Source organism: Zingiber officinale, chromosome 5B (assembly GCF_018446385.1).
Source record: "Zingiber officinale cultivar Zhangliang chromosome 5B, Zo_v1.1, whole genome shotgun sequence".
Classification (NCBI taxonomy): Eukaryota; Viridiplantae; Streptophyta; class Magnoliopsida; order Zingiberales; family Zingiberaceae; genus Zingiber; species Zingiber officinale.
Window position 1 is genome coordinate 106533602 of NC_055995.1, and position 72089 is coordinate 106605690.

Sequence of the window (72089 nt, forward strand, 5' to 3'; positions counted from 1 at the left end):
TTATGCTTCAGGTAGTTCTTGAAGTCCTTCCAGCCGGGGGGTAGCTTCTCAATAATAGCAGCCACCTAGAAGGTTTCACTCAAAATCATCCATTCTGAGTGGATCTTGTGTAAGATCACCTGAAGCTCCTAGACTCGGCTAATCACCATCTTGGAGTCAACCATCTTGTAGTCAAAAAATCGGCCTGCGATGAACTTCTTGGCCCCTGCATCCTCCATCTTGTACTTCTTGTCCAGAGACTCCCACAGCTCCTTAGTCGTTCTCTTCATGCTATATACAACGTACAACGAGTCGGCAAGGAAGTTAAGGATGTAGTTTCGGCAGAGGAACTCAGAAAGAGTCCATACCTCCACTACACTGATGGTTTGCGCATCAACATCATCAGCACACTTGGGAGGGTCCTCGGTCAAAAATCGAGCCAGGTTGAGTGTGGTCAAGTAGAAGAGCATCTTCTGCTCCCACCTCTTGAAGTTTAATCCACTGAACTTCTTTGGCTTTTCCCCATGATTGATTGACACAGTTCAAATCGGGGCGGAGGGGGTCTGCACGTGTTGAGTCTGTTGCACCTCAACATTTCGTTTGTGACCATCTCAACAGAATCGAGTCTGTTTCAAGATTGTTGGACAAACAATCTGTTTCCGAAGATATACGGGGTATTAGATGAATTTAAATATTCGAATTAAATTCAACTTACAGTTGAGATGACCTGAACTGATAATCTCAAGCTGCCACCAGGGCTGGTTTTTGCTACGAGCCAAAGAACGACAGAGTGGACTGAGTCACCGAGTAGGAAGATCGGTCGAGCAGCAGCTTTCAGAGCAGACCGAGCGAGCTTATAGTCGGTTGGGTGAGCAGAGAGATCGAGCGAGTTGAACGTCGACCGAGTAGCTTAGCCGAGCGAGCTTGGAGATCGAGTGCCGAGCAAGATTAAGGTCGGTCGGGCAGATAGACTGAGCGAAGTAGCCAAGTGATCGGTCGGGCTGAGCAGCATAGCGACCAACCGAGCGAAAGGGCGAGCGGCCGAGCGAACTGGAGGTCGGTCGCGCAAGCTGGAGGCCGGCCGGGCGAAAACTAGAAAGCGACCGGACGAGCATGCTTCCGAGCGACTGGGCGGGCAAACAGATAGGCAGGCCGAGATGGTGCCGAGCGGAGAGGCTGACTATGCAAGTGGTCGGTCGGGCTTTTAGCAGTGAATCGAGGCTTGCGATTAACGTAGTTTCCTTTAAATAGATTCGCCCACCTTCGGCTGTGTGCTTTGAGGCTTACTCAGGTCATCTGTTTCCCAAGATACAACGATTGACTGTGATTCCCACCAAGTACTGGTGGTCACGACGAACTAAATGGCACCCTATCATGGGCACTCTGCTGAGCAGGAGTTGCACGACAGAGGAGGAGGGGAACTAAGGTGGAGAGCTTCTTCTTGTGTCGCTGCTTGTGATCGCAACAGACCAATGGCAACGTTTAATGATCTTTATTCGTCGAGTAGTGAAACGTCCACCATTTCACTCATTATCACTCAACCATTTTGATTCTGCATTAATCTCGAATTTAATGCATTCGTTACACAGCAGCAAAAATATTGGTTGTTTCACTTGGGCAAATTTTGCCCCAATCGGTCGGCACACTAGTCAACATGGTTCAGTGCAATCCAAGCCCTGGATTTGTCATCTCGAACTTGGTGGTTAAACTCTACTGCGGTAATGATACTGTAGGGGAGGTCTTGCGGAAAAATAGCTCGACGCCATAATGATAAAAAGCTTAACACCCCTTATTTGATTTGACTTTTTTTATATTTGGAAATATGAAATAGATAAAAATCCAAAGTGCAAAGGCAAGTTAATCTTGACCTAAGTCGATTATATCAATAAGCTCCCCTTTTATTTGACATCTTACTCTCAACCATCAAATATATTGATCAAATATCGAAACATAATAATATCGCCAACTTGAGTTTGGTTAGTTTGACTAGATGTTAATTGTACTAATAGTAAAAGGTTTCTCTACCTTTGGAAGTTAAATGTGAAAGAGAATGATGTTGGGTTTTTCGGGCCGCGAAAACCGCTTTTTCGCGTCACGGAAACCCCGAATCACCCATGCCACTGGATCTCGTGCGAAGAATAGATTTCAAAATTTACGAGTACGAGTTTACAACTTAGATCTACTCCTAGATCTACATAAAAAAATTTTATACCTTCGATGCGTGCCCTTCGCAATCCCGCTTGTCCTCAGTTCGCCGGATCTCAAAAGTGTCAAAGTAGACACTTCTCTATGTGTATCCACACAAGCAAGAGATGGAGAAAAATCTCTAAGGATGTGCTAGCAACCTTAGAGATCAGTAATGGAGGAGAGGGAGAGCAAGAAGAAAGCTTGAGGAAGAAGAAGGCAGTTACACATGCAAAATGAAACTCATCCCTTGAATAAAATTGGCCGGCCACAATTTTTGGCTTGTAACTCCCATGGAATATCAAGAGTCACCACTCTTGGTAACTCCCATGAGGTGGCATTTGGTCAAGTCAAACTTGACCAAATGAAGAAGCCTTGATGATGTGGCATTGATCAAGTCAAAGTCAAGTCAAAACTTGACTCTTCATCTTCCTACTTATGTCAAGTCAAACTTGACCACTTCTCTCCCTTGGTTGATCTAATCTAACCATTGGTTCAAGTCAATTTTAATTTAATGAATCTCTATTCATTTAATTAAATTAATTAAATGTGTCTAAGTCCAAATTAGACTCACTTAACACATAAACCAAATTGAGTCCAACTCAATTAGCCTACCTTGGATTACTCTTAATCCAATTTGGTTCATCATATGAACCTAATCCTTTAGGTTCATCAAATGAACCTAATCTCCATCTAATTGCCCTTTGTGTGTGACCCTATAGGTTCTTGTAACGTTGGCAATGCTCCTAAACCCATTTAGAATCATAAGTAATGAGCGGTATCTAGCAACACATCATTACTACCCAAGTTACAAGAATGTTGAGATCCAACATCACCTTGTGACTACTAATTGTGACTCCTCACAATATATGACATTGACCTTCTATCCTAGACATCTAGATTGATCAATATGAGGCATAGACCGTGTCATCCTCTAATCAATCTAAATCTTGAACTCCAAGTAGACCCACTCGATCAAATGAGCTCAATATCTTATATTGACTCACTTGGGCATGGACATGCACTTCGTGGTCTCACTCTATCAATAATATCGATGTCTCTCCCGTCATATAGGAGGGATAGATCCCATCTACATCACTCACATCCCTCTGCATAATTCGTTACATACCCAGTAATCGCCTTTATAATCCACCCAGTTACGGGTGACGTTTGACGAAACCAAAGTACATAACTCCTTATGTAGGGAACCATGGTGACTTCAGGTCTAAGGACTAGTAGTCATACTAATAGCCACATGAGAAAGTATATGACACTCATATAACGATCCATGATACTTTCTCATGGCGGGTCATTCAGTATACATTCTCTAATGAATACCCATGTATCAACTTGATATCTCTATATCCATGACTTGTGAGATCAAGTCATCGAGTTGACCTACATGCTAGTCTTATTGTATTAACATTGTCCCTGAATGTTAATACTCGACTAGGAATGATTAAGAGTAGTGTTCCCTATATCATCTCACTATCGATTCAACCAATCGATTGATATAGGTAAGAACGTTCTACTCAAGGACGTTATTACACTTAGTTTATTTGGCACCAATACAAGTAAGTATAATAACCAAAAACCAAATGCCTTTATTTATATAGAATATGATACAACAAGTCCAAAATACAATCATCAAATGATTGGCTCTAGGGCTCTAGCTAACAATCTCCCACTGGCACTAGTGCCAATCAGTGTAGGCTCTAAGCCCCAATGACCTAGTGTGACCATCATGCTTCCTCTGTGCCAAAGCCTTGGTCAAGGGATCTGCGATGTTAGCCTCTGCAGGTACTCTGCAAATCTTCACATCTCCTCTCTCGATGATCTCTCGAATGAGATGGAAGCGCCGTAGTATGTGTTTGGTCCGCTGGTGTGAGCGAGGTTCCTTCGCCTATGCTATAGCTTCATTGTTGTCACAATAGAGCTCAATGGGGTCAGCAATGCTAGGAACCACCCCAAGTTCAGTGATGAACTTGCGGATCCATACTGCCTCCTTTGTTGCCTCTGATGCAACAATGTACTCGGCTTCTGTTGTAGAATCAGCGAACTCTTCCAGCTGGCAGCACCACCATTAATGCAAAATACGAACCCCGACTGCGATCTATAGTCATCCTGGTCGGTCTGGAAGCTAGCATCACTGTAACCCTTTACAGCTAGCTCATCATCGCCTCCATATATCAAGAAATATTCTTTAGTCCTTCTTAAGTACTTAAGAATATTCTTGACCGCTATCCAGTGACTTTCACCTGGATCTGACTGGTATCTGCTTGTCATGCTCAAAGCATACGAGACATCAGGTCGAGTACATAGCATGGCGTACATGATCGATCCTATGACTGAGGCATAAGGGATCTGATCCATGCGGTCTCTCTCCTCTCTAGAAGAGGGACCTTGAGTCTTCGAAAGACTCACGCCATGTGACATCGGCAGAAATCCCTTCTTGGAGTTCTGCATGGCAAACCGTAGGAGTACCTTGTCAATGTATGTACTCTGACTTAGGCCAAGCAATCTCTTAGATCTATCTCTATAGATCTGTATCCCTAGAATACGGGATGCCTCACCTAAGTCCTTCATTGAGAAGCAACTCCCTAGCCAGGTCTTGACAGACTGAAGCATAGGGATGCCCTTCCCATTGAGTAGTATGCCATCCACATACAATATGAGGAAGACAGCTATATCCCCTATAACCTTCTTGTAGACACAAGGCTCATCTTCGTTCTTGATGAAACCAAACTGTTTGATTGCATCATCGAATCGAATATTCCAGCTCCGAGAAGCTTGCTTTAGTCCTATGCAGCTTGCATACTCTGCTAGTATGCTGTGGATCTACAAAACCCTCAGGTTGTGTCATGTACACATCCTCGAGTAGGTTTCCATTCAGAAACGCGGTTTTGACGTCCATCTGCCAAATCTCGTAATCGTGGTAAGCTGCAATAGCAAGCATGATCCGAATGGACTTAAACATCGCTACTGGAGAAAAGGTTTCATCATAGTCAATACCATGAATCTGCTTGAAACCTTTAGCTACCAAGCTACCCTTATAGATAAGTCCATCCATGTCAGTCTTTCTCTTAAAGACCCACTTACACCCAATGGGTTTTACCCCTTCAGGTGGATCAACCAAAGTCCATACTTGGTTGGTGTACATGGATTCCATTTCGGATCTCATAGCCTCTAGCCATTTCTCAGAATCTGGTCTCATCACAGCTTCCTGATAGGTGGTAGGCTCATCCTCTATGAGCACAACGTCATCATGGTCAGACAAGAGAAATGAGTATCTCTCAGGCCGACGACGTACCCTATCAGACCTGCGAAGAGGTATGTCTACTTGAACTGGTTATTGTTTCTCAACTCTTTGTGGAACAACATCATCCACAACACTTTGTAGTTCCAGTTCAATTTCCATCGAGGCATCAGTGCTATTGTTCGTATCTTGAACTTCTTCAAGATCGAACGCGCTCTCACTAGTCTTTCTAGAAACAAAGTCCCTGCCACAACTACCTTGTGCTGACTGGGAATATAGAAATAATATCCCTTAGTTTCCTTGGGATTTCCAATAAAGTAGCACTTGTCAGATTTGGGTCCTAATTTATCTGAGACTTGACGTCGAACGTAAGCCTCACAACCCCAAATCCTCATGAAAGACACCTGGGCATCTCTCCCAGTCCATATCCTATATGGTGTCTTTATCACGGCCTTGGATGGAACTCGGTTGAGTATAAAAGCTACCGTGTCTAGAGCATAGCCCCAAAGGTATGTCGGAAGATCTGTGTGACTCATCATAGATCGTACCATATCTAATAGGGTACGATTCCTCCTTTCGGACACACCATTCCACTGTGGTGTTCCAGGAGGAGTGAGTTGGGATAGAATCCCACACTCAGCTAGATAGTCACGGAACTCATGGCTAAGGTATTCTCCACCTCGATCGGATCGAAGTATCTTAATACTCTTACCAAGCTGGTTCTGTACTTCATTCTTGAATTCTTTGAACTTTTCAAAGGATTCAGATTTATGTGTCATCAAGTACACATAACCATATCTACTGAAGTCATCAGTAAATGTAATGAAGTACCTATAACCGCCTCTAGCAGTGACATTGAAAGGGTCACATACATCACTATGTATAAGTCCTAACAAATCAGTCGCTCTTTCGCTGTGTCCACTGAAGGGAGTCTTGGTCATCTTGCCTCGTAGGCATGACTCGCATATCTTATATGATTCTAAATCAAATGAGTCCAGCAAACCATCCTTATGGAGCTGGGATAAGCGCTTGTCATTTATATGACCTAAGCGACAGTGCCAGAGGTAGGTTTGGTTTATGTCATTTGACTTGAACCTCTTGGTATTTATGTTATAGATAGGGCTCTCAAGATCTAGAATATAGAGTCCGTTTATCAGAGGTGCACTATAATAGAACATATCGTTTAAATAGACGGAACAACATTTGTTCTTTATTATAAACGAAAATCCTTTCTTGTCCAAACAAGAAACTGAAATTATGTTCTTAGTCAAGGCAGGCACATAACAACAATCATCTAATTCTAGTACAAGCCCAGAGGGAAGAGATAGATGGTAAGTTCCTACAGCAATAGCAGCAACCCGTGCTCCATTGCCTACTCGTAGGTCTATCTCACCCTTCGTCAATGCCCTGCTATTCCTCAGCGCTTGTACATTAGTACAAATGTGCGAAGCACATCCGGTATCTAATACCCACAATGAAGAAATAGAGAGGTTGACTTCTATAACATGTATACCTGAAGTAGAAATCTTATTTCTCTTCTTCTTAAGATCTTCTAGGTATTCTTTGGAGTTCCTCTTCCAGTGCCTTGCTTGTCCTTGATATAGGTGACAAAGATGTTCAACCATATCGTAAGCGCCCATCAACTCATGTTGCTTCTGAAGCTCAGAGTTCATGGTTGCGAGCATAAGATAGGACACATCTAATGCGTCATCTTGATGCTTCTTATAAGTATCTCGGTCTGTTCGTGTGGCAGTGGCAGGAGGAGCCTCCAGAATGGGCTGCTCCAGAACGTACAGTTTACGTTCTTGGGTGAGAACTATTCTCAGATTCCTGTACCAGTCCAGGAAATTCGTTCCGTTGAGCTTGTCCTTCTTAAGGACAGAACCCAGAGAGAAGATGTTCGTGTTCGACGTTATGGCAATTCTACAACAGAAATAAATGCATAAATAAGTATCATATTCTTAATCATTTAATTAAGCCTTTAACTAAATGATGCTCCCACTGAATTCTATAATTCATGTGGGACAAGATCCACATCATACTAACCCTTAAGTTAGCTTTGGCTAATACGCCCAAGACTTAGTATGATCGGTAGGTAATGATTACCAATTACATCTCTATGCAACTCTTGTTTATAGGATCAAAAATCCGCATTTATATTAAAACTCGAGTTAGCTTTGGCTAATACGCCCGAGAGTTAATATATATGTGATTTTGACCTATCTTTCCAACCGTTGGAAGAATGTCTATAGTTATACTCGATCCAACCGAGTTAACTAGGAATACTCAATCTAATTGAGTTGTACTCACCCATGCGTTGATAGGCGGGACCAAGATTGTCCCTCCGTACCCTACTAAGATAGTATGTGTTGCTCTGCTTTGGCAGATTCAACAACAACATGCGATCGAGGTAGTGGTAGGTATCACGACATGGTAGGCATTACGAGTTGACGTGATTTAGATCTAATCTAAACGATGATGCGTATCATATACTCGATAGATCTAATCTAATCGAAGGGTGCATCATGTGCACGATTTAGATCTAATCTAATCGCTAGGCACTAATTAACTATTTAATTAAACATGCATCACATACATATAAACAATTAATTAAATTATTTTGTGATTGTGTCATGGCCCTACTACGATCTTCTCAAGCCAATGAGAAGATCGGATGGTCAACCTAAGGTCAACAGCTTCTCAAGTTTCTTCCTTTGACCACCTTGTGTTGCTCGCGCCCTCCTCGTAACTCCGTCTCGTGTGGACCTTCCACCGCTTCAAAATTACATTACAATTTTGAAACTCGAGTTACATTCGAGTCTAAATCTAATTTACAACCAGAATATAAGAGAAAGGCACGACGCGCAGGTGAGAAAAAAATAAAATAAATACAGCACGCACATCACATAACGGCACGCAGGCCGTATTATGAATTACAACACATTTCCAAATCCAATTTGGGTAGTTTGGGCCATGACTATCACAAAATTAATATATAATTCAAAATTATATATTTCTATAATTTTCTGTAATTTTTTTTTTTTTATAATTTTACAGATTTTATGAGTAAATTTTTCCCGGCAGTCCCGATTAACGATTTCGGGCGCAATCGCGGAGCAAATCCCCTTGCGGGGTTAGGGGCAGTACCCCTACCCGCGATCTAACCATCGCGAGTTGCTCCTAAGCGATCCAAGAGCGCCTTAGCCCGCTGTCCCAAAAATTTTTGGGGTGAAACGTTGCCGTTTTGAAAAATTCTTCTCGGTAGTCGAAGCCTGCAAGTGCCTAAACACTTGTGCTTCGCTTCTACGAGAAAATACCCATAAAAACTCTAAAAACCATAAAATTACAGAATATCACATAACTGAATTTTTGTCATAAAAACAAAAACTAAACTCGTACAAGCTTCGCACGTGGCTCTGATACCACTGTTAGGTTTTTCGGACCGCGAAAATCACTTTTTCGCGTCGCGGAAACCCCGAATCACCCATGCCACTGGATCTCGTGCGAAGAATAGATTTCAAAATTTACGAGTACGAGTTTACAACTTAGATCTACTCCTAGATCTACATAAAAAGATTTTATACCTTCGATGCGTGCCCTTCGCAATCCCGCTTGTCCTCGGTTCGCCAGATCTCAAAAGTGTCAAACACTACAATAAAAACTGCAAACAACAACGGATATTATCCGTTGTCGTAGGGTCAAAAAACCGTTGTAACTGAGGGTGTTGTAGAATGTATTGCCCTACGACAACGATTTTGAATCCGCTGTCTTTGTAGACATTTGACAACGGTTTTTATCCGTTGTTGTTTATATGCTCAAAATTTGTTTGCGAAGGATACGACAACGTTTTAAAACCGTTGTGGTAGATAATTTCAACAACAAAAATAAACCGTTGTGGTAGACTCTTTTTACAACAGATATAAACCGTTGTGGTAGATAATTTAAAACATTGCGGTTTTAAATTTTACAACAGTTATAAACCGTTGTGATATATAATTTTAATATATTTTACAATCGATAAAATTGTTGTCTTTTATCACTTTTCACAAAAAAATTCCGTTGTAATTACGTACTTTTTACAACATTTCTAACCGTTGTCTTTAATGTTCATGTTGTAACATGATAATAACAAACAACCAATCTTTTTTTAATATAAGCATGACCACCAATACAAAACTAAATATTTACTATATTCAATCTAAAATATGCCAGCTTATACAAAAAGAGTTGTACACTCATTAACCTTAGTAGTATCAAACCATAAATCACATGTTTTCCAGTTCGTCAAATGACTTCTTCGCATAAGCAAGGCCATATAGAAACTAAAGAAAGCTCACTCCTTGCATCAAAAATCCCAATCCTCATGAATTGCCCCTGTGTTACGTACCTACAAGAGAAAAGTCAATTAATCAATACTTAAAACTCAAACCATTGATTTAATACAAACAAAGTCAGAAGGAGAGAAAAATTAAACAAAACTTATCAAAGAAAAATATAAAATATAACAGAAAAGAGAATTGTAATAACTGCATGAACTGTAACCAGAGAAAACAAGAAGGTTTCTTCTCTTCTCATCCAAAATTAGTATATCATTTTCTAAGTACTTGAGAAAGAAAATATCAAAATGTAGTAGCATTTAATAGACGTATAATCAGTAACAAAATTGTTAAACTATTCTTGGAACTCAAAAATTACCATCCTCCTTGTTTCCACTCTCCCCATCCCAATTTGGATCGAACTCAAAGCCACACAAGCGAATCTTTTTCTCTTCTCCTTTGTCTGGATAGAGAGAGTTGGCTTTCAACTCCCTGGAACCAGAACCTTGTGCTGCCACACCAGTTTCCATTTCTTCAGTAGGGATATTGGATGAAGAGTCAATGTTGGATCAAACTCATCCTTATACTAAGCTGACATGACTTTTCTCATCAGTAAATTAATGTTTCTCCACAACAAATGCATTGCTAGAGTCAATCAAAGGAAAAAAAAAAATCAAAATACAAAGAGCATCACCAAGTGGTTGCAACTTTTGTTTTATATTTTTCTTCTACATGATAGCATGCTCTGGAAGTTTCAGTGTTTCAATAAACAAAGTGGAAAAATACTAATAACAAAAGGAGGACAAGATTAGTACCACTTAATAGAAAATCCAACTTTGTTTGCAAATAAACGTGAGAATAAGAGAGCATATCACTTGAAATCTTAAAAGGTGGAAAGCTAGAGATGCATTTGTGTAGCTCCACAACTTTGTCCTATCAATTCAATATAAAACAAAAATGGGAAAGAAACTTGTTTTTTGCTTACCATGCTTAACATCTTGAAGCACTGGTCTACTACGGCAGGTTGATTGGCCTCGTACCTAGTAAAGTTAGAGAAATAATAGTACTTATGCAGCTATTTGCATAATCACACACATGAGTGTGAATCAAAGAGGAAAAGAAGTATGAATATTATAAATGCAGATGACAAGAGAGTGACTTAAAGGTACACAACCTAATTTTGGTCGAAAAAAAAGAGAATATAATGAGTGGGTAGTGATTTAAGCAAGTATTAACAATGTTGATAATATCATAAAATATCTTCTTTAGAACCAAAAGCAAAGGATTGCCTATGAGTTAGTTGCTAAGCTCTATGATAGACAAAGACAAGCCAATGAATAAGAGTTGAACATAAAATTTTCAAGAATATTAAACTCGATTGTTAAATGTATGTTAAATGTATTCATGGATATTAAACTCACAAAGGGACAACCAACTTCAGTATGTTAAATGTATTCATGGAGCACTATATTCAAAGCAATATTTCAAGATAGCTAATTATCATAGTACAGTTTCATGAGTTCATCTTCAGTAACTTTCATTTAGGTCAAAGAGTATTCAAGCACCCTAAGAGATGACCAATGAGGCCCAACTATGACAAGCAGATGTACAGACTAGGTAGAGTTCAATGTGTTACAGCTCAGGCAATTAAAGAAGGCAGAAGTTGCAACCAACATAAGGATAAACTACAGTAGCTTCAGTGCTTCACTCATAATATTTATGGGAAAGATAGCAGGTGATGTAGATTTATAGAGATGCAAGCTGGAAATGATTAGCTTATTTCGTTGTATTCTTACAGTACTGAGTGAGAGGGCAGGAAACCTGTGGACCATCTCCCGTGTTCTAATTACCTCTTCTAACAGAACACCTGTGACAAAAATCTTCCATGAGTTACAAGAAGATAATTCAGGTCAAACTTCAAATGATTAGATATTCTATTATTGAGGTGGATATATGCTTGCTCTCTGTTTGCTTTAATGGGGATCCAACCAATGTCCCTCATTATCCTAAAAACATGCAAAAGTACCATGGTTCTGCATATATTAGTTGATACTTTGCTAGAATTTGAGATTAGTTAAAAGAGCACACATGAGTATCCACTGGGAAATCATCTTGCTGAAGCTTGAACATTAGAATACACGCTACCTGGCATGTAGAAAGTGATTAAAACATGATTGATAAATAAGGACTGTTTTGATTGCACAGAATAGAACAATAACAAATTCGATGAACTTGAGCTCACAAAGTTACAAGATTTGTAGTTACAAAATGACATGCTTAGGCCATCAACGATTTTCCTAATTGCTTTGTTCTTTGTGTCAGCAACATAAATGTTACCCTTGCTATCGATTGTGAGCCCTGTTGGATGGTTCATCCTTGCTTCACGTGGTTTGCCATCAACATGACCGCTCCAACCTTTAGCTGAACCAGCAACAAGCTTAGGCCTGTTGTCTATCCAAAAAATTCACAGTGGAAGTCAGTGATAATATCAAAGAGATTTAGTTATTCAACAAACCACAATAAGAGCGCATTTAGAACAATCATATTCAAGAATGTATCTGGAACAAATGCTTAAAAGATTAACTAAATTAAAAGATTAAAAATACAATGTCATATTCAAAGTGCCAACATCAGCATAGAAATTCTGGAATCAAACACATCGTGTTACTTATTAGTAGTTATCTTCTTTTGCCCCTTTCTAATGGAAGACAATCACAAAATTGGATTGTCATGGTATCAGAACAGTGAAACCATCATCACCAACCAGCAACTATTGCTGATATTTTTCAGAACAACTTAGGCTGCTCCTCTAGACCATCACTTGGCTTCACATCCAGTAACTTTAAGAACACTCAAATATTCCACTGTCAAGATATCAATCTCATATCGGACAAAATCAAACAAGTATCAGTCATAAGTCCCTGGGACTAATAGATTCAGTAAGTATTTTACAGAAACCATTTAACATCTTTAATTTATATTCACATCAATAGAAAGTTTGAATGCCTACTTAGAGCATTGAACATGGATATTGAGGAGATAGACGAAGAGTCTAAGCATTAAAATCCTTATGAAATTGCACATTATAGGCCTCATTCATGGCATTTCATATGGTATCATTGGTTATATTTGTGTCATGCAAATGGACACTTCGATCTTTATGAGAGGATAAACACACTCACATTTAGACAAGGGCAAAGAAACCTTGTAGATGTTACTGTTCTTGGAATCTAGTACCAGAAGCTCCCCTCCCGGCGTGACTTCGACCTAGAACAGCTCGATTCCATGCTTACTCCCATCGAAAACAGTCTCGATGTCGTATCCACTCTCAATCCTCACAATCGAGGGGCTCAAGATCGCTGATTAATCCAAAACACCAAATCAACTAAACAAAAATAAGAGAGAGAGAGAGAGAGAGAGAGAAATCAATCTTCGAGTCTTACCAATCCTCGAATCCAACGTCGCCGACCAAAGCCGCCGCAGAAGGGCAGAAAAGAGGTTGAAGAACAACACGCTTACCAGCCCTAAAAAAAAAAGTAAAACAGAACGATCAAAGCTCAACAGGGAACTCGTGAAACCCACAACCTCTCCCCTCCCTCACACTCGCGCACACACACACAAACATCAAAATCCGCGCTCACTAGCTAGGGATGCAGCAGATACGCAGCAAAACACCGAGAAAAATAGGAACAAAAGGAGCAACACCACCATCTTCTTCCGCCTCATCACTTCCGATTCACCTTGTACCTTGACCTTACGATGGATGTGGTTTGTTTGGTCGGATGCAACTATTCGATTCTGACAGGAAGAAGAAAGCGAGCCATGGGAGGTGCTCGCTTCGTCGTGGAGGAAGATCTAGCGATCGACAGGATGGCGTGAAGAGATTGTATGAGGAGAGGAAAGAAAAATGACTTAGGTTTGAGAGCGCAAAGGGGAAAAGAAGGCGCCGAAAAGATTTGCGGAGAGAGGGAAAGCAAAACTGCGAGGGGGAAATGACGAAACGAATAAAGTCAAAGACAACGGTTTTTTTAAAACTGTTGTCGTAGTCGCTAAAAACGCGAAAAAAGACAACGGTTTATAAAACCGTTGTAAAAAGTATTGTCGTTTTAAAAAAAAATTGCTCAATGACAACAGTTTTGCCAAAACCGTTGTCTTTTATATTTAATGGGGAGTTCAAAGACAACGATTTTGGCAAAAACCGTTGTCTTTGAGCAAATACGCAATGCTTTCTCTTAAAACCGTTGTCGTAGGGGTGTTGTCGTTTGCAGTTTTTGTTGTAGTGAAAGTAGACACTTCTCTATGTGTATCCACACAAGCAAGAGATGGAGAAAAATCTCTAAGGATGTGCTAGCAACCTTAAAGATCAGTAATGGAAGAGAGGGAGAGCAAGAAGAAAGCTTGAGGAAGAAGAAGGGAGTTACACATGCAAAATGAAACTCATCCCTTGAATAAAATTGGCCGGCCACAATTTTTGGCTTGTAACTCCCATGGAATATCAAGAGTCACCACTCTTGGTAACTCCCATGAGGTGGCATTTGGTCAAGTCAAACTTGACCAAATGAAGAAGCCTTGATGATGTGGCATTGGTCAAGTCAAAGTCAAGTCAAAACTTGACTCTTCATCTTCCTACTTATGTCAAGTCAAACTTGACCACTTCTCTCCCTTGGTTGATCTAATCTAACCATTGGTTCAAGTCAATTTTAATTTAATGAATCTCTATTCATTTAATTAAATTAATTAAATGAGTCTAAGTCTAAATTAGACTCACTTAACACATGAACCAAATTGAGTCCAACTCAATTAGCCTACCTTGAATTACTCTTAATCCAATTTGGTTCATCATATGAACCTAATCCTTTAGGTTCATCAAATGAACCTAATCTCCATATAATTGCCCTTTGTGTGTGACCCTATAGGTTCTTGTAACGTTGGCAATGCTCCTGAACCCATTTAGAATCATAAGTAATGAGCGGTATCTAGCAACACATCATTACTACCCAAGTTACAAGAATGTTGAGATCCAACATCACCTTGTGACTACTAATTGTGACTCCTCACAATATATGGCATTGTCCTTCTATCCTAGACATCTAGATTGATCAATACGAGGCATAGACCGTGTCATCCTCTAATCAATCTAAATCTTGAACTCCAAGTAGACTCACTCGATCAAATGAGCTCAATATCTTATATTGACTCACTTGGGCATGGCCATGCACTTCGTGGTCTCACTCTATCAAGAATATCGATGTCTCTCCCGTCATATAGGAGGGATAGATCCCATCTACATCACTCACATCCCTCTGCATAATTCGTTATATACCCAGTAATCGCCTTTATAGTCCACCCAGTTACGGGTGATGTTTGACGAAACCAAAGTACATAACTCCTTATGTAGGGAACCATGGTGACTTCAGGTCTAAGGACTAGTAGTCATACTAATAGCCACATGAGAAAGTATATGACACTCATATAACGATCCATGATACTTTCTCATGGCGGGTCATTCAGTATACATTCTCTAATGCATACCCATGTGTCAACTTGAAATCTCTATATCCATGACTTGTGAGATCAAGTCATCGAGTTGACCTACATGCTAGTCTTATTGCATTAACATTGTCCCTGAATGTTAATACTCGACTAGGAATGATTAAGAGTAGTGTTCCCTATATCATCTCACTATCGATTCAACCAATCGATTGATATAGGTAAGAACGTTCTACTCAAGGACGTTATTACACTTAGTTTATTTGGCACCAATACAAGTAAGTATAATAACCAAAAACTAAATGCATTTATTTATATAGAATATGATACAACAAGTCCAAAATACAATCATCAAATGATTGGCTCTAGGGCTCTAGCTAACAAATGATACTTACTTTCCATGAGTGACTAGGTCGTGGAGTAGAAATAAGGATTTTGAATCACATAATGTCATCATTAGCTATTGGTATGTGATTGTATTTATGTTTCTTATTTTTCTATTGCTAATTGGTTTGTGTGACTTTGCTAGGCATTATCAACAATAGTTTAGAACTCGAGGATAACTATTCATTCACTTCTATAACATTTGATCATCTCACAAACCAATTCCAACAAGAGGTATTAGAGTCAGTGGGTGGTATCGTCCTTTTTGCATGTCACAAGGCACCCCAAATTAATAAAGATTAGAACTCAATTAAAAATTAAAACAAGTATTGTAGTAACGAGTCCCGAGTCGTATTTTTCCAAGGTTAACTAGTTAGTGTGCGTTAATTCTAGAATCAATTCAAATCGATTTCTCATATCAACAAAGTTCATTAGGCTTTTTCCTCAATCAAGCATTATGGAATCAATTCTTTTAATTAACAATTACAGTAACAAGTAAACTCCAAAACTCAAACACACTTGTAGAAATCGGACTCCATCTAGTTCACAATCAATTAACCTAAACAATCAAGCTTAAATAACAAGTCTTCAACTCTCACCCTCATTTAACAAGACATATTGGAGGTAAGCAATTAAAAACTCAAGGTTCCATTCATATTCAAACTTAATCTCAGTCACAGCAATTCAGTTGCACAGAATAAGGGATTTGCTAATTCCATGAATTAAAACTAACACTAAATCAAACACTAGATTGCAACCTAATTAGTTAGCTACAATTAATTAACTAAATAAGAGTCAGATTACAAACTAAGTTAGTATCTAAATGTGATGAAATTGCAGAAACCTAAGAGAATCAGAATCGTAAATGAAAATCAGAAATGGATTTTTGCATAAGAAATTCAAACAAAATGAAATGGAAAAGAAGCAAATCAGATCTGAAGATCTGAGCTAGTTTGAGAACAATTAAAGACAAGAACAAGGAAATCTAAACCCTAGCATTCCACAAACCAAAATCCCGAACTCAACTTCTCCAATCTGCTGTGAAACGACAGAAATGCTCTCGGGACCCCTATAAGCATTCAACAACAATCAAACAAGCTTCCTTCTATTACCAGGGAATGTTCATAGCTCCGGGAAACCTCCTCTCAGCTCACACCCGCCTGGTAATCTCATCAACCGAGAATCAGAGCACGAATTCTGTGGATTGCAAAACTAAGTCGATTGATCAGATCTACTTAGCTTCGCTTCGGAATGGAGATCGGAACAAGATCAGAAGCTCTCAGGAGACCTCCCTCGAAGCTCTGGTGGATGCGAAATTCGCTGAACGGGAAACCTCCCCTCAGGAACGCGGCGGCGGACAGAATTCAAGTCGCCATCGGGAAACCTCCTTCAATGCTCTCTGGTCATCGGAATATGAACGCTGGCAGCTGGGACTTGTCGTTGATGGAGAAGAAGAAGACCTCGATCTGGATTATGGAATGGGAACTCGGCCGCGGAGAAGAAGAAGACGTCGATACTGTAGCAAGAATCGCGAAGCCGAGCCCACTGGAAAACACTGTAGCTTCTGCGTTTTAAATCATCTTCAATCTGATCGGACGGTTGAGACTAATTTGAAGCTTGATCAACGGCTGGATCAACTCAGATCTGGATCAAAACCCTTGGATCTTCATCAATGGATGAGATCTGCTCCTCATTAGGTCGGATGGATCAGATCCTTGACGGATGGCCCAGATCTCTCAAATCTTCAACGAACGGTCCATAATATTCCAAGGTTTGATCGCCTCGTTTAGCCCTTGATTCGAGCCCAAATGTGGTCTGATTTGATCGGGTCCATGACCCTTTTGATGCCTACAAAATAAGAATCAAATATTAGCATCAAATACCATAATTATAAGCCAATTTGCGATTAAGTCCAAATTCAAATGCAATTATAAAATATGATGTAAATGTGAGATTAAGCTATAAAAAGACCATTGAAAAATATGCATTATGAATCAAAATAATATAACCCAAATCATGGTTATCAAATCCCCCACACTTAATCTTGGACGTCCCGTTCAAGTCAAGAAAACCTAAAATCATCTCCACACAAATTCCCTTAACAATACCTAGAAGATAGTAAAAAGAGTTTAACTAAGATCATCTTAAAGATCACAAACAATCATGAATACAATCCAAACAATAATCAGTAGGTATGGTAGTTTCAATCCAATCGAAAAATTTAAGCAAGTTGCATCTCACAAGGAATTTACCTATTCTAGCTCTCACACTCAAACATGTATATAAGTGGAGCTCACTCAATGTCACTCACAACATTTCACTACCATAAGCTTGCTTATTTTCTAATTCTCCACCACTATGAACATAGCATACATGAATCAAAAGGATTTTATCATGAAGAATTGAAATTGAAGCAAAAAGAACAATGAAAGTGAATGAAAATGGCAAAAGAAAAGTATTTAATGAAGAAAATGAGAAGATAAGAGTATTGGAGGAATATACTTGATGAGTTGACCAATTTGATGTGAAAAGAGTTGTATACCATTTGTCATTACCAATTCAAAATATCAAGCTAACCTCTCCTTCAATTTGATGGCAAACAAAGAATCTTGATACTCTACCTCCAACTTTGATACTCTCTTGAATGTGCCATTTTTTTTTTCTTCTTTACTGTTTTTACTGTTTTTCCCCTTCATTCCATAACTTTGAAAGCTCAAATAATTTCAAATCAACTTATGGAGAAGAGTTCCCTCCCCCACACTTAAACTTGGCCGTCTCGGACAATTAAATACATCATGAATCCAATGATTTGCTATTCTATTATCCACTGTTTTTTTTTCTTTCATTCTGCAGATTTTTTTTTTCAGTGTCTATTTCTGTAAATGGCAGATACAATAAGGATGTGCATCTCTAATGCATTGGAGAAATTCAGCATCAATCAATCACAAATAGCAGCTTTAAGAATTCAAATTCAAGCATTCACTTTGTTTATATCACCTCTGAAATCACTTTGAGCTTGAAAATTCTGCAGATTGTATAAAATTCCAGTAATGCAATGAAGCTATACAGTTTCAGCATTCATTTGTTCTTCTTTCTTATACTGCTGGAAAAGGTCTTAGTAGTTGTATGCATGCCTGCTCTCACTGCTCAATATCAGAACTAATTCCCAAAATTCCGGAATTTGCAGAAATGGGCAATTTTGACACTTAGTTTTCAGAAATGAACACAATTTATGCATATCATTGTTCTTCACAGCAGCACAAAAGGAAACATGGCACAAATAACTCACAAAATGGCACACTTGTAACCCTGATATATCCCTTGTATCTGATCTTTAAATGCAGAATTTTCAGCATCATTGTTAGCCATCAATCCTGCCCTTACATCTAGCATTCATCTTCAGCAGTCCAATTCCAGCAGGGGTTCTCCAGAATTCCAGATTCCATTATCCTAGCAGAATTCAGTTACAATTCCAGCATTTTAACAAATTGGGCAGATTAAGTTCCCTGTTTTCAGCTTCTAATCTTAAGTGAAAGGAAGTGCAAATGCCAGGACATACACCATTTAGGCATACCTCCAGTCTGATTTTGTTTTCTGCTTTAAGTTCCCAGTTTGTATCTCTGTTTTTCTATCAAATTCTCAATTTAAAAGTCTTGTAAACTTTGGAGCAGAAAGTATCAGATGGATTTCAAATTTTCCATGAACAAATGGTTTTTAACTCCATTTCTGAATTCTGCAAAACAGCTTCAACATCTATTCTGCACATAGCAATTTCTGCAATTTTTTTCTCTCTGCTGCACAAATCCACAACTTTTAGCAGCAAAATCTGTTTTCAAAGATTAAATGAACAGAAAAAACCAAATTCTCTAATGTCAGCAACTTCCAATAGCTTGGTCAGACTTCAGAGTTTCTGAAATTCCCATATTTCAGACTGCATTTGTCCTCACTGATTTGTGCTACTGATACTTGCATATTCAGTCCAGCAGGTTTGTGAAGAACTGGAAATGGTTAGCATGGAAATGATCTTAATTTGTTTAAATATCAGCAATGCAGATTCAATTCTGCACTCTAAATTCTGTTATTCCAGCAATCAACTTCTTTTGTTTCCATTTGTTTCCTTCTAAAGCTTACACTACAATCATTGAATGAGTATCACTTCACAACTAGAGAGCCTTCACTGCCTTCTTTTAATGTCAATGGTCCTCACTGCTGCGGCTTACACCATTTCTTCATTTCTGCATTGCAAAATTCAGAATCCAATTCTTGCACTTGTTTCCTTCTTCAGCAACTTCAAAAATCAGAAATCAGATTAAGTATCAGCTTTTAATTTTCAGAACTGCACAATGTTAAAAGAGCTTAGTTACAATTCTGAAATATCTGAATTTGAAAACTACAGCTTAATCTTAAACTTGAGTTTAGTTCATTTCTGATCAGCAATTAGCTTGAAAATCTGGCACGAACTTGTTCATTTCCGGAATATTTCCTCACTTCTACAGCTTCCTGCTTCCTTCATTTACCAGTAAAGAGTCCCAAACAAGGTTTAATACTCCAACAACAATTTTTATACTGAGCTCCCAACCACTTATGCAACTAACAACTCTTGAATACTTAGCCGGATCATGAAATTAATCTTGGAAGCAAACATCACACAAACAGGTTCTTGTTCTGTAAATCTGCAATCCTTCAGCACTTTACAATTTGTTCATCACATTTAAGGAATTTAGGTTCAGATTGCTCTAAATTCTGGCAGATTTGAAAAGATTGAGAGCTTGAATGAACTCATAACTGATTTAAAGGCCACAACAATAACAAATTCTGTGAATTGGATTTAGGCACTGCTTGTGCCAATTTCAATTTGTAGAATGCCCAATTCTTTGTGTAGCTTTCTGAATAAAGATTCAAAATTCAGAAATTCAGAAACAGTTCTTGATACTTCTAGTTTTGATCTGAATTTAACTCTTGAATTGCAATCCTACTGTGATACAATGTGATCAGCTTCTGATTCCACACAGTAGCAATGTGCAGTCCAATTCCCACAGCCTTTCTTTTGTGTTACAGATTCAATTCCTTGCTCCAGATCAGAGAAAATTTTTCACCATTACGTACCTGCACTTCATCACTTCTAATTGTTAACGAGAGGGCAAAGCTTCCTTTAAAAGAAAATCACACTTTGTCACTGACATGATAGAGGTTAAACTTCATGTTGCTGCTGGTTGAAAAGAGCATGTATCTTTAGCACAACATTGACACTAAGCACTTCATTTACATATTACTGCAGCCTCAATTTCCTGCGAGTTAAACTTCAAGTCTCTGCAACTTAGTCTCATAGATTTTTGCATCCTGCAATTAAGCTTTTGAGACAACCTTTCAGAAACTTGGGTGTTGAAATGCTGAAATTGATATCAACAAAAGGATTCTGAGCATTGTAAGAAACATTTCTGAATTTTCAGCCATCAGTAGTTGCAAATTCTGCATTTCTGCTATCCAGAATTTCTAGAGGTCATGGAAGGCATGAACAACATTTGTTGCTGCACAGAACAGGATTCGATACTCTAAACTTAAAATCTTCTCTGCAGTTTTCATCTTTGTTCCGGATTTACTTCAGGAATTTCAATTTCCATTAAGTCCCCATATTACAACATCAATACCAAATCTGTAACGTTCCAGCTCCTGAGTTTCAACAATTAAATTCAATGTATCATTTCAGGTTTTCTCCAAAATTTACTCTTACCACTGAAATGTAACACTAAGATCTTCTCATCATCAGCGACATCAACTAACAATTGAATCCAGTGTCTCTGTTCTGTTACTTCTGCTCAGAATTCAGCAACAGATTTAAAGACCAGAACTCCATTTGTTATTGAAAGTACAAGAGTTCCACTTGAGCTTTTCAATGACTTAATGCTACTCCAAAATTTTGATACTCATTTGATACACAAATTGTTCAGTTTCCCTTCAATGATTAGGTTAAACTTCATCAGATTTTGTCACCAAACATGTAATTACTGATACATCAGTTTCATCTCTGCCGAATCAGATATTGCAGAAACTCTCAGTATGGATTCTGGAATCTGGCAATCAGCAAACTCTGTCTTGCTTCTATAGTCTTTGTTCATGACTAGTATCATTTAAGTATTCCTCAAAGCTGACGACAGCAACAAAGTTTCAACTCAAAATTTTAAATTCTTCTAGCTGCAATTTCAGTAATCAGAAAACAGTTTCAGCACATGCAGATTCTGCAACTTTGATTTTAAGTTTCAGAAATGAAACTTCAATATAACTTTCAATTGTATCAGTCAAGAATTCAGATTAGTAATCCAATCCAATTAAATTCCAACTTCTCATTCCTTCATAGCAGAAATCTTCAGAATTGAGAATGTCTTTCAAGAAATCAGAACTAGAACTCAAATAGCATTAAAGTGAATGGAGCTTCAATTCAAAACAATGCTGATCAGAAAATAGCTTGTAGATTGGCATGAATTGGCACATCTTCTCATTGCTGCAGTTTACAGCATTTCCTCTTCCCTCATCCATTTTCCAGTTATTACTGAGGTTTCTATAGTTACAAAGTTCTTCACAAAACGTGCAGATTCTCTGGAACTGCACTGCACCTCTTTGAAATCAGAATACAAACTCCATTTGTATCACAAACCTGTTTTTTTTATCCAAATCTTGATGCTTGGAAAATTGCAGAACCAGCTAGCACTTCATAAGTCCAGAATTCGAATCTTAAGTTTTAGAACAGCATTTCAAAATCCATTGGCACAAATCTGAACAATTAGCATATGAGTATCAAACTTCTTATGAACTAATCGCCTTGAACTACATTCTGTACAGCCAACTGCTGACTTAGTTCTTCCAAAGGTATCATTTAGCACCAAATCAATTGAAAATACAAATTATCCACCCAATTAGCATTAAAGCCATTTGAAAATGACTCATACCTATTTTGTTGATCCAAATTTGGGTAAAACTGATACTCAGGTTGAAAACACTGATAACTCTCCATTCCACCTTCAAAATTCTGAAAATATGGATCCATGCTAAAGAAATCTCCTGTTCTTTCAAAACAACACTACAAATCAATGTTAGAAGATTCTAGAGCATAAAGTTTCAATCTCATGAAAACATGAACAGTAAAAGCAATTAATAATTCAAGAACAACCCAACATGAAAATACAAAAGAGAAATAAGCAATCAAATCAATCAACATGCTAACAAATAAAATCAATCAATGCATCAATCTAAAATAAACACACACTACTAGTTAGTTGCTCCCCAGCAACGGCGCCAAAATTTGGTATCGTCCTTTTTGCATGTCACAAGGCACCCCAAATTAATAAAGATTGGAACTCAATTAAAAATTAAAACAAGTATTGTAGTAACGAGTCCCGAGTCGTATTTTTCCAAGGTTAACTAGTTAGTGTGCGTTAATTCTAGAATCAATTCAAATCGATTTCTCATATCAACAAAGTTCATTAGGCTTTTTCCTCAATCAAGCATTATGGAATCAATTCTTTTAATTAACAATTACAGTAACAAGTAAACTCCAAAACTCAAACACACTTGTAGAAATCGGACTCCATCTAGTTCACAATCAATTAACCTAAACAATCAAGCTTAAATAACAAGTCTTCAACTCTCACCCTCATTTAACAAGACATATTGGAGGTAAACAATTAAAAACTCAAGGTTCCATTCATATTCAAACTTAATCTCAGTCACAGCAATTCAGTTGCACAGAATAAGGGATTTGCTAATTCCATGAATTAAAACTAACACTAAATCAAACACTAGATTGCAACCTAATTAGTTAGCTACAATTAATTAACTAAATAAGAGTCAGATTACAAACTAAGTTAGTATCTAAATGTGATGAAATTGCAGAAACCTAAGAGAATCAGAATTGTAAATGAAAATCAGAAATGGATTTTTGCATAAGAAATTCAAACAAAATGAAATGGAAAAGAAGCAAATCAGATCTGAAGATCTGAGCTAGTTTGAGAACAATTAAAGACAAGAACAAGGAAATCTAAACCCTAGCATTCCACAAACCAAAATCCCGAACTCAACTTCTCCAATCTGCTGTGAAACGACAGAAATGCTCTCGGGACCCCTATAAGCATTCAACAACAATCAAACAAGCTTCCTTCTATTACCAGGGAATGTTCATAGCTCCGGGAAACCTCCTCTCAGCTCACACCCGCCTGGTAATCTCATCAACCGAGAATCAGAGCACGAATTCTGTGGATTGCAAAACTAAGTCGATTGATCAGATCTACTTAGCTTCGCTTCGGAATGGAGATCGGAACAAGATCAGAAGCTCTCAGGAGACCTCCCTCGAAGCTCTGGTGGATGCGAAATTCGCTGAACGGGAAACCTCCCCTCAGGAACGCGGTGGCGGACAGAATTCAAGTCGCCATCGGGAAACCTCCTTCAATGCTCTCTGGTCATCGGAATATGAACGCTGGCAGCTGGGACTTGTCGTTGATGGAGAAGAAGAAGACCTCGATCTGGATTATGGAATGGGAACTCGGCCGCGGAGAAGAAGAAGACGCCGATACTGTAGCAAGAATCGCGAAGCCGAGCCCACTGGAAAACACTGTAGCTTCCGCGTTTTAAATCATCTTCAATCTGATCGGACGGTTGAGACTAATTTGAAGCTTGATCAACGGCTGGATCAACTCAGATCTGGATCAAAACCCTTGGATCTTCATCAATGGATGAGATCTGCTCCTCATTAGGTCGGATGGATCAGATCCTTGACGGATGGCCCAGATCTCTCAAATCTTCAACGAACGGTCCATAATATTCCAATGTTTGATCGCCTCGTTTAGCCCTTGATTCGAGCTCAAATGTGGTCTGATTTAATCGGGTCCATGCCCCTTTTGATGCCTACAAAATAAGAATCAAATATTAGCATCAAATACCATAATTATAAGCCAATTTGCGATTAAGTCCAAATTCAAATGCAATTATAAAATATGATGTAAATGTGAGATTAAGCTATAAAAAGATCATTGAAAAATATGCATTAGGAATCAAAATAGTATAACCCAAATCATGGTTATCAGTGAGCTTTGAAAGGCTTAATTGTCAATGAACCAACAAAATGATGGATAGGATAGATTATGAAATTCACCTTACAATGACGATTTTGGATTTTGGAGAGCAAGGTGGAGTATTAGTGAAAAATCAATCTTCAAAGGAATTTCACCATCTTGGGGGTATGAAAGGCCTAGAGATGGAGAAGGAAGAAAAATCAAGAAAAAGGATTGGACGAAACTACAAACCAAAATTTATGAAGGAAACAAGAGATTATTAATTTAGTTGTGTCCAAGAGCATCTTGAATGAAATTTAGAAATGTGGAGATGAAAGAGATCTTTGGAGGAAGAAAATGCATATTCATGAGAATGTCAAGAAAGAGGAAGAAGTCCAAGAACAAGAAGCTTGAGTCCATGAGACAATTGAAGAGAAAGTAGAGGAATTTGAAGAAAAGTCTAAAGTTCCACAAGATGAAAAATAAAAAACTCAATGTCCACTCATTGAAGAAGTTAATGAAGATATTAGGTCCTCTTTGTTGGATGAGTCAAGTTGGAAACTGTCCACCTCTTTAAGGGAAAGTTGACATGTAAGCTTGGAAGGTCCTTCAAGTTCCTTAACCAAAATCAAGAATAATGAGTATATCATGTGCTTTAGGTACAAACAATGAGAGCACTATAAGAACAAGTGCTCGATCATCAAAAGAGAGGTAAAGTGGTAACTCCAAAATTTGGAGAATTGAATGTTTCTAATAACCCAAGTTGTAGGAAAGTGAAAGTATAGAAGAAGAAAAATCATATTATTTGCTTTCATGCCACAAAGCAGTCCATTATCATACTGAATGTTGGAAGAGAAAGGTGGTAAAATAAAAGAAGCTCAGGAAAGAGTGGTGTAAAGTTGGAAGCTCAAATCAAGGTGGAACTCTAAAAGTACAACGAAGGGTATCATTTCCTAACTTGAATGTAAATTCAAATGTCAATTATTCCATGCATAGGGATAATTTTTATGTTCAGTTACCTAACTTTGGTTTTAAAAATAGGACTAAGGTTGAAATTCATGATAACTCTAGAAGTAAGTTTCATGATAGGACTACTTTGTTTAGGCATGGGAAAATAAAAGGTTACCTAGGCAAGCAACCTAAGAAGAGTAGACATATGTCTAGGTCTAGAAATATCTAAGGGAAAATGAAAATTCTAGGATTAGAAAACTAGAATTAAAGAATCAATCTTTGAGGGTAAAACTTGAGAATTTGGAGAAAATCCTAAAGAAATAACTAATGGGTCTAAGATAGGTAGACAAAGGATTAAGAATGATAGATCCAATTTAGCATACCAATCTTCATCACTAAGGGTTGACATTTTATTGTTTGCAATAGGGTATGGGAGAACAAATTTGAGGGATGATATTGGGACCTAAAGGGTGGCTAGAGATGGGGGCTCTAGTGAGTGCCCCATGAGCTCTTTTGAGATCTATGATTTTTGATGTGGATCAATAGAGAGGTTAGATGGGGCAAATAGTCATTCATTAATTTTATAGTTTTTTTCTCATCTACAATGAATTAGTACACAATCAAAATAATAGAAATAAACTCAAATCAAATACAAAGAGAAGAAATACAAATCACACAAACATTTGTGGTTCTTAACCCTAATTCATAATCCACGATCTATGATTTGGGTGGATCACTCCCAAAATTGGCACTATGCTTTCTGATGGGTGAAAACCACAAGCGTACAACTGTTGTCAAGTAATAAAATATCAATCTCATAGGAATTTTAAATTGAGTACCAGTTCAAAATGCGAAGCAAGCTATCTAGAACAATCGAAACAGCAAGAATTGTGAAAGAAAGAAAACAAGTTAAGAAAACATGAGGAGTCTAAAGAGAAAATCTATTTTACAAAGCAATCCAAGGATTTAGGTTTCGCTGTGATGATTGTTGACACCCTAAATATCATTCATTCTGTTACCTCAATGTTTATATAGATGAAAGTGGTCAATCCCAAGGTAACCGGTATAGACTTTTAGAATTATACCGGCTTGTTTACCCAAGCACGACGCCTACTTTCAAGATAACCTTACTAAAGTGACTACTTTCTGAAGAATGCGCTTGGCATGTGGCCCCACACTCCTCTAATTGTTATCCTCTACTTCGTGATGTCAAATCAGGATAAACCCATTAGGTTGAACAATCGGTGTTGAAACCCCCATTTTTTTTGTAGTGGATATCCAATGGTGCCCTTATGAGGTTTTAGACTAATTTCATGAACAACCCCTCACATCTCGATCTTTATGGGTGAGAGAGTTGTGTTTATCTTTTGGTCATTGCCCACATCCTATGGGATATAAAGAACAAGTTGATTAAATAGAATCCAGTCATTAATGGCATCTATGGTGGATGCTAATAAAGTGTCAAAGAATTTATCCTTAATTAAATTAGATAAATTATTCTATAATTTTTAATTGCATGAACAACTACCTTAATCAAAAAGGGAAAGGTAAAACTGATATAGCCAAAGCTCAATCAAAGGTCAAGTCAGGACCCAAATCCAAATAGGTGACCGAATTGAAATTAGAGTTTGTTCCCTCATTTAACAAAGATTACCGATCTTTAAAAGTTGCCAACATAGTAAAAAGGATGATATGAAGGAAGTTCTCCAAAAGGTTCATGAGGAAAGAAATCCAAAAGGACTAAGTCAATTCCTGATGTTTTGAGTGTAACAAGAAGGGACATTTCAAATCAGATTGCCCTCTTCTAAAAGAATCAAAAGAATCAGACAAGTTTAAAAAGAAGGCGCTAAAAGTAAATTTGGATGAGTCTTCCTCGAAATCAAAGTTAGACTTAGATCAAGTCAACTTGTTGGCCTTGGTAGCAACAGAAGAAGGATCCAGACTCAAGTCCAAATCTGAGTTCGAGTCAACATTAGAGTCCAATCAAATTAGTGACTCAGATGAGTCCACTAATGAGGTAACAAACCCCTTAACTAAAAAGTTATATCTTACAATTACTTAACTAAGTTTTTAGCTAAGTACAAGCCTAACATCAAGTCTCTATTTAAGGAGGTCAAAGATCTTAAGGAGAAAACTAACTTTGACTTATCAATGAAGGAAATTCAAGATAGAAACTTAACTCAAGTGTCAAAATTTGAGGAAGAGAACTCTAGCTTGAAAAACCAAGTTGATGAGTTAAAATTCAAGTTGAATAAGTCCACATCAGGATCCAAGTTTTTAGACATGGTGCTTGGGTCTCAACAAGTTGTGTGCAACAAGACTTGATTTGGGTTTAGCTCAATTCAAAATCATGTTTCATACTTATGTTTGTTAAGTGGAAATGGATATGATCATGCTAAACATAAATTGGCTTGGGTTCCCAAGTCATACTTAGTCAATCAAGTAGAAAAGAATTCCTTTTCGATTCCAAAACAACATGTTTATTATGTCAACCCAATTTGTGCAAATTCAAATTATTATGTCAATATTGTTGGTGTAGGACACATCAGAATCAAACCTGAGTTTTGATATTGTCAAAGGTTCAAGTTAAGTCATATTATTATCTGATGAATTGACTAAGTGTGATGAATGTTTACTCAACCAAAAAAGCCCTAGTCACGACTAGGTAGTAAAGTCCAAATATATTTAGAGGACCCGATGTTTGGCAGATAGATTGAGATAAGCAACTGGAGTGGAGCGACGGGGAGGTTGTGTCCCGGGAAGGGACAAACCCTGGGTCGCTGATTCAACTAAAGAAACCAATGGAGGTTTCTAAGTTGAGATCAAGGTACTTCTAACTACCATACTCATGCATATTTAATATCTATTATCTAACCATATTTTACAGGATCAATATCTATTATCTAACTCTGTATTGTAGGATCATATGATCCCTTGAACTTCAAAGGATTATAACTTTGACTCAGAACTTAAAATTAGGCTCTGTCGATGGACACACCTGCACAATTCAGAGATCTTCATTTGACCAAGGGTTTAGTCGACTGAATAGGAGTTCAGTCAATCGATCAAGATATTTTATCAATCGACCGAATGGAGGTTCAGTCGATCAAACAGGCAAGAATGAAAAAATAGATCAAGTTCACAAATATGGTATCACAGCATGATCAGTCGACTGATTAATTAAGGTGATCAATTGACCCAACATTAAATGACATTAATGACACGAAGATCGAATCTCAGTGAAGAAGGAAAAATGGTTGATCAGTTGGCTAATAGGGTGATCGGTCGACTGAAAGGATCAGTTGACCGAACATGTTTTATAAAAGAACAGCTCGAGGTTCGATCCAAAACAACTCTTGTGCAACTTTTTGTTCCTCTCTGCTTATGTTGCTAATGCTCTACGCTTCAATTCCACATGCAAGCTACAATGCCTAAAAGCTCTAACGATATTCATCTTATATCTTAATTGTTGGTATATTTATTTTAAGCTTGCATAAATTTTTGTAAACTTCATTATATGAATTACCTCTTTTCTGAGGACTTTGGAAAGAGAAATTTTAGTAAATTGTTTAATGGTAAGATCAAGGATAGAAATGTTGATGTATGAAAAATTGGGAGAGAAAGGATTTTAAGTTAAAAATTATATGGAAATATTTTTATTTTATTCAGGAAGGAAAAAAATTTTATTTTAATGCACTAATGCATAATCTATTCTTTTTTATTTTTTATCATGCATAAGTGCATAACTTTTTTTTCTTAAAATTATTATTTTTAGTAATTTTAAACTTAATTTCAATGCATTAAAAAGGGGAAGATTGTTAATGTTATAACACCACAGTGAACTTATATTTTAATGTATTGTTAAGTTTAAAGTTAGATTTATTTGTGATCAACGACGTTATCAAGTTTGTAGGTACAGATAACTTGATAGGATGCAAGTCTTAGTTAGGAACTATACAACGAAAAGTCTTAGTTGGTAATTAGGCAATAACAAGTTCTGGTTTGAAACCAGGTAGAGACAAATTGTAATTGGGAACTAGGCAGCGGAAGACCCGGTTGGGAACCAAAAAATGGAAGACTTGGTTGGAAATCAGACAATAGAAGATCCATTTGGGAACTAGGTAATGGAAGTCCAAGAAGGTTAGCTGGGAGCTGAGGTATTTGTTGGTGCAGTTTGCACTAACAGTCTTACTAAGGTTTTAATGAATGACAAAGTAAGTTAAATTAGGTATTGTTGTGATCTAACCACTTTACCAAGTGTGCAGGAGTTAAACAGATAGGACGATAGGCCAACTGGATATCTAGTAAGAAGTCCAGATAGGTCGACGGGCCGACCGGATATCTGGCAGGAAGTCCGGCTAGGTCAATGGGCCGATCGGATAGCTGGTGTGAAGTCCATCTAGGTCAACGGGCCGATCGGATAACTGGTGCAAAGTCCAGATAGGTCGACGGACCGACCGAATATCTGGTAGGAAGTCCAGTTGGGTATGCGGATCGGACAACTGGCAAACTGGTAAGTAGAGGTAAGTCACTAGAGGAAAGCGACTAAGTGAGGACGCGTTCTGGTTTAAGGGACAGTAGGTGTCGGTCCAATTTAAGTCTATTTCGGATCCCTAATATGAGACCTTAACTAGTTCCGGGTCTTGGGTGGACAGGAACTAATTACTACTGCCTATTATTGTGCTAACACTTATCTTTTAGGTCATTATTTGGTTTATTGGACTAACGTTATTTTGCAGGACAAATGAAGCAAATTTGTCTTCGGATGAGCAGTGTCTGAATGTGCCTTCAAGCAGATGAAGATGTCTTCGTACTGTTCATTGAAGGCGCATTCCATTTCAAAGGATGAAGTTTGGCGATCGAAGCAGATAAGGCACAACATTTGTGGGATAAACTTTATCCCATTGGAGGCGTTTTCAATGCCTATGGAAGACACCTTCTATGTTCTTTATAAGCCTGCTCGCCCAGAGCTTTAACAAGAACACATATATAAACTTCTACGCGTTCGATTGAGGTTTTGACTGCTCCGGCCTACTGTTGTGACTCTGCTACGACACAGTTGCACCTGACTACTATCGAGGAACCAACCGACACTAAGCATAAGCTGACAATTTTTGAAGGTGTTGGGTAACAAACTGTAATTTGTGTACTTAATTGCTTGCAATAAGACAAGTGCAAGGTGTTGCATTTGTTCTTTCTTTCTGTGTACTCGATTCCCTTTTCTGGAGGTACCGAAAAAAATATTTTAGTGGATTACCTATCGATAGATCCGCGGGACCTGAGTCTTAGAATAGAAGTCGCCAAAAACTCTGAACCAAGTAAAATCAAACGCGTGTTCTTTTACTTACATTTCTATTTATGTCTTTTCTCGTAATTTTCTGCTGCATATTGGTGTGACTCGATCTAACAGTATTGGCATGGAAGTGCAGATGGATCAGCTAGGCTACAGTAAGTTAAGTTTCAAGCAATGGGTATTGTTCGGAACTTAGTGTGTGTATTACTACTATTTTGCACTCACTTTTTATCGCAGTAATTATGGTTCTAGGTGATCAGATGAGATTTGAGCGACCGATTAGGGATAAGTTCTGACAGACAAAGTCAAAATATTCTAGGAGACCAGAATGAGGTGCGGGCAATCTCGGTGTCTGAATGACCAAAACAACTTCCAAGTGACTAGCATAAACATGATTCAGTGATGTGGGGGAGATGATCAAGATCATTGTTTAACCATAGTCTAGCCATCCAGAGGGAGTCTTGACGATCGGAATCTGATGAATTATTATCGATGCAGATAAAATTTGTAGCCAAATTACCACGCTCTAAGCGACCAGAAAAATTCTAATTGACTGGAAGAGTGACAGGTCAACATTCAACTGGTTTTCATCAATCAATTCATTCATTTAGGGGGTGTTTGGTTCTTTCCTAGGAATAGGAATCGGAATGAGAATCATTGTATTGTGGAATGAGAATGGGTATGAGCATGGATATCACTCTTAAAAGCAATGTTTGGTTAGTTGCATATTTTCTATCGGAATAAATCAAAATTTCCTTTTTTACCCTTAAAGAAAAATAAAAGAAAAAATTAGATGTGAGAGAAAGATGAATGTGAGAGAAAGTATGATGAGAGAGAATGATAGAGAGAAAGTATGATGAGAGAGAATGAAGAGAGAGAAAGTGTGATGTGAAAGAATGAAGAGAGAGAAAGTGTGATTAGAGAAAATGAGCAAAGAGAGTGTGATAGGAGAGAGCATGATGAGAGAAGATGAGAGAGAAAATATGATGTGAGAGAAAGTATGATGGGAGAGGATGAAGAGAGAGAAAATGTAATGAGAAAAATAAGGAGAGAGAGTGTGATGAGAGAAATTGAGGAGAGAGAAAATATGGTGAGAGATAAAGTATGATGAGAGAGAAAGTGTGATGAAAAAAAGAGAACATTGAGTGTGATGGGAGAGATTGAGGAGAAAGAAAGTATGATGAGGGAGAAAGTATGATGAGAGAGAAAGTGTGTTGAGGAAAAAAAGGAGGGAGTGTGACAAGAGAGATTGAGGAGAGAGAAAGTGTGATGAGAGCGAAAGTGTAATGAGAAAAAAAAAAAGAAAAGGGAGTGTGATGAGAGAGATTGAGGAGAGAGAAAGTATGATGAGAAAAAAAGAAGGAAGAGAGTGCGATGGAAGAGATTGAGAAGAGAGAAAGTATGATGAGAGAGAAAGTGTAATGAGAAAAAAGGAAAGAGAGTGTGATAGGAGAGAGAAAGTGTGTGATAAAATGATGAGAGAGAAAATATGATGAGAGAGAACAAGGAGAGAGAAGTTATATGAAAGAAAAAATAAATAAATATATTTTGATATTTGATATTAAGGGAGAAAATTTTAGTTTTAGGTCAAGGACATTTTTGGAATAAGAGAATATTTTGATTGATGAAAATATGGTAATGGCTCATTGAAGGGGAGATACATGGGAATGGGTTATTACCCAATTTCAAAGATTCATTCCCTTATTTGTATTCCTATTCCTATAATCCAAACATTAACAATGACAATCATTGATTCTCATTCTCATTCCCCACTCCTATTCCCCTAAATCAAACACTTCCTTATTCTTCTAAAGTATTCTTCTCTACTCATGCTGACGCGCTGTGCTTGTGCTCAAAGATCGGCGACAACCTAAGGCTTGCAAGAAAACAACCTAAGGCTTGCAATATTTTCTTTGCTCTTTAAAGTTGTCGTACACTTCTATTATATTTATGCTTAATTGTTAAGGTTCTTATTCAAACATTTCTCCACCTCTATAAGTTTTCTGGAAAGAAGATATATTTAATAAGATTCTTGTTTTTTTTTTCCAAAAATATAAATCTTATCATACTAGGTCAAGTACTCTTTTGCTTAAAGTTAGATCTTGCATGCTAATTTTGATTCAGTTAATTGTTTCAGCTTAGTCAAGTTAGTATTTAATTTAGATTATTTACTTGTCTTATTTTCATTGCATACTTATTGATTTAGAAAGTAATCTATTAAATTGATTAATTTTGTATATACTCTCTAGTATAGACGCTATTTTATATATATATATAACCAATATAGCAGTGAACATTTTTACTAATATTTAAATATTAAAATTAGATCAGCCCATGGATTGATTCTGTTGGTACAGAGGACATCCAGATAATTCAACTTGGATTTTAATAATGATAAAGGATTCAAAAATTAAGATATCTTATAATCTAATCAGTATGATTGAGTTTACAGGAAAGTTCTAAGTGTTTTTAGATAGAAGTCCTAGTGGATTATAGGAAGATAGAAAATTCTAGAGGGAGGTAATCCTAGGTTATGAAAAGTCTTAGCTGCGGTTAGACAACGAAGTCCTGGTCTGAGGGACTGGGTGAAGTTTTGACGAGTTAATACTTTAGGCAAAATCCTAGAGTCGAGGACTCTAGGTGAAAATCCCGGGAGTCGCGGATACCAGGTGGAAGTCTGGACAGGTCGTGGAGCGGACGATCAGTATGAAGTCCTGGAGTCTCATACGCTAAGCAAAAGTTCAAACAATCTAGAGGATCGATCTGACAAAAGGTAAACTCTCCTAAGAGGAGTATGTGAGAACGTGTTCCCCGAAGAGGGAGTAGTAGACATCGGTCCAACTTATAATTTCAGCGAAACTCAAAGTCAAGACCGAACAGTCCGAAAGTTATTAAAACTTATCTTTACATGTTATTTGTCTTTTATTCTAATTCTGTTTTGCAGGAAACTAACAATTTTGCAAGTTCAAATTTGGCATTGTTCAGTCGACCAAACGTCTGAATCGATTGACCGAACCCCTAAGCTAGAAGATCAGATTCCAACTTGTGATGAAGTATAGACTGAGGAATCGATTGATCGAACAAGGAGATTCAGTCGATCGAATGGTGGATAAACTTCAGATTGGGTTGATCAGATTAGATAAGCTGAGGAGCATCGAGGGTTTGATCGATCGAACGACGGGATCTGTCGACCGAACGAAGGTCTTATCCGAGCAGCGGCATCTAGACGAAAAGCTGGGCAGATTCAGATAGGATCAATCGACCGATCAAGGTCGATCAGCGTCGAGTCAAACTTGATCCTGAGATTAGTGGATCTGGATCTGACTCAACTCAACTATAAAAGGAGGCCTCGACCAAACACTTCAATAACATTTTTTCAGAACAACTTAGCTCTTGCGCACACTCCAGAAACGTCTAAACAATGCTCCAATGACGATCAAGTCAGAAGATTAATTTCTCCAAGTTGTTGGTAAGTAGTTTCATTTTATGCAATACTTGTATGCTTCATCTTTTAATCAATACTTGTAAAGATTTTTTGATACTATAGTGGTTGCTTAACGAAAGTGATCAATGATCGCGGGCTTTGGAGTAGGAGTCGTCACAAATTTTGAACCAAGTAAATCTTTGACGTGTTAACAATTGCATTGTTTATGTTTCTTTATTTCCTCTACATCAATTTTGTGTTTTCCGAAAAGCGAAATAGTCACCAGTGTTATTCACCCCCCCTGCATATCTTGATCCTACAAGTTCTGTATCGAACATGATCTAGATTTAGAACTAGGTCAAACACTTGTTTACTCAGTTTGATGGATCGATTATGATTTTGTGCCAAAATTAACTATGGACCAACGGTTTGAAGTGTCAGCTCACATACATTTTTTTGAAGTATTTGTTAGAACTATAGGTCCACTAGTGATTCCAATTGTTTGTTAAGTTTTTTTAATGCTTTGGGTTATTTGATCATTTTTCTATCAATGACTGATTATTCCCCAAACTCTATAAATAAAACTACTTCATTTCATTATTTTTGTATTAACTTCTCTAATCTTGTCTCTTAATTCTCAAATTTCAATTATTTTCAACTTCAAGTCTTCAATTTTGAATACAAGGAAAAAGTTAGATCTCAAAAGGATGAAAAATAACAATTCCAAATATTTAGATCTCAATGATTTTGAATTTAATGATAATGAGCTCGAGTCATTTCCGAGATAAAAGAAAGTATTGAAAATTTCAGAGTTTGAGATACTTCATCACTAAAATCATCTTTTTTTATAAAATTTTTGAGAAAATTACTGGTTTAGAGGAGTACGTGCAAAATATAAATATTATGCCACATCCAATAAATTTCAAATGGTGGCGGTTATAGGTCACTGAAGTAACATGTTGAAACTAAGCGCTTAGTAGACGATGATTCTTAAATATAATTATTTAGATTTGCATTGATTAGTGGAGGTGCATATTTTAATTTACTTAAATATTTGGAAATTAAATTAAGACAATAATTAGATACATTTATTTCTATTGAATATATTTTTTAGTTTTAGGTTGAATGTAAATTTGAGGATTTTTATCAAGAATCACTCAATCTATTTACTAAACATATTCTCGAACCATACACATATAATTAAAATATTAGTAAGATAGATTAAATTTAATTGAAGAATTTAGTAAATTAAATAATAAGATATCTGTATGTTTTAATATTTGGAATGACTTGAGAAACTCATTCATATATCAATGCAACTTGTCATTGGGTTGACAACTTTTAGTTAATTCAGAAACGATATCAAATTTTGATAAGACATATATTACTTATAACATATCTCACTTGATATGCTTAATTTTAGAAAAATATGAATTAATATTTAAAATAATTTTAATATTATTTGATAATACTAGCTAGTTTTTTTTTACCAATATAATACTAGTTCTAATATTACAAGTAGAGAAGAACTTAAAATTGTATATCAATAAGTTATTAATGATTTATATTTCAACTTATGTTATATTTGGAATATATGCAATGAATTAAAAACTTTTGAAAAATAAAATTTGACCAATAAAAATAATTATTTCTTATTTGTAATCATATCATAGTATAATGGAATAATGAAATAAATTTGATAAAATTAATAAAATAATATCTAAATTTTTTTTCACATAATGTGTCAATATATTAGAATTCAAAATATTTAAATTATTATGATATTCATTTAGAATTATTGTGTTTATTTTTTACATAAAATACTAATAATATCAATGTATATTTATTTTCACACTAATAAACTATATATAATATTTGCAAAATTTTAAAATTATTTAATGATACAACTAAACAATTATTAGATATTTATTATTTTATTTCTCATTTAGTTATAATAAATTCTTATAAAATAATTTCACTTTTAAATGAATATAAAATGAATTTTTATCTCCATATGTATTAGCAATGAAGACAAAATGAGAGAAATATTCCTATTTTATTCCTAGTATTTATTTAATTCCATTAATTTTAGATTAGATTTAAATTATGTATTTTATATGAATGTTAATTATATATTATAATGCTTTAATAGTATTTAAAGACTCTTCCAATCTTGATTTTGCTTTTATTGTACGTAATAGTAATAATAATTTATATCATATTTATTATAGTTTAAAATATGGATTAAAAGTTAGTATGGTTGAAATATAAAGTACTAGTAGTAGTGATAGCGCGGTTTAAAAAATCTGAAAGCATAACTTTTATTATGTGAATGAACGAAATGACCATCAGAAGATTTAAATCCGTCCCTAGAGGTCTGATATCGTGATAAGATATTTAGATTATCATTTAGATATTCACGATTAAAACCTCAATTACAGTATATTTGTAAATAATTTTTTTCTAAATGGGAGGCATAACTAAAATGTGTTGGACTTCTCTTATAAGATTTGTTTTATTTAAGTGTCACATTTGTTATATAACAAATATTTTATTTCAAAAATATTATTTTTTTAATGACAAACGATCTATTTTATCTGTTAACTCTTTGGATGCTCAAATATTAATTGATGAAGTAGACAATAACAACAAAACAAAAGGAAAAAAAAATACAAAGAATATGACTTTGAGACAAAGTATATTATTTTGATATTGAAGAAGTTAGCACTCCAAAAATTAAAAATGATAGCAATTAGTAAACGACACTATTTTCTTAGATAATAAGGATAAAAAGATAAATAAATTACTTAAGTTTTAATCCTCGTAATTTGATGTAAGAAAATAATCTAGCAAACTTCACAGTTAAATCCTAAGCACAGGAACTTTTATTCTTTTACGATTTAAATAAATTTTAAAAAATAAATATGTATTAAAATAATTAATTTTAAATGTATATTTTATATTTTACCTTTAAGTGGTTTGAAGCAAAAAATAATAATAATAATAATAATTTTCTGATTTTAAAATTATTACACAAATAATGGAAAAGCAAAATCTGAGGTCAAAAGTCGAATCATCATGTAATCCAACGGATGTGATCTGTTTCCAGGCTGGGACCCAATTCCCTCCTTTCGGACTGCGACGCTTCCTTGAAGCTTTTACCACTTGAATCATGTACGCAGAATACACCTAGCAACTCATTCTTCGACACGTACGTTGGGAATGGAGCTTCAGCTCATCTGATGCGTCAAAATAGCTCGGGCAGTTAAAGTAGAGGTCGTCCCATCCCAATTCCTACTACCGATCAATTTCTAACACAATTATCCTCTGAGAGAAACGGGACCCATTTGGGATCAAATAGTAGCAGCGGTAAAATCTGGAGTATCGTAATCGGGGAAGGTATCAGGTAAAGTATTAATAGCAAACTCAAGAATTAATCTTCTAATAATTAATGTCAATTCCAAAAACTGCATTATAAGTTACGAGGCATGCTACGAGAGCTCGTCTCACCCAACTCCTCTGCTCTTCGTCTTCTTCTCTTCGTTTTTCTTTTTGCTCCAGAATCCTCAACCTCGGCGTGGATTTGGGGATCGATGCAGCCAAGCGCGAGAGATATGCAAGTGCATGGCAAAACCGCGGCGTCGCTCAATGGGATCGCCGCCTCCTCCGACCAGATCGCGCTTCCGGAACTGCAGAACGGCCATGGTTCGCAAACTCCATTCGATCACGGAGGCTCCGTCGGACACGATGACTTCCTTGACCAGATGCTCTCCGGCCTTCGCTCCCCTTGGGCCGAGCTCGGAGCTACTAAGTCTCCCTGGGACGCACCGGACTCGGAAGGCCCCACCGCCGCGCAGAGGATCTTCGGAGTCGGGAAAGAGGCGGAGGATGGCTTGCCGTACGCTCCATTTGATGAGTCCGCTCTCCTTGCTAACAGGCTCCGCCAGTACCAGATCAGCGGCGGGAGCTCGCCAGTGGGGAAAGCAATGATGCTCCCGCTCAGTCATCATGGTCAGCAGCAGATGCTAGCCACCTCCGGCGATTCTGGATTCCTCCCTTTGCCTCTGACGCTTGGGAGCTGCGGCTCTGTTGATTCCCCTAATTCCACTGTTAGTCGTTCTAACTCCCGGTTTCTTCTTTTCTTCTTCTTCTTTGGTTTTAGCAATCCATTTTTAGAAAAAGGAAAACCTAACTTTGCTGTGAATACTCGATCGGAATGAAAGGTGGGCGATGGGCTGTACAATGGATTCAGCGGAGCTCTTCAACACACTGAGTCGGCTAATCAACACACTTTTCCTCATCCCCAGGTTTTACAAAAAAAAAAAAATCAAAGTTCTAAACAAACCCACTTATTTTCCCCCCTTTTCTGAGCATTTGTACTTATCAAAGTCCAAACCAAAAGCAGGGTGCGCCTATGCTTGGCCAGAACTTCGGAGCAGCGCCACTGGCGCCTGGACTAACCCAAGCCCCTGCTGCGGCAGTCTCAGCCTCGGCCTCCGCTGGCGGTGGCGGCACGGGGCCGCCGAGGCAGAAGGTGCGAGCTCGACGGGGCCAGGCCACAGATCCCCACAGTATAGCCGAGAGGGTATGAAAGTACATCAAAAACACAATAGAAAATCGTTGCTTTCAATTAAATTTCGAAAGCGAGTGGTTGGAAATGAGAGCAGGCAGCTAAAATAAATGCTTTCCCCCGTTTACTATTTCTTTCTCGTTGCAGTTTTCCTTTCCCAACTTTTTGTGCCACGCCACACAGTCCGCACCAACTGCTGTGCTTGCATTTGTTTGTTTGTCCTGAGTCCTTTTCTCTTGTGTGTTATTCCTTGTTCGTATTCACAGCTGCGCAGGGAGAGAATAGCAGAGAGGATGAAAGCTCTGCAGGAGCTGGTCCCCAACGCCAACAAGGTATCAAAACCTCTTCCTTGTCATCTGCAATCTTAATTTCCAGTTGTTGATTTTATATATGCATTCATAAGATACTTAGATAGATAAATTAGTCATCTTGTGTAATTAATAAGAGATGGGCATGAATACTTACTTGCTGGAAGCTCTGTCAACTGGTTTCTCTTATAAAACATCCGAGGCTGCTTCGAGATTTGCGCAGTCATTTGCTCGTGCCATTCACCATTTGCAGGTAATCATTAATGAGGTAGAAACCTACCTAAACAGAAGAAGTTCGACCATAAAAAAATGAATAGTATAATTATTTTTGTTCATCGTGCGGAGAACATACAAGATCTAGATAAGTTTTAGTTGATTAAGAAATCAAATAGAAAGCTGGAAGAATTTAATGAAGAGGACATGATTGTCAACTGCAAGGATCTACCGTGTCATTTTATATGAGATCTCTTCATCATGATTATGATTGCATGTTGTATTGTCTCGCTCGAGACATCCCTGGTCGGCTGTCATGTCGGCCACGCACTCCCACGAAGAACACCCACTATATTAAACTGTTTCTTTTATGTCATTACTGCTATTTTTAGGTGCAATAATTTTTTTTTTTTTTTTTTTTGATGGTAATCAAATCCTGTTTGCTTGACTTTGCATTGCAGACGGATAAGGCGTCGATGCTGGATGAGATCATTGACTACGTTAAGTTCCTCCAACTCCAAGTCAAGGTAATTTCTCATCCTACTTATCGTAAATTCTTTTAACATCTGTAATTTCCTGATATAAAAGTAAAGAAACCGAGCAAATCAAACCATGTTTATTAAACGCATGGCATTCGCAACAAGTTAGAAAGTATTGTGTTGATTATTTACTCTTGAATACTTTTTTTACGATAAATGATCGGATATAAAGTAAAATGATGTTGAAATTCATTAGCTTGCAAATTGAACAGGTTCTGAGCATGAGCAGGTTAGGTGGGGCGGCGGCTGTTGCACCACTCGTGGCTGATATGTCTTCTGAGGTGAGCATTCTACTTAATGTTACTGTCCTTGTGTCCTCCCTGGTTCTATTTTTTTTCCCCTTATTTCTTCGAGCTTCATTGCTTCCTTGATCGATTTGTTACGTCAAAACTATTATCCTTGTGATGGCGACAACCGTGGAATAGAGAAAAAGCAAGCACTAGCTTTGGCACGCATGCTGTCCTCTGAATTCTCCAAATTACCCCATTGGCTCGCCTCTCTCTCTTTCTCTGGCTGCGTCAAGAATTTCTTTTGCTTCATTTGTATGCTGTGATTTGATGGGAAAACAATTTGAATGGACAGGGGCAGAGTAGCGCGGGGAGAGCAGTCTGCGCCGCCGGCGGTAGCAGCGACAGCTTGACGGTGACGGAGCACCAAGTGGCGAAGCTGATGGAGGAAGATATGGGCTCAGCCATGCAGTACCTCCAAGGGAAGGGCCTCTGCCTCATGCCCATCTCCCTCGCCTCTGCCATCTCCTCCGCTACTTCTTCCTTCCACCGCCCCCACTCCTCGTCCTCCGCCACGCTCGGCCATCTCCACCCCCTACCTAACGCCGGCTCCTGCGACCCCCCTTCTTCCCCCGCTGCCTCCGCCCTCTCCGCCCACTCCGCCATGGCCAATGGCGCCGCTGACGCTGCTAAGGACACCATTGTCGTTTCCAAAGGCTGACCGCCATCTCCATCAAAACTAAAGAACACGGTGACTCAACTAAAAAAAAAAAAGAGAGTCAACTTTAGAAAATGCATTTGACTTTCCCGTCCTTGTCTTTCCTTTGTAGTCTCCTCAGCAGTGCGTCAAACAGAACGCTCTCCGTTGTTTTCTTTCATCAGCCTTTTACTTACGACTGTTTGATCCTCCTCTTTTGCTTCTTGACCTGTATCTGTATCAAACTTTACTCTTAATTATAGTTTGCTTTAATCTACAGCTTATAGTGTGGTCAGTCTAGGTTGATTAAACTAAGCAAAGAATTATAGCACTACTGATAAAGTCGGATAAGGGATCACTTTAAGAAACAGAAATGCTATACGGGACAAAATTAGTGTGAGATCTTCTTTATGCTAGATGAACGTCTCTTTCTGCTGTTATCTTAAAATAATTTAATCAAAATGATATTCACATATAAATTATTAAAAGTTATAGATGCTGTCATTTAATTTGCATTCATTTAGTTCAATTAAATATTTTTATTTATTTTGAGTAAGTGTTGGCTGTGTTGCCATTTTGCTATCTAATTTTTTACAGTTGGTATTTTTATTTAATTCAAATGAGTATCTTTATTTATGTATACCTGTTTCAATTGTTTTTTATTTAATTTACAATTTCACAAGTGTTTTTATTTAATTTAGTTGAGTGTCTTTTAATTTAGTAAGTATATTATTCTTATATATTGGTGGCAAAGGTGATTCACTTGTCCAGTGTCTTTGTTAGTCTGTCCTAATCGAATATGTTCGTCTCCGGCGCTTTCGTTAATTCGTTCAAATTACGGGTGGTTATTAATTTTTGGAATAATGACTAACATATAAGGGAGGTATTTATCTCGATTTTGTCGAGATTCGAATCTCAGATTTTATTATGATAACACTTCATACGTTAACCACTGGACCTATCCGAGGGAACTAGGAGAAGGGTATATATTATACATTATAAGTGTGGTGGAAAGAGATTTTCATTCCTTGTTATATGCTCCTTGTCTAATAATGGTTTAGAGGTAAAAAGAAGGTTAGACACATTTTTAGTGCTTCACTAATAATTATCGTTGAAGAAGAGGGAGAAATCTACAGGAATTATAAATGATTATTTATTAAATTTTATATCTAACTTTTATTAATTTCTAAATCACACATCATGTTTTATATTTATCAAAACAGCCCTCTTTTTTAAAATTTTCTTCTAGTGCTTATCTAATTCACCCGAGTACTAAAGTATATTTAAAATTTTAAAAAAATATATCATACTCTATAAATTTAAAAGTATTATTTTTCTCTCTTAACAAAAATATTTTCTTAAAAAAACGTAGACAGATTAAATATTGAATGAAATTCAAATGGAAAGTATGAATATAATTAAGAGAGTCTCCTTAGATTGATTCTACTAAGTCTAAGGTTATTTGTGAGACTTTAACCACATCCAAATCAACTCAAAGTTGGACTAATACATTTTTAAGAGCCTCTTGAGTCTTATTATTCCTTTCAACTTTGGTTTTACACTCTAGATTGTTGTTGTTGTTGTTGTTGTTGTTGTTGTTGTGAGTTTTTAAAATTTATATAACTTTAAGTTCATTTGACACAAGTGCACTATTAACTTAGACATATCATATTCACTCATTAATAACATTAATATATTCTTAAAACTCTCTTGATTTTTATCATGCCCAAAATTTTAAAATCTAGACATTATATGATTATAAATGGGTTTTAGTTAAAATTAACTAATGACCTTAGTCATATCAAAAAATCAATTCAAATAAGGGCCAATGCATTCCTAGCAACCTCCTAAGTTTCATCATGCCTTCAAACTTTAATTCCATGACCTAGACAGTATAACATGAGTTTATGAAATTTAGATAGTAAGTAATTTTAACACAAACTCATTATTGGACATATGTCTATCATATGCACTAAATAATAGTACGAATGTGTTCTTGGGATCTCCTTGACTCTGATCATACTTAAAATTTCAAAATTTGAACATTATATAACCATTAGTGATTTTTAGCTAAAACTTACTAATGACCATTGGAACATCATAATCAACCCAAACTAGTACCAATGGTGCACTCCTATGAGTCTCTTGTGTCTCACCATGTTCTTAAAACTTAATTCGATAACCTAGATGCTGTGATTTTTTAGAATTTGGATTTTAATACAAACTTAATATTAGACTTAGATCTATCATATTCATTCAACAAGAGGATGAATATGTACTATGACCATGATCAAAATTTTATATTCTAGATAGAGAATAGTCATTCATAAGTTTTGGTCAAAACTCACTAATAGTTGTACATATTCCAAAATCTAAAATTTTAGGCATGGAGAAGTGCATCAGTCCTAGTTTGTATTGATTTTGATGTGGCTAAAATTGACTAATGATCACATAATGTCTAAATTTTTAAATTTTATACATAGAGTCAAGAGAGTCCCAAGAACACATTTGAAATTTCAGAAATAGTTAAGTGAATATGATATGTCTAAATCTAATAATAGGTTTGTGTCAAATTTATTCGAAGTCGTATAACTTTTAGAAACTCACAATAACCTATTTAGAGTGTGAAACTAAGGTTAGATGACATAGTAAGACTTAGGAGGTTACTAAAAGTGCATTGATCCTAGTTTGTGTTGATTTGGATTTGACTAGGGGTGTAATCGAACCGAGCCAAGCCGAACTCTTGAATGTTTGAGTTTGTCTTGTTTATAATCGAGTCGAGCTCAAGTTTTATTTAAAGAATATATTCATGGCTCACGAACTTATTCGAACTTTGACACAAGTTCATTTGACACAAGTTCACTATTGACTTAGACATATCATATTCACTCAATAATAACATCAATATATTCTTGAAATTCTCTTGATTTTTATCATGCCCAAAATTTTAAAATCCGGACATTATATGATTATAAATGAGTTTTAGTTAAAATTAACTAATGACCTAAGTCATATCAAAAAATAAATCCAAATAAGGGTCAATACATTCCTAGTAGCTTCCTAAGTTTCATCATGCCTTCAAACTTTAATTCCATGACCTAGATAGTATGGCATGCGTTTATGAAATTTAGATAGTAAGTAATTTTAGCACAAATTCATTATTGGATGTGTGTCTATCATATTCACTAAATAATAGTATGATTGTGTTCTTGGGATCCCTTTGACTCTGACCATACTTAAAATTTCAAAATTTGAACATTATATAACCATTAGTGATTTTTGACTAAAATTTACTAATGACCATTGGAACATCATAATCAACCCAAATTAGGACCAATGGTGCACTCCTATGAGCCTCTTGTGTTTCACCATGTTCTCAAAACTTAATTTAATAACCTAGATGTTGTGGTTTTTTAGAATTTAGATAGATTAGTATAATTTTAGTACAAACTCAATATTAGACTTAGATCTATCATATTCATTCAACAAGATGATGAATGTGTACTACGACCATGACCAAAACTTTAAATTCTAAATAGAGTATAGTCATTAATAAGTTTTGGTTAAAACTCGCTAATGGTTGTATATATTCCAAAATCTAAAATTTTAGGCATGGAGAAGTGCATCAGTCCTAGTTTGTATTGATTCTGATGTGGCTAAAATTAACTAATGATCACATAATGTCTAAATTTTAAATTTTATACAGAGTCAAGAGAATCCCAAGAACACATTTAAAATTTTAGACATAGTTAAGTGAATATGATATATCTAAATCCAATAATAGGTTTGTGTCAAATTTATTCGAAGTCGTATAACTTTTAGAAACTCATAATAACCTATTTAGAGTGTGAAACTAAGGTTAGAGGACAAAGTAAGACTTAGGAGGTTACTAAGAGTGTGCATTGATCTTAGTTTGTGTTGATTTGGATTTGACAAAGGCTATAAGTGAATTTTGATCAAAACTCACTAATGATAGTACAATATCCATTTTTAATTTCTAGGTATGTTAGGAGAGTCTTAGGAATGCATTGGTACTATTGTTTAGTGAATATGATATGCCTAAATCTAATAGTGAGTTTATACCAAATTTATTTAAAGTTATATAAATTTTAAAAATTTACAACAACCTATTTAGAATGTGAAACCAAAATGGGAGGGCATGGTGAGACGCAAGAGGCTATTAGAAGTGCATTGGTCCTAATTTGGATTAATTTAGATATGGTTAAGATCATCAGTGAGTTTTGATCAAAACTTACTAATGGTCATACAATATCTAGATTTTTAAATTTTAAGAATGGTAAGAGTTCGAAGAGTTCGAAGAATACATTGATGTTGTGGTTGAGCGAATATGATATGTCTAATTTCAATAATGAATTTATGTTAAGTTTATTCAAAGTTGTATACATTTTAAAAACTCACAATAGTCTATTTAGGGTGTGAAACAAAGTTGGAGGACATGGTGAAACTTAGGAGGCTCCTAGGAGTACATTTGTCTGGTTTGGATTGATTTTGATGTAGATAAAGTTAATAGTAAATTTTGATCAAAACTCATTGATACTTTAGACTTATCAGGTTGAATCTAAATCAAGATTACTATATTCTTAGTACTCTCTGAGTATAATCATATTCTCCAATCTTGATTCCCCTTCATATTTAACTCATTTAAAAATATATTAATTTTTTAAAAAGAGAGAAATAGTGCTTCTAATATATCACACAATTAATTCAATTAGTGGTCACCTCATATTAAACCTTATAGTAAAGAAATTAATTAAAAAAGATTCTCAAGTTGGTATTTCTTGTTCGACCGGTTTGCACAGTCACCATCATAAATTACAATATGGTGAAGGTGGACAAAACATTCGAAGAGTTATTGTAAATGTCGAAGGAACCCAAGCCGAAGATTGGAACGAAATCTAAAGGCAAGGTGCATTTGGAGGATAATGTCTCTAAAAGAAAAGCTTAAAAGAAGCCCACGAAAAAGGAAAAGTACTCTTCATTGTGTAAAGGCAAGTTGGGTCACTAGCAATGCTACTATACGCAGAGTTTCTTACGAAGGTGAAGACAAGAAAGCTTCTACTTTACGTTTCCATGCGATCGAGCAAAACCTTTCTACCTCTAAAACAACATTGTGAGTATTAAATACTAATTTGATGATTATATTTAATATTTGTTACTTTTGTTCATGGGTTTGAGGTGACAAGGAGACTTGCATTTGGATAGATGGATATGCATGGAAATGATGCAAGCGTTATAGAAACATACCATTTGTCATTACTTTAGAGTTTATTATAGAAGTAGAAAAGTATTACTATATTCCTTGTATGACTTGAAATATTATTCAGTAGCTTGTAGTGATAAATTTGTTCTCTCACTTTTACTTATAAATAAAATGGTTTATGGCACCATTGATTAAGGGAGGATAGCTAGAATAGTTTGGTTAAGAATTTTATGATGTGATGTTGAATAGGATAGTGATTATTTTATGGGTTGATGAAAAAGGGATTTGAGGAGAAGATAAAAAGAGATAACTATTGTATAATTCTTCAAACAGTTAAACAAATGTTTTTATATACTCCAAACCCTAAGATACAAAGAAATTAAAAAAATTCTAATTTATAGACCCCAATTCGTAACTTATAAAGAAGGGAACGAGATCCTAATAGAAAAGAAAATTTTCTTAACAGACTCATAATTATAAAAATTTTAAATGAACTCCAAATATAAAAATATAAAAAATAAAAATTGTAAAAAATAGTATAAATATTAAAAAATAAAAAATTATAAAAAAGAATAATTTATTAAAATTAATAAAAAATCTAACAAATCCTCATGCATAAAAACTCATCTTTGAGTTTAGAGTAATATCATATGGTAACCTAAGAGGAAGATCATCTGATACCAAATCGATTAAAGAAAGGATATTCCTATTAGGTGCTTTTGTTGACTGATTCTATTGCAATAAGTGATATTCATCACCTGATGAGGGGACACCATATGCATGCCAAGATTAAAATTTGCTAGACCTGGCCTTTCAGGGCTTCCACATTGGTGTTCAACACTAGTGTTATAACATTTAAGTTATGTTAAAACCAATGTGAAATAGCATTAAGTCCGTGACATTGAACGTCAGCAAACACTTTATTTTACTATTTTATTAAAAATCTCATCCTTTACAAATTAATTTTGGTGAAGCCTAAAATGAATTTACGTTAATATCATTTTTTCTATTCACACTAAAAATAATTCCAAGATTTATTAGTAATTCGACAAGCGAAACAATCAATGATCTAGAGTTCGAGACTTAGCTGCGGTATATTATTATGAATTTTCTCATCACTAATTTTCTCTGATTGTTTTATATAAAAAAATATAGTTCTCTTTAGTCCCACATCTTAGAATTGACAACACTATGATCAAAGAAGCTTCTATAAATATTTTAGGCCAACAATATTAAAAAATATACTTTTCTTAGTTTTTTTTTACTAAGATAAGTATAATATTAAATTAAATTAATTTTTTCATAGAGAAGTCGTAAGAGTGACACTCGAAAATCCAAACAATTAGGATCGAATTTTCAAAGACCCTAATGACTCTACTAATGATTCTACTTTAGTATTTTAATGTTAAAATATTTTAATTAATATAATTTTATTATAAAGGGTTAATGTGATTTCAATGTATTATATTATACACGCGATGCACACTTTGGCATTAAACGGCTATTAATATAATATATATGTGGCATGTGAACTCCATCGTAATGAGGGTTAATGTTAAAATAAATGTGATAAAATGAAAGTGTTAATATAATATATATGTAGCATGTGTACCACGATTTTTTTTATGAGATGATGAATATTATATCACCTACCAATTTGGATGCCCTCAGCAATATTAATTGCATTTGAATGGCCTGGCACTCCCCAGAGGATCTTGTACATTGATTTTAAGCTGAGTTCATCAAATCCACACATGCATTTTCAAATACAGCACTATAGCACTACTGTACTTCAGTGTTTTATGCTCTCCATGATGAGTCACAGCTATAGTTAGAAAAGAATCAGCTTCAACAAAAGATTCTACAATTGACATTCCTAGAGCTGATCCTTCAAGTGAATTAGTTCCTTCACCAACTTCATCCAAGAGAACCAACGACTTAATTGTTGATCGGTAACGAATAGCACCAACCTGCCTAAGATACCTAGAGAAGAATTGAAAGTGCAACTCACCCCACAGATCATCCGAGTTGGTATGTGATGGGATGCTTGTCACATGAGATCGCGGGGTCGAAACTCAGGGTAGTCGAGGCGTAAATCCCCGATCCCTGTGCAACTCACCCCACCTACCACATGCTTGCTTAGGATGTTATGATTTACCTCCCTCATAATGGCCTTAGGTCGGGTGCGACGAAAACGTTGGGGCGAACGATTTCACCTTTTTGCCAGAAAAGAATTGAAAGTGAGTGAGTTAAAGATTGCTCGTCTCCAATATTAGCAAATATTCCATCAAAAGAGGGAATTTTAACAGGCTCAGATGCAATAACATAAACACCTGTTTTAGCCATCAATGATGATAAACCAACCGTCTTCAAGCTAATGGTTTTACCCGGCCCCTGTATTTGGACCAGTCATATATAACCAGCACACTAGTATTTCCTGAGATCGTAAAATCAACAGGTATTGGCCTATTTTCTTCTAGCATCTTCTCAGTTAGCCTTGACAAAACATCTTGACCACCAAAACTCAAGCTTGTTGCAACTCATCATTCAATGGGATAGCAGCAATCGGCTCCAACAAACTTCCAGAACTTGAATCACTAGACAAGAGTAGTCCACCAAGTATCGCAGATGTGTCACCCATTGCCCTCATGCAGCATCGGCCATTAACAATGCACATTTTGCAACGTGGGAGTTACTTTTACCCTGTCTAATTACTTGTCCCCAAGCTGATATATCTTTCTCTCAAACGATCGAACTTGATCATGGGATCTTCCAAGCACGGAACTTGCACTATCTTTAACAGATCCATCTTCATCCATCGAAGAAATTTTGGCGTCTGCTGACATCTCTTCGTCCAGGGCAGAGTTAAGTGCTTCACGCACTGCAATCTCTTTTGTTGCTATCGAGTAATTCATCGGCAGAACTGATCCTGTGGGTGGAAGCTTCCGCCGTCCAACCCTGCGCCTGCCAATTCCCATGCATCTTTCCTCAGTGTGGAAGCTCGAGATCGAAGACAGCTCGATGCGAGAGGAGGCGAGAGTGCAGAAATTGGGAGTAGATAGGCTATGTAAGAGAAGGAATGCAGCCGCTAGAGATTTTTTTTTTTATTTAAAGGTGCACGGCCTTGATCGGCGCCGCCGCGTACACACCAGGGCTGCCGCTGTTCACCACTATGCCGTTCTCGTCGCTCGATGCCGCCCTGAAGCCCCTGAAGAGCACGGAGGTCCACTGCACCACCTCTATCTGGAAGAGATCCCCGGCCCTTCGCCTCGCGAAGCTCGCCATCGCTTCTTCTCTTCTCTCACGCCTTGACGTCGTATAGACGAGATCCACCTTAGGCTCTGCTTTGCGCAAGCGTCGTCCAATGTGTAGAAATTAAAAGAGAGACATAACTTGGACTTTGCTTATTATTATTATTATTATTATTAAATTTAATTTAAAAATACATAATAAAATATTTATATAGTTAGATTAAATAAAATAAAAAAAAGTTAATCTGTCCTTAATAGCTAATAAATAGAAAATTTTAATAATAATAATATAATCTAACATCTTCTCTCAAACTCATAATACTACAATTAAAAATATTAAGAGTTTGTCAGACAATAAATGAAAGTGTAAAGCGGAATGTGTCTTGTGATAAATATATAAGTAATCTGTAGATTAAAAGGAACTAATAGTAATGTGATAGTATCAATCTGAAGATGATGACGAGTAATGTGACAATCAATTTTAATATGTTTTGTCCGTTCATGAAAAACTGAATTGCATATAGAATTTAAATAGCACTATGATTATCACAATATAACGGAGTATATTGATGAAGAGAGATATATATCTATTAGTAACTAATGCAACCAAGTTATCTCATAAGTAGTTGAGGTCATGACACGATACTTGACATTTATGGAAGATCTATAAATAATATCTTATTTTTTACTCTTCCAAGAAATGAGGGAATGATTAAGAAAAATATAGAAATCAATGGTAGATTTACGATCTGTCGAATCACTAACCCAATTAACATTAGAGTATTCACACAGTTCTAGAGATGAAGTAGAAGGAATATAATTTGAAATTGAGTGCCCTAAAGATATCTGAGAATACAAAGAACAACACCTTAATGAACTGTAGTTCGTGCAATAACAAATTAACTAACTACATGAACAACATACACAATATCTAAACAAGTCGCAGTGAGATAAATCAAGCTCCAACAATAATTCGGTACAAATTACGATTCGACAAAGTTGGGTCATCAGATGGAGAATATCGAGTATTAGTTTTAATAGGAGTATCAACTACTCTATTATCAGTAAGACATGCACGCTCAAACAGATCAGATATATACTTTGTGTAAAATATCGGAAAATATGCGAATATTAATAAGGGAATTTTTCGGAATTTTTGGAAATTTTCCGAGAATTTTTCGGAGCTCGTATGGACGAGTTAACGGGGATCGGAACAGGGTCCGGAAAAGTCTGTTTAGGTTACCCGTTTAAGAGAGGAATTTCTTCTTTTATAATTCCTTTTCTTTTTCTTTTTAATTAATTCTTTTTCTGCCGAAACCCTATTCTTTCCCTTCGCTTGCGATTTTGCCTTCACAGCCGCAAACCTTTTCTCTTCCCCGTCGCCACCACTGCCCTAACCGCCGATTCTTCTCCGCCGCCGGCGCCATTTTTCTCTTCTTCTCTCACCCGGCGCCGCCCGACCGCCTGCTCTCTGCCCACCGGCGCTGAAGCCGAGCACCATTCGTTTCCCCCTCTTCCACAGCCCTAGCACCGGCCACCAGTGCCCTAGCCGTGCGTACCCGACGCTGTCGCCGACCGAGTTCTTTCTTTCCCGCACGAAACAGTGCAGCGACAGCCGCTCCTCCCCGCTGCGTACGGTGATCCCGACTCCTCTGTGCTGGCACCCGAGCCCTAGAGCCGACGGCCACCTTGTGCCCTAGTGCTCTTTGCCATTGATCAAGTCCACGGTGAGGTTTTTGTTTGGTTGGAAATTTAGTAGGTGCAAGGATTTTTATTTTTTTTTATTTTTGATCTGGTTTGCTTGTGGTGTGCTTTGGTCCAGCGATTCACTTGGTTGCCAGTAGCAACGATCTTGGCTGAGGATCATCAGAAGAGGGGCTGTGAGGAAGAGGTAAGGTTAGATTGTTGTTTGGATTTGTAATCTTTAATTTTTATCCTACCTTGGATCAATTGAGTTGTTGGGCAGTGGCAGAAAGGTTGTTGTTTGTGGTGTTCTTGATCAAGCAACTCATCCTTGTTTCCAGTAGCTGGTTTTATGTCGACATCTACAACAGTTGATTGAGGTAAGGTGTAGTAATTTTGATTCATGATGTATGAATGAATTGGGTTTATGTGTTGGTTAGGGATTTGCCCTAATTTAGAGTTAGAGAGTTATTTAGCTATTTATGAGAATGTAGCTAAATAAAAATATATGCAATTGGTAATACAGGATCTTGACGCGAGACGAGTATCTCGGAGTCAGAATTGGACATTTCTATTGGAGGCGGGTACTTTTGACTTTTTGTCTTTGATATGCTTAGTAATGAAATTAACATGTTGCATTAATTGTGTTTCTTATCTGTTTCGGTTAATCACTACCCAAATCTTGGTATATGCTTGATTGATTGATTGGTTTTGCATCTCATGTATACTTTGCCTGTTTATACATGCTTATAGGGGTAGTGATATACCATGCTTGACCATGTTCAGGACCTAGGTTTTTATACCTTCTGTGTACCTTTGATTCGATATGATTCGTTGACTTAGGGTGCACTTTTCTATATATATGGATTAGGTCAGGATGTTTATATGGTTATTGCCATGCATCATTTGCATGATTGCATGCTGTGCGATAGTCCGCTCCATTATTGTTGAGCACATCGCCAGTTACATGGATCTGCACACACCACCACTCATGGGTTAGTGGTCGATTCAGGCTGAGTGTGTTGCAGCAGGGACTCTGTTAGGCACCGTTGGTCCGCTCATGGGTAGTGTGACACAACGTGTTATCCGGCAGGGATTCCTCCCCGTCTTTGAGTACCGGGAGTTGAGAGCATTGCGCTCCCCCATCTATGATTTGGGGTAGGAGGATAGGTGTACTCCGACAGCATCCCGTCCACTCGGTCACTCATCAGGAGTAGTGACGACAGAGTGCACGGTTGTCACAGCCCTACCCACTCGGCCTCACTTTTGTATGAGATGATCGACTGGCGTCAGGGGTGACCAGGACGCATCATTGGCATCATATGCATGATGCATTTATTGCTTGTGTTTGTGGTTGCTGCATTTATATGCTGCATATTGTTTGGATACCTATGTTTGACATGCATACAGGATTCCTATACCACTCGGACTGTTTGACCTTATACTCAGGACCTGGTTAGTACAGCATTCTCCTGTTTACTTCAGATGCATATTTATATCTTTCTTATATCAGGAGACTGTATGCATGATTAGTGTTAAGTGTTATTTCTTTACTTTGCATATCAATTGTACCTGCTGAGTGTTGGACTCACCCCGCCTCCATTGTTGATATTTTCAGGTTGATGCTGTCAGGAGAGAGTTCCAGTTGCTGGTCCCTGCAGACCTCGAGGATGTGATTGGTTTTTCGTTTGGTTTCCTTTTCTGTTCTAGACTATTTGAACTTGTTATGTTCTGGATTTATTTACTTATGGACATGGTATAGATTTTATTATATCGATGGATTTGGATTTGGTTTTTATTCTACTACATGCCTGCCTGGACGGCAGAAGAGGTGAGTTCGTCGGATTTGAGCTTTACGAGTGTAGTGGAGTAGGGTTGATTTCGAGTCAGAGTATTACTATGTTGTTTATTTTTATTAACTGCGTGGTTGTGACAGCCAGAGGCTGAATACATATATAAACTGCGTGGTGATTGATTTTATTTACTGTTGTTATTCCAGCCGCCTGTGGCTGAGGTATTTGTGAGATGTAGAAAAGTTTCAGATTGTCCACCGTACAGGGGAGATGCTGCCGAAATTTTCTCGGACAGGGACTCCTCTGGGGCGTGACACTTTGACTTAGTTAAAAGATACTCAAGTCTTTAATAGCAAAATAACGGGTCAACTCAGACTTCAAGGAAGCAATTCGATTAGAATAATCACCAATAATAATCATGTCATCAACATATAACAATAAAAGAATATGACCTGTACTCGTGCATTTGACAAACAATGCTGAATCATGATTATTAGGATGAAAACCAAGTAAAGTAATCATTGTAGAGAACTTTTCAAACCAAGCACGAGATATTTATTTGAGACCGTAAAGTACTTTATGAAGCATGTAAACTTCACTAGGTTGGTGTGAAACACCAAGAGGAGCTATCATATAAACTTCATAAAAATCAACATTTAAAAATGCATTATTTGGCATTCATATGAGATATTCTTCATCGATAAAGAAAAGTAACAACAATTAGAATATGAACAGTCATCATTTTTACAACAAGAGTACATGTTTCCTTATAATCTATGTCATATTTCTGAGAATAACTTTTAGCAATAAGATGAGTTTTATATCGTTTGACAAATTCATCAGATATAGTTTTGATCTTATATGTCCAATGAGAACCAACAGTGTGTTTCCCTGGTGGCAACGATATCAAATCTCATGTATGAGTTTAATGCAGAGCAGTTAATTCCTCAGCCATAGCATTCTACCAAAGTGGGTTATGAACAACTTCTCTATAGAATACATGCTCAGAAAGACAATGAACAAATGCAACAAATAAAGTAAAAGAACAAGAATAACAAGAGTAAGCAAAATCTGATAGTTTAGTAGATTTACGAACATGAGTGGACTGACAATGGTGGAGAGAAAGATCATTTGCAATCTCAAGAAATGATTGGATAGTGGCAGAAGAAGGAGCATGTGAAGTGACCATCTCTGGAACCAAAGTAATAGGTTCAGTTGAGCTATCAGTAGGGGTTGTGGGCGAATCTTGCTTAGTATAGGTAATGAAAGGATCAATGCAAAACATATTTGACTTTGTCATATTATGCGAACTAGCCAGAAAAGAAAAAGAATGAAATATGCTCAAGAAACACAACGTGACAAGAGACATAATTTTTGACTAACGGGATCAAAGCAACGATATCCTTTTGGCTAACACCATAACCCAAAAGACACATAGAGTAGATCAAGTGTCTAATTTATTACACTTGATATGTGGTTGAAGGAAGAAGTAAGGACAACCAAAAACATGCAAAGAGGAATGAGCAGGAGCATGCCCATACAATTTTTCAAAATATGGTAAGCTTAAATTATGTGAGATTGGAATTTTATTAATCACGTGAGTAGCGTTAAGGATTACTTCCCTCCAAAAGACAATTAGGAGCACTGATAGATAGTAATTAGGATAGGGATGTTTTGTTCAGCCACACCATTCTATTCAAGAGAATCTATACATAAGGTTTAATGAATAGTATCATTAGAAGCAAGTAAATATGAAAAATGATTCAAAATGTATTTACCCCCAAATCATAACGAAAGCACTTCATGACATTAAAATGTTGAGTTTTACAAGATCTCTAAAGTTATTGAAAATGGTAAGATAATGAGACCTGTGTTTTACAAGATAGACCCAAGAATGGATAAAATCAAATGGAGCAGAATAAAAAGAAAGACTTTTAGAAAATGATAAGGTAGAAAATTTAGTCAGTTTACAACTACTATAATCAGAAATATTAGAACTTTTTAAAGATTCTAATACTCATATAGAAGCTAAAAACTGCAAACGAGATGCTAAAACATGACCTAAATGAGAGTGCCATAAATAAAAATCAAAAGATGAATGACTCAAACGAAAAGATGATAAATCCACACTCGAAGCTACAACATTTGGTATTTTGAGTTGATCTAAAATATAGAGTCCTCCTTACTTACGGTCTATCCTAATCAACCTCTAAGATCGCGGATCCTGAACATAACAATTGAATAAAAAAAAGAGACTGGTATCCAGACTCACATAATTGACTAATAGAAATAATATTTAAAGTAAGACTTAGAATATAATAAACATAAGTAAGAGATAAATAAGACGTAACAATTGAACCAATATCTACTAATGACCTACGAGTACCATCAACAGTCATAATATATATAGATGAACTGAGAGAAAAAGAAATAAAAGATAATAAATTAGATGACATATGATGGGAGGTACAAGAGTCCAAAACCTACAAGGATGAAGATATACCTACAATACCAGACAATGTCAAACCTATATGAGAGAAAGGTGATATGACAGAGGATTATGAAGCAAGGAACTATTAAAACTACTTAAGCATATACGAATCAGGTTTCCATGAAGCATCTGTACGACCAGGTATGGTGACAGAATGAATAGTACTCAGAATAACTAAATTGTACGAATAGTTTGATCCAAGAAAGCTGTGGATATGATTAATAATTCTTTAATCAAACTATTAAAACCAGAAGATAAAGACTTTGATATGATGTATAAATCAAAAGAGAGAAAACTAATGCTTGCTTTATTATTATCATAAAACTTAATGAAAAGTTACACAATTAGATGTTTATATAGTTAGATTAAATACTAAGAAAAAGACTAATATATCCTTAATAGCTAATAAATAGAAAAGCCTAATAATAATAATAATAATTTAATCTAACACAATGTAGTTCAACGACCTACTCCTCCCTTCTCGGACATCAGGACCCAATATCTTTACTACCGTTAAGGATTCGAAGACCTCATGCTCCGCTAAAGCAATTCTAAGCACTTACTTGATCTGTAGGGTGGATAACTTGGCGAGTTCCATACCCTAGTGGATTGCTTGGTTGGCCTCCCGCTTGAGCTCATTCTATCTCTTCTTGACCATTGGCGGATCCTTCTCGCCCCATTTATCATTGTCAGTTACTTGTGAAACGAGAGGTCTGAGGGCAAATGCAGAGGAGAAGAGATACGGGTGATTCTGACGCGAGAAGAGAGAGACGAGCTGCAATCATGGGGAATGATGCAGCAGGATGACTGCAGTAGCTTGGGCTATGTACCTCTAGCTTTTGTCTGCGTTTGGATTCCGCTTGTGTCTCAATAACTATGCTCTCACATTACTGATTTTGGTCTCCATAAAATAATAATTCCAAATTAGCTTGTTTGTGAATTTCTGTAACAAGAGCACGCTATCTTTATTTACTTCAACATTTGATTCCTCCTTTCAAAGTCCATATCCTTGTCAATTTCATCATCGTCATACACCAGCTCACTAATCGTCTTCGTCTCATTTTCAATTTGAGATTGAGATTCCTTTTCAATTTCTTCTGGGTCAAATTTTTCCTCTAAATCATCTTCAAATTTGTTTAGGTCATCTTGGGTATCGAAGCTATCGTTCTCCATGACGAATCATAATCATCCCTGAAACAAAGCTTGAGTGTAACTAAAGACTTTAATCTTTATCTCCATCTTCTCCCAATCTCTAATCTTGGCCTTACTTTGTCGGTCTCATGAGCATCGCAAGTGCTCCCACCATGTTGATGCTAGACTTCCAAGTTTAAAGACAACCAATTTTACTTTCACCTAATTGGGAACTTCTTCATAATAATAATAATAAAATCTTTTCTACTTCATTGATCCAATCAATAAAGCCTTCTATTGGTAACATACTAGAAAATATGGGCAGATTAATACAAAAACTGAGGCCTCCATAAGACTCTTTTCGATCATGGCGTTCCTAGTGTGCAGTCTGCTAGTGATAAGAGTTCACGAATGTAGACTCAAATCGACGATATAAGATCTCATGATCTTTAAGATTTCATTTCACTAAATGTTGGGTTAAATGTACGACTAATCTGTATAAATCCTCAATCTTGTCCTGGGTGTTATGACCATAGCGCAAGGCTTCTTCAACCGTATCTTACCTGGCATGACCACAATCACGACCATGATGATCTTCCATTGAATCTGATACTCAACTTCCTTAATTGGAACGTGTCAGCTCTGATATTAACTGACATTGAACATGAGTGATTATCCTACGGGCTGACGAGAATGAGGAGTTTGAGGAGAAGGCAAGAAGGGATAATCATCATCTTTTTCTAAAAAAAGGATTTTTTTTTTAAAAAAATTGAGGATAATTCCTCAAACAGCTAAGTAGATGCTTATATAAACTCAAATCCTAAGACATAAAGAAAGGAAAAAAAATCTTAACCTAAAGAACTTATAAAAAAAGGAAATAGATTATAATAGAAAGTAAAAATTAATTTCTTAACAGACTCACAATCCTAAAAATTCTAAATGAACTCAAAATCTAAAAATATATAAAAAAAATTATCAAAAATACTGTAAATATAAAAAAAACCAAAATTACAAAAAGGGACTAATTTACTAAAATTAATAAAAAAGACCTAACTAATCCTCCTACATCATTATAGCAAAAGGTGATGCCCCTGATAGTCCGTCCCTAGGTTATATGAATAGAGATAAATCACAGGATCAACTTATAGTTGACCACCAAGTGGGTAGGGGGTGGAAGGAGTTTTTTATAATCATCCTCCTACATCATGATGCCTGTGAATCTTGTTCAATCGACAAGATTACTAAGTGGACCATAGAAAAATTGGACTTGATACACATAAATGTATATGATCCGTTTCCTTTGGCACTTAATGTAAGCATAGGAGTTCTTAAAGAAAATTTTGTGTGAGATCTAGTGTTAAAACTTATTGGTACAATTATGTCCTTAAGCATATAGCTTTGGTATGTGAGCAAAGGATTAAGTTAGGCCTATACTATGATTGTTGATTTTGTGTTCCCTTAAATATGTAGTTTTGATATTTGGATAAAGTTTAAGTTAGACATATATTGTGATTGCTGATGTTGTTTGTCAAGTGTGCAAGTGCAAATTATTTGACATTGAGATTTTAGGTGCCATGGATGAAATGCAAGTAGGTTGAGGTCAAATAACACTTGGCAATTAGATAACTTCAAGTAGGTTGAAGATTGAATATTTGACAAGTGGAAGCTCATGCAGGTTAAGGATGGTCAAAGGCTTAATAGTTGGAAATCAGGATACTTGATAGACAAGGTTTCTAAGCATGGAAGTGTTGGTGCAGGAATAAATAGATAATTGAACCTATGTTTTGATGTTGGAAAACAAATTTAAAGTTATGGTTAAGTGTGATCTAACAATAGAGCCGTATCCATGTTCAACGGGGCCTGAAGCGCATACTAAAAAGTGACCTTTTGCTATGATAAATAATAATAAAGTTCAGTTTACAAATAACATATATACTAAATACATAAATAAACTAAAAATAAATATATTATATCAAATATTTAAAATAATTACATCAAATCTTGATTATTAATTTACAAATTCAAAATTAAATGAGGGTTGCGAAAAATATGTTTTACAAATATTTTTTGAATTTGTCTTATCTTTTGAATTGGTATCTCCAAGATTATCTTGATTATTAATTAATTTAATATTTAATTCTGAATTATTAACTAAGTTTGATTTATTCAACTTTTGTTTATCTTGGCCGATCATGACCGGTCTCAAGTACGGATAAAGGAGGAGGGTTGCGTTAGGTTGCCAGCCAACGTCAAAACTATGACACATATTCAATGAATGGATCCATTAAACTATTGTGCTAATGTTAGGTTGTTCCCCGGAAGGAACACGTTGCAGAGTCTGACTGTAATATCTCGACAAGGATTGCTACATCTCTAGAACTCAAGTATAGTGCTAAATATGCAAGAGTTTGCGTTACAGGGTCTAACTGTAACGTCTCAGCAAGGACCGCTACATCTCCATAAGAATTTGGGTGTAGTGTTAAATAGGTAAGAGTTCTCACACCATAGGTTGGATAAGAACAAATATGATAGCAAAACTAATAATCTAAGATTTGGAGCATGGAACATAGGAACTCTCACCGGTAAATCAATGGAGGTAGTATATATGATGATTAGGAGAAGAATTAGTATTTTGTGTGTACAAGAGACAAAATGGATAGGCGAGAAGGGAAAGATGATAGAGAACTCAGGTTTTAAGTTATGGTATAATAGAAAGAGTAAAGTAAGAATAGAGTGGGTATTATTGTAGATAGTTTGTTAAAGGATGAAGTTGTAGGAATAGTTAGAAAAGGAGATAGAATTATAGCCCTTAAGATAATAGTGGCGAAAGAAACTATGAACATAATTAGCGTATATGCACCATAGGTAAGATTAGATGAAACTACCAAATCAAGATTTTGGGAGGACTTAGATGAAATATTACAAAATATTCCACCAAATGAAATGATTTTAATAGGAGGTGATCTAAATGGGCATGTCGGAGTGAAAAATGAGGAATATGAGAGAGTACATGGGAGTTATGGGTTTGGAACGAGGAATGAGGAAGGGAAAACTATATTTGATTTTGCGATAACATATGACCTTATATTAGCTAATACGTTTTTTAAGAAAACAGAAGAACATTTAGTCACATTCAAAAGTGGGAATAATAAATCACAAATTGACTTTTTTATGGTTAGGAAGAAGGATAGAAAGATTTATAAAGGTTACAAAATCATCCCTGGAGAAAGCTTAACTACCCAACATAGGGTAGTAGTATTAGATATACGCCTCAAACATAGTATTAATAGAAAGAAAATATATACGATTCCTAGAATTAAGTGGTGGAAGTTAAAAGATGGGAAGCAAAATATATTTAAGGAGAAGGTAGAAGTACAAGCATTAGGTGAAATATATGATTACTCTAATACAAAATGGGATAAGATGATATCAAAGTTGAAAATAGTAGCTAAGAGTGCACTCGGTGAGTCAAAGGGACATGCACCACAAAGCAAAGAATCTTGGTGGTGGAATAAGAAAGTACAAGAGAAAGTGAAAGAAAAATGAATAACTTATAAAGAATTATATATTTATAAGAACGAGGAAAACTTAAAAAAATATACAATAGTCAAGAAATAAGCTAAGAAAGTAGAGAGTGAAGCAAAAAATAAAACTTTTAAATGATTATATCAAAAATTGGATACAAAAGAAGGGGAAAGAGACATTTATAGAATAGCTAAAGTGAGAGAAAGGAAAACAAGAGATCTTTGCCAAATAAAATGTATTAAAGATGAATGTAATAGGGTATTAGTAAATGATGGAGAAATAAAAGAGCGGCGGAAGAGGTATTTTCATCAACTTTTTAATGAAGGTTTAGGTGACCAACTTAACTTAGGTAATTTAAGTAGGTCAAATGAGCATAGAAATTTTAATTTTTATCGTATAATTCAAACTTTAGAAGTAAAATAAACTTTAAATGAGATACACAATGGAAAAGCCGTTGGACCAGATGATATTCCGATAGAGGTATGAAAGTGCTTAAGGAAACAAAGTATTGAATGACTTACAAAATTATTTAAAATGATATTGAAAATGGAAAAAATGCCTGATTATTGGATGATAAGTACTCTAGTTCCCTTATATAAGAATAAGGGAGACGTACAAAATTGTGTAAACTATAGGGGTATTAAACTAATAAGTCATACTATGAAACTTTGAGAAAAAGTAATAGAAAAAAGATTAAGAAGACCACAGTGACAGAAAATCAATTTGGGTTCATGCCCGGAAGGTCGACAATAGAAGCTATACATCTTCTTAGATAATTAATTGAAAAATATCAGGAGCAAAAACAAGATCTACACATGGTATTCATTGACTTAGAAAAAGCTTATGATAGAGTCTCAAGAGAAATTATTTGGAGAATTTTAGAAAAGAGAGGTGTTAGCGTAACATATATTAAACTAATTAAGGATATGCATGAGGATGCATTGACCAGAGTAAAGATTTCAGGCAGAGTAACTGAAACATTTCCAATAAAGATAGGGTTACATCAAAGATCAGCTCTAAGTCCCTATCTTTTTACACTAATTATGGATGAACTCACTGCGCACATTCAAGACATAATACCGTGGTGCATATTGTTTACAAATGATATTATTTTGGTAGATGAAACACGTGAAGGAGTAAATGTTAAACTAGAATCTTGGAGAGAAATACTAGAAGGGGAATGTTTTAAGTTTAGTAGATTAAAGACAGAATATAGGAAATTTAAGTTTAGCAATATTTGAAGTAATGAAATAATTGTTAAAATAGGAGAGGACGAGTTACCCGGAACTGAGAGATTTAAATATTTAGAATCATTTTTACAAAATGATGGAGAGATTGAGATAGATGTTTTACATAGAATACAACAGGATGGGTGAAATGGAGGGGAGCGTCGAGTGTTTTATGTGACCGTAAATACCTCTTAAACTTAAGGATAATTTCTATAAAATCGCAGTTAGACCTACTATGTTATATAGAGCTGATTGTTGAGCTATGATTCGAGCACATGAGCAGAAGATGAGAGTTGCAGAGATGAGAATGTTAAGGTAGATGTGTGGACATATGAGGATGGACAAAATAAGAAATAAGAGCATTAGAGAGAAAGTCGGAGTTGTATATATTGAGGAAAAACGTCGAAAGACATGTTTAAAATGGTACGGACATGTATTTAGACGACCAATAAATGCTCCAGTTAGGCGATGTGAAACTATGATAAACATGCATATCAAATGAGGAAGAAGAAGACCAAAAAAGATTTACTTAGTAATAATAAAACAAGATAAAATTTATTTAAATATAGATGATAATATAATAGGAGATAGAGTTCAATGGCGTAAAAGGATTCAGCCGACCCCACCTAATGAGAAAATGTTTGATTATTGTTGTTGTATGTTTATCTTGTTTAGTTGGGATGTTAATTAAGTTAGAGGTTGAATTATCTTCACCAAGTAGATTAAAAATTTTATTAAGATTTTGTGTAATCTTATCTAGTTCAATATTAACTTGGTCATTTTCTTGATTAAATATTTATGATTTTTTAATATTTTTATTAATTAATTAATTTGAATTTGTTAAATTAATTAAATCTGAATTTTTATATTTATTAATTAAATTCCTTAGAATTAATAATTGAATTTTTAGATTTATTATTTAATTTTTCAAATTTATTATTTAAAATTTCAAAATTATTATTTGAATTTTTAGATTTATTATTTGAATTTTTAGAATTAATAATTAAATTTTCAAAATAATTATTTGAATTTCTAGAATTATTAATTGAATTTTTAGAATTAGTATTTAAATTTTTAGAATTAATAATTAAATTTCAAAAATAATTATTTGAATTTATAGAATTATTAATTGAATTTTTAGAATTAGTATTTAAAATTTTAGAATTAATAATTAAATTTTCAGAATTATTATTTAAAAAATTATGATCAAGATCAGAATTCATGTTGTTAAGATTTGAGGTTTTATCTTCTAAAATTTTGATATTTAATTTTAAATTTTTAGGATTAGAGTTGTCAAATTATTTTTAGGATTATCTTGATTAATTAATTCATTATGCAATTCCAATTTATTAAAATTTTTAAGATCAGAATTTGAATTAATTAAAATTTTATCTTGGTTGGTTTAATTATTAATATTTACTAGGTTAGATTTATCCTTATTATTAATTAATCTATTTGAATTTTTCAAATTAGAATTATCTTCATCATTCTTAGTTGAATTTTTAATTAAATTTGAATTAATTTTATTACTTAGATTTGAATTTTTTAGATTAACATTTTTTAAATGTTTCTTTAGATTTGTTGAATGAAATATTTTATTAAGTATTTTATCAATTTCATTCATATTGACTTTGTCATTTTCTTTAGTTGAGTTTTTAATAATTTTATTTATTTCTGAGTTTTTAATATTTAATTTTAAATTTTTAGGATTAAAATTTTTAGAATTGGAATTTAAGTTATTAAGTTTATCTTGATCATTATATATATTTGAATTAGTCAAATTATTTCTAAAATTATCTTGATTAATTAGATTTGAATTTTGAATTTTAATATTTTTATTAATTAAATTAAATTTTGAATTATTCAAAATTTTAAATCTAATTTATCATGCACAATATTATCTAATTTATTACAAAAATTATTCTCTAAATTATCATGCATATGGGTAGTTTTAGGAATAATATCTTCATGCAAATTTATTAACCTATTTTCGAATGTTCTACGATTGAAAAAAATTAGGTTTACATGAAATATAAAATTGCTAACCTTTTTTATAATTTCCCTTGTCGGGCAGCGGTTCTTGTAGTGTCTGAACTCCTGGCACTTGAAACATTTGATGTGATCTTTGCTCCTCCGAACTCCGGGCATTGATTCTTCTTTTGCCACCGGTGGTGTCATTCGATTCTTACGAGTAGGGCACTTATTTTTATAGTACTCTCTCTCCCTATACTTGAAGCATATAATATGTAATTTAAAATTGACATTAAATAAAATTATCTTTTTACCCTTCTCCCTCTCAAATTGTGGTCTGCTTGCTCTGTCAGCGATTAGTCCAATCAGAGCCTCCTGATCTGATACCAATTATAAGATCGGTGTAGTCGAGAGAGAGGGGGGGTGAATCTCGACTTGTCACTTTCTTTTCAATTTATCCGGTCTTTCTATCAAAGTCGTTAGTAGCAATGGTATATAAAATAAAGTACGGGAAAAATAATACTCGCGGGATTTACTTGGTTCCCAACCCCCCAAGGTCAATACGTCCAAGGCCTACACACTCAAGCATGAGTCCACTAGTGGTCTTCTTTCCTGAAACTTCCGGAGGAGGAGAAAGCCGTCTTACAATTTATCAAATACAAGCATAAAAGAATGACAGTAAATACAACTTATAATAAAATAAATATAAATAAAAACTTTCCTGAGCCGATCCGGAAGTCCTGAGCACAGCACACTCTTCCTAGAGCTTCCCCAGTAGCAAAGCTTCGCATTGTAGCCTTGTTTTTGAGCACATGGAATATGAGTAGTAGCAGAAGCGATGTCTTGAACATAGAGCCTTCATCTCCTTTTATAGAGTTGGATCAGATCCTTATCTGGATCAAGTCTTTTCTAGATGAAGTTATATCTAGATGAAGCATATCTGGATCAAGCAATATATGGATCAAGCCTTATCTCTATTCAAATCATCTGACTTATCCTTATCCTCATCCAAATCATAAAGATAAACCAAATCTTTTACCACATCATCTTCCATATCAATATTTTACAACTCAGCAATTTTGGACCAAGCCTAGTTGGTCTATCAAATGTTGGTTCTCACTAGGGTCTAGCTTCACTAACTAGGACTTCCACCACCTAAGGTTACCTCCCCTAGAATTTTCACCATCTAGCTTCACTCACTAGGGCCTAGTTTCACTCACTAGGACTTCCACCACCTAAGGTTACCTCCCCTTAGGATTTTCATTACCTAGTTTCACTCACTAAGACTTACCTTTGCCTAAGTTAGGACTTTTGCTAGCCATATAGTCTTGACTAGACTTCTCTCTTCTAAACAGTAAGTTCTATTTGGATAAACCCTTGGTCGAACTGACCAGACTTAGGTATATTATCAAATATCAAAACCCTAGAAGTTGATTGCACCAACAGCGCGCGGTGTTTCCGAGGGACGAGAAGCCAGAGCGAAAGACTGCTCGAAGGCCGGAATATGGGTTCGGGTGAGCCTTATTCTGGATGATCGAGATCACCCAAGCGAGCGGAAGACCCAGACCAATGTGAGCGGAATCGAAGCGGAAGACCGGGATTGGAAGTTAACAAAATGTTGACTTTTTGGTCTAGGGCGCTAGGACTTAGTCTGGGCACTTCGGACTCCGGGCGCTCAGACCCAAAAAATTAGCCAAAAGTGATGTTGCGAGTTGTATTATGACGGGGATAAAGTTTTATCCCCCTAGAGGTGCTTCGACTAGAGTTATAAATACAGTCCAGACCCCAATGGTTTAAAACAACACTTATAATTGAATCTATTTGAGTTTAGCTTTGCATTTTGAGTGCTTTAACTATTGTAAGAGGCTTCTCCGCCTGAAGAAGACATTAGTGAGCTTTTCATCTTCCTTGAATTAACAACTTCCTATGTCATAACCAAGTAAACTTTTTGTACCTCTTCCTTTCTTTATTTAGTCTCTTATTTCTTTTATGCAAGTGTTGATTCTTATAAAGCTATAAAGTTCGACGAAGGTTCATTTTCCTTCGCAGGACTATTCACCCCCCTCTAGTCGGCCGCCAAGGGTCCTACAAATCAAACCTAAGAAGAGGTTTGATATTGAGAATAAGGCATTGATGACACTCCCAGTTGATGATGACGAACCTCAATCCATTGAAGAAGCATTGGAATACATAATCAAAGAAAAGTGGATAGCTGTAATGGATGAAGAGATGGAGTCTATGATTCAAAATCATGTTTGACACTTAGTCGATCTTCCTCCGGGTCGAAAGGTCATTGGGAATAAGTGGATTTTTAGAATAAAGAGGAAAACTGATGGATCAATTAACAGATATAAAGCTCGTCTGGTTGCAAAAGGATATACCCAAATGAAGGGTATTGATTTTGAAGAGACATTTTCTCCTGTAGTAAAATTTATATCAATACAAGTTATTTTGGCCTTTATAGCACATTATGACTTGGAATTATATCAAATGGATATAAAAATCACTTTCCTTAATGGTGAGCTTGATGAGGAAATCTATATGGTTTAGACAAAAGGTTTCATTGTTGAAGGCTAAGAGGAGAAAGTATGTAGACTTAAAAAGCCTATATATGGGTTAAAGTAAACATCAAGATAATGGAAATAAGATTTAATGAAGTCATTTTATCTTATGATTTTGAGATAATCAATGAAGATCATTTTTTAGTTTTCCTGAAGAGGGAAAAAGGAAAGTATATCATTTTATCATTATAAGTTGATGATATGCTGATAGTTGGAAATGACATAAGGTATGTGAATGAAGTCAAGAAGTAGCTGTCATCGTAATTTGTTACAACAGATGTGAGAGAAGTTGAGTACATCTTAGGGGTGAAGATCATTAGAGATCGTCCTAAAAGATTTTTGGGTCTATCACAAGAGTCTTATATAAATAAGATGTTACATCATTTCGGCATATCTAATTGCAACATAGAACGTACACCTATTGTGAAAGGTACTGTTTTAAGCAAGAATATGTGTCCTAAAACTCCAGAAGAAATAACTGAAATGAATAAAAAATCATATACCAGTGCTATTGGTAGTTTGATGTACACTATCTTGTGTACATGTCCCGATATCAGCTATGCTACTGGCTTAGTTAGTCGCTTCCAGTCAAACCTAGGACTGAGATACTAGAAGACAGTAAAAAGAATATTTAGATATTTGAAGGTGACAACAGATTATTGTCTCTGTTTCCAAGGATCATATATGAGTCTGAAAATTTATTCAGATGCAGATTGGGCTAGGGACCTGGATGATAGAAAATCCACATTAGACTATGCATTCTTGTTGAATGGTGACGCCATCTCATGGAATAGTAAGAAACAAGCTTGTGTAGCTTTATCAACTATGAAAATTGAATATGTAGCATGTTCCGCGACTGTGCAAGAAACAGTCTGGTTGGGAAGGTTCCTAAAGCATTTGAAGATTGTTGAAGACAGTGGGAGTCCAGTAACTGTCTACTGTGACAGTCAAGTTACAATATCTTTTTCCAAGGACCCCAAATATCATAGCAAAGGCAAACATATAGAGATAAAATATAACTTTGTGAGGGATATCATGGCTAAAAGAAAAGTAATTCTTTAGTATGTCCCTACACATGCTATGCTTGCAAATCCTTTTACTAAACCAATGACTAAAGAGTTATTTAAAGAACATGTAAAGTCTTTGGGACTTCGTAGAATGTAACAACATTATAATTACAATAAGATATTATGATTTGATTATATAATTTGCCATAATTTATTCAGTGCATATGATTTCGTTACATTCATATAAGATCTCGGTGAGTATGTTGGCAGGTTGAGATTGGTCCACTCACATGGACAATTATCTCTATTTGTTGAGTACAAATAGAGGTAAAATCGTTGCTTATGGGACAACTTACGTAGTTGTGAACAGAGATAGATCCATAAGTTAAGGTTGCCTTGATAATTGTGTCAATTTGAGATCATTCATATGTTAATAATGATCGAAGTAAATGAACCCACCATTTACTGAGCCTGTTGAAAGTCAGATTAGAATTCATATATTAAGTTCAGGGTTAGATATTAGGTATACCTAGATCAAAATCTATACGATATTAAATTTGAGGAAAACATGTGCTCTTTTTAGTAAAGAAAATAACATCGTAGCATGTGATTCATACCGCATGTGTTATTGCGACAATAAAGGTAGTAGAAGAATGGATCCCTGTTTCTCTACTATGTGAGACCTTTGCGATTATAAGTTAATCTCAATTTTTGCTCTTAGTAACTATTTAGCTATTTACTTGAAGTTTTAATCAGTGTCTGCTACTTTAGCGTGTATCCTATGACTATGTTTGATTCAGTTTATGAAGCATAATTAGGAAAGCGACTGATTAAAATGAATAGATTCTAGCTAAAAAGGGAAATTAAATAAATTTACATCTTTTGATGTTATTCACTGGCCAATCCATTTTTATTATATATAGAAATGATTGTGAATATTAAATATAGAACATGCTCTTGACATAATAGTGATTATAAGGGATTAGAAATGTTCATATTGATGTAAATGAAAATTATTTAATCTGAGTAAATAGCAAGACATGGATATGTTGGACCAGGTAGGCTGATAAGAGGATGTGAATTGCTCGTGAAAAAGTAAAAACAAAACTCTTCTCGATCTTTCAACTCAAATTAGTAGCACACTTATAAACAGAAAATTAAGCAACTAATAAATAAAAGACACAAAAGAGTTACTTGGTTATAACCTAGGTGATTGTTAATCCAAGATAGAAGAAAGAACTGAAAAGATTTCCTTCATGTAGGCGGAGAAGCCTATTATAGTCGTTGAACGCTTAGAAATATGCTAGGAAAAGAATACAGGAGTTGATTCATATTTTCTAGGTCTAGGGGTCTTTTTATAGCCCCTATAGAATCTTATCCACAACTTGAAGGCACCTCTAATAGAGGTTCAAGGTGTCTTCAAAGGATGGAATTTTATCTGCCGAGGATAAAACATTATCCTCAGCAACGTTCACCTCCGCCAAGTCTAAGGCTCCTTCAATTAAGGTTGAAGGCGCCTTCAACCCTATTGAAGGAGCCTTCCCACTAAAAGGTGCGGAGACAGCTTTAATCCCTATTGAGGGCACATCCAGCTGCTCCGCAGCTCCCTTTTAGCTCTTCCGCTGCCCTGATCGCTTGGATGATTTAGTCCATCCGGAATAGGGATCACCCGAACCCAATTTCTGGCCTTCTCCTCGAGCAGGCTTCCTCCCTTGCTTCTCATCCCTTGAACGTTGTGTACGTTCTTCTCGTCCATCGGTGTACTCTTCTGCAGCACCTCGTCCTTCAGATGCACCAATCCTATCAACTCTCTTCCCGTGCCATCCTTTTCACTAGTTGTGTCTTACGCTCGACTTCTTGTGTTCCTAAGCTCCTGCGCACTTAGACACAAGGATTAAATACACAAGACCTAACTTTAACTTGGTTGATCACATCAAAACTACCACGGGGTTTCAACAGGGTATCTCCAAGATAATGGCTGTGTGTCATTGGGAGATTAGATGAATTCTAGATAAATGCTATATTCCACCAGGAGAGAGAGGCTATGTGCCATTATGAATATGTCTATAATTTAATTAGAAGAGTGGCTACGTAATGCTTGTTGTCGCATGAGCCATTTTATCTAAATATAGATTGGATGTTCTTATATGGTCTTTGTGACTAAACTCTTATATAGTTTATGTGACTTATTTAGTTTTTATGACTAACTGGTTTTAGTGACTTAACTAGATGAACTGGTCTTTGTGGCTTGACTTGGATGAGTGGGAGACGGTAGTAATGGGAACGTGGGGATGTGGGCTACCCATGATACCCACGTTGTCCGTATTTCCATGAGTGAATTTATAAATATACCCCTTAGTATTCCCATTATATAAAGCGTCCAAGACTTTCATCGAGAGTGTGAGAAAGAACATGAGGAAGAAGAACATTCGAGACTGCGAGATTTGGTTCATAGAATTGTGGAGAGCTTTCCGATTCTATGATCGTTCTTTTGGTAACAAGTCTCGCCGTTATCGATTGCAGATCTACGGACAATCGCTGTAAGTGTTTATTGTTTACCGTTTTAATTCTTGCATTTAGAATTGTCAACATGACATATATCAAAATTAGGGACAAAACCACCATTCTCAAAAGGTTAAAGGTAGAAACTAGCCTAAGTGGTTTGAAGAATTAAATTTTTTTTCAAAAAATTTTAAACAACTTAAAATATTCTAGGGGTTTAATATTAAAATATTGTATTGAAAGTTCTATCAAATTTTTTATAGTAAAAATTTTAAGGGTTAACAAAAACAAATTAGAAAGACAAAAAGTTATTGAAAAATTTAAGAAAAAATTATTTTAAAAATTTTCTAAGATTAAATAGAAATTTTCAAAGTAAGAATTTAAGTTTGAAAATTTTTTAAGTGTTTAAAAAAACACTTAAGTGGTTAGTTATATAGTGAATAATTTTTTTTAAAAAAATATTTTTGAAATTTACAAAAAAAATTCTAAGTATTAAAAATTTTCTAAGTCTTGAAAAAATTTTAAAGGATTTTTTTTTTGAAAACAAGTTGATAATTTTATATGTTATAAAGTTTTGAAAATTTACAAGTTAAATAATTTTTCAAAGGAATGCATTGAAAATTTTTAAGTATTTAAAAGAATTTAAGAATGTTAATTTTATAAAGAATATTAAAAATTTGAAATTTCAAAAGAAAAACATCTTGAAAGCCTTTGTTTTTTTTAAAAAAAATAATTTTAAAGTCTTTGATAGAATGCTCCCCTTTAAATTGATATTTTATTAAAGTTTATGCATGTTTTGAAAAATTAAAAAATATCCTTATTTTAAAATGTTCAACCTTATTTTGAATGTTCCTTTTTTTTTCTAAAAAAATTAAGAACTCATCTCATGTTTCTATGGTTACCTTAGGTTGACTTTTGATTGATTAAGGATTAGTTAAATAAAAATTTGAGTTAAGTTAATTTAGTTAACTTATTTTTTTTACTTATTAGAGTTATATGTTTTATTATTGATCAAATTAACTTTTTGAATTAAGATTATTGACCAAGTTTGATTTTATTAGGTTTGGAATTAAGGATTATTAAGTTGATATTAAATTGATTTTTAAACTATTGTTGAGTTGAATTGATTAAGTTAATGAACTTTAATTGTTAATTTTATTAATTTAGGATTAATTGAAATTAATTGAGTTAAGTTAATAATTAATTATGAATTATTTAAGTAAATGAATTTTGATTTAAGATTAAAGTAATTAATTAAAGTTATTAATCAATTAGATTTGTGAAATTAACTACGAATTTATTGATTAGTATTTAATGACTAAATTTTTGCAAATTAATCTTAATTTATTAACTTATTAACTTATTAATTTATTTAGATTTGATTAATTGTTATTTTTATTATTATTATTTTTAATTGGTTTGTTTAAAAATTAATTATGATTAATTTTGAATTGAATTAAGATTAATTAAAGTAGTTTATTAGTTTAATTAAAATTGTTGATTAATTAATGAGTTAAAATTTAAAGTAATTAATTAATTAGTAGATTAATTTATTAGAGTAGTTAATTACTTATTAATTTATTTAGATTTGATTTATTATTATTAGTTAATTATTATTGAGTTTTATTGGGGTTACTTTTTAAGTTTATATTAATTTGGTTTGAATTATTAAGATTTTTAAAAAGATAGTTTGACTCATGTTAGATTTAGACTTAATTTTTGGTTCATCAAAAAGAAGTTTATAGGGTAAGTCTCTAGACTATGCTGAGTCACATCGGATATTATTAGAGTATCTATATCTAAGATAACTTTCTAAAAATGATCTTCCAAAAAACTTAATACTAGTTTTTTTTTGTCTAACTAGTTCATGTTTGACTGGGGTAACTTCGGTCACATCCATTAAGTCTGGTGCACTAGATAGAACACATATGATTGAGCCTAGACATTGTTGGACATAAACTGCCGGAGATATGTAGGGTATTAGCCAAATTTAAATACTCGAATTAAATTCAACTTACAGCTGAGATAAGCTGATAATCTCAGGCCAGACAGTTTGTGCAGGAAGATCAGCCGAGTGGGTAGAGCGGCTGAAAAGTCGAGCGGTCGAGTAGACTGACCGAGCGATGCAGACAGGTTGGGCTGTCAGAGAGGCCCGGGTCGAGCGAATCAGATAGACTGGCCGACCGGGCGAAGATCCCGAGCGGGCAGAGAAGTCTGTCGGTCGGACAAAGAGACCGACCGGACGAGTTGACCGAGGTCTGCGAGTCGCAGTTTCCTTGAAACATATTCTCCCCGGAGAGGCTTACAAGGGTCGTCTGTTTCCCAAGATACAACGACCGACCGTGAATCCAACCAAGCACTGAAAGCAAGCTAAGTGGTACCCAAATGCTACCCACGGGCACTCCACCAAGCAGGAGATGCACGACAAAGGAGGACGAAGAAAAATGGAGAGTCTTTGCTTGCTGTTTCTTCTCTGCCTATGATCGGAGCCTCTTTATATAGGAGTGAGAGAGAGCCTCTTCCCATGCACTTGTTCACACCCTTAATGTATGTGAATCAATATAAACCAATAAAAATTCCTTGAAACTTCCAATGTGGGACTAAATAAAGTCTCATTCACAATGGAGTCTCTTTCTTTTTCTATTTCTTCTCCATTCACTTATTCAATAGACATGTCTTCGATAGAGTTTTCTTGAGATACTATTATCCTAATCTATTCTGTTGCTATGTTATTAGGGTTTGGTAAACTTTTTATTTCTAACCGTTCTAAATTAAGAAGAAAAATAAATCTAAATCTAAACATACATATTTAATCAATCAAGTAGGTTGAATAATCTTTCTATTTGCTTCCT

At 35.6% G+C, this 72089-nt stretch overlaps 1 protein-coding gene across 2 annotated transcripts; it reads left to right on the top strand.

The window, feature by feature from the left end:
- The first annotated feature begins 37800 nt into the window (after positions 1-37800).
- LOC121985283 (bHLH transcription factor RHL1-like) lies at positions 37801-41151 on the top strand. 2 transcript variants are annotated; one of them, XM_042538634.1, is made up of 7 exons: positions 37801-38427; positions 38542-38625; positions 38721-38903; positions 39155-39220; positions 39871-39936; positions 40161-40229; positions 40531-41151. In XM_042538634.1, exons 1-7 carry the CDS (start codon positions 37807-37809, stop codon positions 40894-40896), a joined length of 1455 nt encoding a protein of 484 aa, XP_042394568.1. In that variant the 5' UTR covers positions 37801-37806; the 3' UTR covers positions 40897-41151. The 2 variants fall into 2 exon arrangements, with proteins under 2 accessions (XP_042394568.1, XP_042394569.1); XM_042538635.1 differs by having other exon boundaries at positions 38724-38903.
- Positions 41152-72089: the final 30938 nt, after the last annotated feature.

Bases quoted from the DNA above. Each gene is read 5' to 3' on its own strand.
- LOC121985283 (XM_042538634.1), top strand. From the start codon at position 37,807: ATGCTACGAGAGCTCGTCTCACCCAACTCCTCTGCTCTTCGTCTTCTT. The intron at 38,428-38,541 runs GTTAGTCGTTCT...TCGGAATGAAAG, and splicing joins TTGATTCCCCTAATTCCACT to GTGGGCGATGGGCTGTACAA. The intron at 38,904-39,154 runs GTATGAAAGTAC...TCGTATTCACAG, and splicing joins CCCACAGTATAGCCGAGAGG to CTGCGCAGGGAGAGAATAGC.